This window comes from Primulina eburnea, chromosome 10, assembly GCF_022965805.1.
Source record: "Primulina eburnea isolate SZY01 chromosome 10, ASM2296580v1, whole genome shotgun sequence".
NCBI lineage: Eukaryota > Viridiplantae > Streptophyta > Magnoliopsida > Lamiales > Gesneriaceae > Primulina > Primulina eburnea.
The window spans coordinates 18,619,076-18,691,164 of NC_133110.1; the positions used below are offsets into that span (position 1 = coordinate 18,619,076).

The 72,089-nt window shown below is 40.9% G+C and overlaps 3 protein-coding genes and 1 long non-coding RNA gene across 10 annotated transcripts; 1 reads left to right on the forward strand and 3 right to left on the reverse strand.

Annotated features, from left to right (window-relative positions):
• The first annotated feature begins 30,598 nt into the window (after positions 1-30,598).
• LOC140803179 (peroxisomal nicotinamide adenine dinucleotide carrier-like) lies at positions 30,599-48,586 on the forward strand. Of its 7 annotated transcripts, none has more exons than XM_073158897.1 (12): positions 30,601-30,816; positions 30,904-30,990; positions 31,066-31,140; positions 31,361-31,491; positions 31,612-31,666; positions 31,983-32,135; positions 43,847-43,915; positions 43,995-44,102; positions 44,679-44,747; positions 46,939-47,008; positions 47,880-48,114; positions 48,216-48,586. In XM_073158897.1, exons 1-11 carry the CDS (start codon positions 30,736-30,738, stop codon positions 48,068-48,070), a joined length of 1,089 nt encoding a protein of 362 aa, XP_073014998.1. In that variant the 5' UTR covers positions 30,601-30,735; the 3' UTR covers positions 48,071-48,114; positions 48,216-48,586. The 7 variants fall into 7 exon arrangements, with proteins under 7 accessions (XP_073014996.1, XP_073014995.1, XP_073014998.1 ...); XM_073158898.1 differs by having other exon boundaries at positions 30,602-30,816; positions 46,954-47,008; XM_073158895.1 differs by having other exon boundaries at positions 30,599-30,816; positions 30,904-31,140; positions 48,200-48,586.
• Positions 32,221-42,521, reverse strand: LOC140803181 (uncharacterized). The gene is made up of 2 exons (XM_073158902.1): positions 40,340-42,521; positions 32,221-35,860 (listed from the first exon to the last, which is right to left on the reverse strand). The coding sequence occupies exons 1-2, from the start codon at positions 41,013-41,015 to the stop codon at positions 35,820-35,822; spliced, it is 717 nt and encodes a 238-aa protein (XP_073015003.1). The 5' UTR covers positions 41,016-42,521; the 3' UTR covers positions 32,221-35,819.
• LOC140803182 (uncharacterized) lies at positions 32,221-43,837 on the reverse strand. Its single transcript, XR_012111791.1, has 2 exons — positions 43,298-43,837; positions 32,221-32,949 (listed from the first exon to the last, which is right to left on the reverse strand). It is a non-coding gene; the product is annotated as an uncharacterized lncRNA (long non-coding RNA).
• A 14,830-nt stretch (positions 48,587-63,416) lies between the features above and the next one.
• On the reverse strand, positions 63,417-65,141 carry LOC140842962 (uncharacterized). The gene is made up of 2 exons (XM_073211174.1): positions 64,626-65,141; positions 63,417-64,514 (listed from the first exon to the last, which is right to left on the reverse strand). The coding sequence occupies exons 1-2, from the start codon at positions 65,139-65,141 to the stop codon at positions 63,417-63,419; spliced, it is 1,614 nt and encodes a 537-aa protein (XP_073067275.1).
• Between the last annotated feature and the right edge of the window lie 6,948 nt (positions 65,142-72,089).

Genomic DNA, 72,089 nt, shown 5'->3' on the forward strand with positions numbered 1-72,089 from the left:
AGCGGGACATCGAGAGAGACCGCCAGGGCAAGCGCCCAGTCCACGCACCACACTGCCCTCCTCCTCATCAGCATCAGCAGCAGCATAAGAGGCCATTCCATGGGCCGCCTAGAAACAGAGGTCACCACCTGCATCAGCAGCAACAGCAGCGGGGACGCCCAGCCCCGAGGACTTTCGAGCACCCAGTCTGTCCCAGGTGCTCACGTCGCCATCCTGGAGCATGTTTGGCTGGCTCAGGAAAGTGTTTTAAGTGTGGCAATCCAGACCACATGTTGCCACATTGCCCTCAGAGGAATCTGCCTACTCATGGCCGAGTTTTCGCTCTCCATGCCGCGGAAACCAACCCTGAGACCATGTTATTGACAGGTACCTTTAAGCTTTAAGTTATTATTGAATCTCAGTATTTAGGGAATCGCGATTTAGAGTTTGAACTTAGAATTTCAATAGGGTTGCATGCTCTACTTAGTATTATTTTTCGGGACTTAGTTAGAAAAACTTTGACCTTTGCATGTCTATAAGCTTAGCTCTCGTGATCTTTGGGTTCTGCTTAGTGTTCCGAACTTTCAGGGAGAATTTTCATAGCCGACAAAGCTACCAAGGCCTTGATAGATTCAGGGGCCACTCACTCGTTTATATCGGAGGTCTTTGCAAACTTTCTGAAGATAAAGACCATTGGGCTAGACATAGCCTTTTTTGTAGTGTTGCCGTCAGGCGAGGAGATGGCAGCTACCAATGTCATCAGAGATATAGACCTGGAGCTGCATGGTAAGCTTGTTTATGCGGATCTGATTGTGCTACCGATGCCGGAATTCGACATCATCATAGGAATGGATTGGCTACTGAGGAACAGAGTGTTGATAGACTTCCAGCGGAGATCTGTTCTTGTCCGACCGCCTGGAATGGAGCAGTTCTTATTTGAGCCTGACAGGTACTTTTCGTTACCACGCATTATTCCATATGTTCAGGCTAGGAAACTCATGCATAGAGGGTGTCGAGCATTTCTAGCGACCTTTTTAGCTGTCCCCGAGGAACCCAGCCAGTCAGCCTCAGATGTTCCGATCGTCAGAGATTTCTTAGACGTTTTTCCCGAGGACGTCTCTGGTATGCCACCTGAGAGAGAGGTGGAGTTTTCCATTGAGCTTATGCCAGGTACGGCTCCGATATCCAAAGCGTCGTACCGATTAGCGCCGATAGAGATGGCAGAGCTTAAGAAGCAGATTCAGGAACTTCTGGACAAGGAGTTCATTCGCCCGAGCTTTTCTCCATGGGGCGCGCCAGTCTTGTTTGTTAAGAAGAAGGATGGCTCGATGAGGCTTTGCATTGACTATCGGGAGTTGAACAGGGTTACAGTTAAGAATAAATACCCACTGCCGAGGATTGAGGATCTGTTTGACCAGTTGCAGGGAGCTTCGATTTTCTCCAAGATTGATCTGCGTTCTGGTTATCATCAGTTGAGAGTGAGAGATGCAGATGTTTCCAAGACTGCTTTCAGGACTCGTTATGGTCACTACGAGTTCCTTGTTATGCCGTTCGGTCTGACGAATGCGCCAGCGATCTTCATGGATCAATGAATCGCGTATTTCAGCCGTACCTCGACCAGTTTGTGATAGTGTTCATAGATGACATACTCGTCTACTCCAAGAGTCGGGAGGAGCACAGCAGGCATCTGACCACAGTGTTGCAAACATTGCAGAAGCACAAACTATTCGCAAAGTTCAGTAAGTGCGAATTCTGGTTAGAAAAGGTGGCGTTCTTAGGCCACATCGTCTCAAGCATTGGTATTGAGGTAGACCCTGCAAAAGTTGCAGCAGTCAGAGATTGGGTTGTGCCTCAGAATGCATCCGAGATCCGCAGTTTTCTTGGGCTGGCAGGATATTACAGGAAGTTCATTCAGGGATTCTCCTCCATTGCCGTTCCACTCACAGCACTGACCAAGAAGAATGTGAAATTTGTGTGGAGCGAGGAGTGTCAGAAGAGCTTCGATACTTTGAAGCAAGCTCTTATTTCAGCACCCGTTTTGGCCGTACCGTCAGGATCTGGTGTGTTTGTCCTTTATACCGATGCTTCGAAGCTTGGTTTAGGTGCAGTTCTGATGCAGCATGGGAGAGTGATAGCGTATGCTTCTCGACAACTAAAGATCCATGAGAAGAACTACCCTACCCATGATCTGGAGTTAGCAGCAGTAGTTTTTGCTTTGAAGATTTGGAGGCATTATCTGTATGGAGAGAAGTGCCAGATCTTTACCGACCATAAGAGCCTCAAGTATTTCTTTACACAGAAGGAGCTGAACATGCGTCAGAGGCGTTGGTTGGAGCTTGTGAAAGACTACGATTGTGACATTAGCTACCACCCGGGTAAAGCTAATGTAGTTGCGGATGCTTTGAACAGAAAAGTCGCAGTGATGGCTCATTTGACGATGCAGAAACCTCTTCAGATTGAGATGCAGAGGTTTGATCTTGAGACTTATCCTCGAGGTAGAGTTCCTCGTCTATCTACCATGACCATTCAGTCTTCCCTTTTGGACCTTATTCGTAGTGGGCAGGTCGCCGATGAGCAGTTGGTACAGTGGAAGAAGAGGGATGAAGCCAAGGACAGTGTCTTGTATTCAGTCAGCGACGGTATTGTGAGATACCGAGATAGGATATGGGTTCCTAACAGTGATTCTATCCGAGCAGACATCTTATCAGAGGCCCATATGTCCCCGTACTCCATTCACCCTGGGAGTACGAAGATGTACAAAGATCTGCAGTTATTGTATTGGTGGCCGGGTATGAAGAAGGACATCAGACGATTTGTGTCCGAGTGTCTGACCTGTCAGTTAGTGAAGGCCGAGCATCAGAAACCAGCAGGTTTGCTCAAGCCTCTTCCTATTCCTGAGTGGAAGTGGGAGAACGTCACCATGGATTTTGTGACCGGTTTGCCAAGATCAGCCAGAGGATCGAATGCCATTTGGGTGATTGTAGATCGTCTTACCAAATCAGCGCACTTCTTGCCTATTAAGACGACATTCACCATGATTCAGTATGCAGAGCTGTATATCCGGGAGATAGTCCGACTCCATGGCATTCCAGTTTCTATCGTATCCGACAGAGATCCTAGATTCACTTCCTCATTTTGGAAGAGTTTGCATTCGACTTTGGGTACGAAGTTGCTGTTTAGCACAGCCTTTCATCCGCAGACAGATGGGCAATCGGAGCGAGTTATTCAGATTTTGGAGGATCTTCTCCGCGCTTGCGTCATTGATTTCTCAGGGAGTTGGGAGTCTAACCTGCCACTGGTTGAGTTCACCTACAACAACAGCTTCCAGTCTTCTATTGGTATGGCTCCGTATGAAGCACTGTATGGCCGCAAGTGTAGATCTCCTGTTCATTGGGATGAAGTAGGAGAGAGAGCAGAGTTGGGTCCAGAGATTGTTCAGCAGGCAGCAGATGTAGTAGTCAAGATCCGGGATAGGATGAGGACTGCTCAGAGCCGACAGAAGAGTTATGCCGATCAGCGGAGGAGAGATTTAGAGTTTGCAGTGGGCGATCATGTCTTCGTGAAAGTGGCACCTATGAAGGGTGTCATGAGATTTGGCAAGAAAGGGAAGCTCAGTCCGAGATTCATTGGACCGTTTGAGATCCTCGACAGAGTAGGGACGCTTGCTTATCGTGCGGCTCTTCCGCCGAATCTGGCCGGAGTACACAATGTCTTTCACGTCTCCATGCTGAGAAAGTACATGGCGAACCCTTCGCATGTGCTGAATTTTGAGCCGTTGCAGCTTACTCCGAACCTATCTTATGAGGAGAGACCAGTGCAGATCCTAGACAGACAGGAGAAGCAGCTTCGGAACAAGCTGGTTAAGCGAGTCAAAGTCAAATGGCTCAACCATTCTGAGGAGGAAGCTACGTGGGAGTCTGAGCCGGAGATGAGAGATCGATACCCTGAGTTATTCGGTGAGTTCTAATTTCGAGGACGAAATTTCTTTTAAGGGGGGAAGGATTGTAGAACCCGTAAATCAGTAGACGTATAAGCCATGCATAATTCTAGATTTTTAAATTTAATTCACTTCATTGCATGATTATTTTTTTATGCATTTATTTGAAGTAAATTATTTATTTATTAAGTTCAGTAGTTGATTTTCAGCATTTCAGTTATTTCAGTGAGGCCGGACCGGAGTTGGAGTTTTGAGATAGAATTTAAGATTCGAGAAATATTTCCAGGACTTACTTTAGCTAGCAAGTAATTTAATTTAAGTTAAAAAGAAAGTTTGAGGATCTATTTTAATAACTTGAGGTGAGTAGGAAATTAATTCAATTAAGCTCCATTTATTAAGGGTTTTACTTACTAAATTATTTAAGTGATTAGTAAGGCTTTTAAGGGTTATTAATTATCAACTAGATAACAATATTTCCCCTTTTATTTTATTGCATTTTCGGCCACCATAGTTGATAGGCAATCCATGTCCTTGCCAACTCACCTTTGACCTCTTCTTGATGCTTAATTAGTAGGATAATTCTAGGATTTCTTTTAGTCCACCTTAATTAATTAATGGTTGAGCTTATCCTAGTCTACCTTATCAAGCTAATAATCGGCCCTCACAATTCTAGAAGCACCCAACAATTAGTTGATACCAACAACAATTCAAATTTGAAAAGAAAGGAGACTTGGTCTTGATTTTGTCCCATATATTTTTGCACCCTCTCCCTCACTCCCCTAACCATTTCCCCCTCTCCCTTAGTCTCGAAATCAGTAGCCTTACAGAGAGAAAAATCGTGAGAAGCATAGCAAGAAATAGGAAAGGAAATCGAGTGCAAGAAAGGTAGAGAAGAAGCGTTCCACTCCTCCGCGCCGCATCGTTCTTCTTTTCGTTTTCTTTCAAACGAAAAATCCAAGGCATGTCTAGATCTCTTTCAAACCTCAATCAAGCCATAGTAGTAAAGTTTTTTTTTCATCAAACTCAAGAATTGACAGCAGGAAAACCGAAACTTTGACAGCTATATTACAGAAAAATTCTGCACAGATTTTATTCCTTGTGCTCTTCACGGTTTTGCTTGTTTTTGTGCATTCAGGTGGTTGGCTCGACTCCAGGCTCACCAGGCTACATCTAGACACATACTAGGGTGTGTCAAGACCGTGATGGTCCATTAAAACCAGCCCCATGCATGTCAGAAATCGTAATTGACAGCAGCTCTTCCTTTCTTGCCAAATGAGTTTCGAAAATTTCAGTATGCTGTCATGTAGGAATTGAATCTGATCTTGGCTGCCCTAAGGGCCGATAGCCATGGTTAGATCACTCCCCTATCATGTCTAAGACGTGACTAAGTTGCCCTTTTGGTGGCTTGGTCCATGGCTCCTCGGTTTTTAAGCAAAACAACACAACAGCCCCCTCCCCTCTTGGCCATCGGTTTTTGACAGCAAGTTTGTTTCGAGTTTGGTGGCTTGGTGTGGATCTTGGTTGGCCTATGGCCCTTAGCCACGGTCCATACCATACCCGTAGATGTCTAGGTCGTGCCATGGTCAATAAAATGGCCACTGGAACGACGAGAGACAGCAATCAAAGCAGCACACTTCCCACGCGCAGAATTGTGCTCGGCTGGGACGATCGGTTTGTTTCATGGTTGGTTCGAATTGTGGCTGGTCTTGTGCCCTTAGCCATGGTTCAAATCCTTTCTTGGGATGTTGGTAAGGGTCTCTGGTCGGTGGTGTAAGCCCCAATGGCCGATAGACTCGAAACCAACACAAGACGAACAAGTGCGCAGCTGCTGGATTTTTGACAGCAAGTATGCTGCTGTTCAGAGGCGTCGTTTGAGTTCTCGGTTGGCTTTTAGCCCATGGCCTTGGACTGGACAGTGCCTCATTGAGTTAGGAAGGTCATGTTTTTGACCGTTCGTCATTCGGATCATTTTTGAGGTCGTACGAGAATTTACGGTGCGACGTGCCAAATTGACTCTCGAAAGAGCGTTTCACGTTTTGGCCTCCGTTTCACATGAATTCGACCCTCATCACTTTAAGAGCATAATTTCAGTATGTTTAGCGTATTTTAATCATGACGTGATGACAGTTCAGTGTTGGTTCGGGTTGGTTCGGAGTCATGATTAAAATACGGAGTCGTTAAGCATAATTGTCAAAATTTTCAAATTTTATTGCATCATTCATCCAAGAAAATCTATTGCATATTGTTGTGGCTTAGTTAGGTCGCAGCGAGCCTGGGGACGATCCAATCCAATACAGTTGGTAATATTACAGGATTTTCATTATGCCAGTTAAATTATTTTACGTGCATGAAAACAGAAAATGATTATTTTTGAGATTTATGCGATATGGCTTGTGGTTCATTCACTATGTGGGAGCATTATTTATACGGTCGCCAGTGACCGCTCAGTTCAGGTTGGTACCACCCGGTCGCCAGTGACCGATCAGTTCAGGATGGTACCATCGGGTCTTCAGTGACCGCCAGCTCAGTTCCAGGCTCCCCGGTAGTCAGTTACCGATCTGTTCAGCTTAGTGCAGTGGCCACAGGCGTAAAACATAATCTCAACAGAAAATTTTACCAGTTATTTCAGTACAGGCTCCAAGGAGCAAATATTTTTACTGTGATTATCAGTTCAGTTATGCACGTATTATAATTGCTCAGATCAGTTTATTTTCAGCATGCCTCATGACATGAAATTTTATCCCATGCATATTTTAATTCAGATTTTACTCGTTACTTGCGATATATGCATGCTGAGTCTTTAGGCTCACTAGACTTGATTGTTGTAGGTACTGATGAGGTCAGGGCCGAGGGCGGGGACCAGTGAGCCAGCTTGCGTTGGCAGTAGTGGCACCCGAGGACCTCAGTGCAGCAGTGTTTATTTTATTCCGCAAACATTTTATCAGTCATTGAATATTTTAAATTGTTATTGTTGGCAAACAATTATTTCCTTCCGCTGTTTTATTTTTTAAACATTGAACTTGATTCATGAGTTGATTTTATGAGAAAGGCCAATTAAGTTCTTTTGAAAAGAAAATTTTTAATTTTTCCGCAAGAAGTTTTAGAGGGCCTTTACACAAAAAGAATTGAATATGAGGCAGCGAAGATGGCTAGAGTTAGTGAAGGACTATGATTGTGACATTAGCTACCATCTGGGAAAAGCTAATGTTGTGGCAGACGCATTGAGTCGCATAACAGCAGTTACTACTCATTTATCCCTTCAAAGACCGTTGCAGTCCAGATACAGCGGTTTGAGCTTACAGTTTATGCTAGAGGCGAGGCCCCTGATCTTGACACCTTATCAGTACAGTCCACTTTGAGAGATAGAATTTGTGAGGGACAGTCCACATATGAGCAATTGCAAAAGTGAAGAGCAAGAGATGAAGCCAAGGGCCGGAAGTTATATTATGAGGTCTAGTGACGATTCTTTGAGAGATCTCATTATGAAGGAAGCTCATGACACGCCGTATTCTTTTCATCCGGGAAGCACGAAGATGTACAAGGATTTACAGTTATTATATCGGTGGCCGGGTATGAAGAGAGATATTCTATGTTTTGCGACCGAGTGTTTGACTTGTCAGCAAGTTAAAAGAGAGCATTAGAGACCAGCTGGAAAACTTAAGCAACTTCATATTCGCGAGTGGAAATGAAAAAATATTACTATGGACTTTGTTGTGGGATTACCAAGAGCTGTCAAAGGATTTAATGCCATATGGGTGATAGTGGATTGTCTTATGAAATCAGCGTATTTTCTACCTATTAAGACGACCTTCACCATGATTCAATATGCGGAGTTATATATTCGAGAGATAGTTTGTCTGGATGGGATTCCTGTATCTATTGTTTCTGACAGAGATCCAATGATTACATCATAATTCTGGAAGAGTCTACATGCAGCGATGGGGACCAAGTTATTATTCAGTACAGCATTCCATCCTCAAACCGATGGTCAGTCAGAGAGAGTTATAAAAATTTTAGAGGATCTACTGTGAGCTTGTGTTATTGATTTTCAAGGAAGTTGGGAACCGAAATTACCTCTAGTGGAGTTCACCTACAATAATAGTTATCAATCATCAATTGGGATGGCTCCTTTTGAGGCACTTTATGGAAGTAAATGTTGATCTCCTATTCATTGGGACGAGGTTGGAGAAAGAAGAGAGATTGTTCCGGATGTGATTGAAGAGATTGCCGAGCTTGTAGTCAAAATTCATGAGGGGATGAAGACTGCACAAATTCGACAAAAGAGTTATGCCGATAAAATATGAAGAGACTTAGAGTTGCAGTGGGAGAACATGTATTTTTGAAAATAGCACCTATGAAAGGTGTTATGTGTTTTGGCAAGAAAGGCAAGCTTTGCCCAAGATTTATTGGTCCGTTTGAAATTTTGGAGAGGATTGGGATTCTAGCTTATGGTGTGGCACTGCCACCGAGGCTTTCTGGAGTTCACAATGTGTTTCATATTTCGATGCTGCGAAAGTACATGTCGAATCCATCACATGTGCTAAATCATGAACCTCTACAATTGACTCTAAATATGACATATGAGGAAAGACCTGTCCAAATCTTGGCGAGACAAGAAAGAAGACTCCGAAACAAAGTCATTCCAATGGTCAATGTCAAGTGGCTAAATCACTCAGAAGAAGAAGCTACTTCGGAAACAGAGAGGGACTTGATGAGTCGTTACCTAGAGCTATTCGGTAAGTTCTAATTTAGAGGAAGGAGTTTTATTTAAGGGGGGAGGAATTGTAAGGTCCAAAATTAAGACAACATAAACCAACTGCATGTAAATCTAGGGAATATGAAAAATGGTTAATTAATTGATTTTAATGGCTAAATTGATTATGTGACATGCTTATATGATGTTTTAGTAGTTTTTCTACTTACATGCGATAAAATGTATTTTTAAGGGTTTCGAGTTGCGATCGAGGAATAGAGACCGAATGGTGAAAAATTGAAAATGTTTTTCTAATTGTTTTTAATTATTTAAAATATAATTGATGCTTTTTCATATTTTTGAAAATAAGAGGTTTCAAGGTGATTTTATACGTCGGGACGTAAATTTTATCGGTATTGATTCTTCAACAAAAAAGCGAACGTTTTGGCAACCTGGCTAATAATTTCACAAACTTTATTAAAAAAAATAATTTTGATATTTTAATTAAACACTAATGGGCCTAATTAACTCCACTAATGGGCCTAAGCTTGGTTAGTAATTAATTAACTATATAAGATACTAAAACCTACCCTAAACCCCATATCATCCCACGCCCCACACACCTTGAACGTACAAACTCTCCCCCACCATCATATAGACGGTACACACGAGGAGATTTGAAGGGAAAAGCATCAAGTTCTTCTTAGTTCTTCAAGCCAAGGTCCTCCTCGTAGTCGTTCTTCAATCGTCAATGTTTATTCGTGTGTAAATTACGCAAAGGCATGCCATATTCTCCTTTCCACTCATCATTCACACCATAGTAATTATTTAAAATCGGTTTGCATTGAAAAACAAGACATGAAATATTTTCGGTTTTATGTCATATGTCAATTGTTAAGGCTTGAATTCGATGAAAAATCATGTTTGTTATGTTGCTAAAGGGGCTACCATGATTAGGAAATGTTTAAGGGTGTTTCCACATGTTTTAAAGAGTCCTAAATCACACAAAACCTGTTGCACACGTAAAACAGAAAAGCTGGAAACCGAATTTGGTTTTTGATGATCATAGGGGCTCGGTTGGGGGACTTGTTGCTTGGCTTGGGTCTCAGTTGGACTAGGGCTGTTCTAGAGTCACGTGAGGGTTAGGGAAGGAGTGCTAGCCATGCTAAGGCTCGAGTCGAGGGCTGGGAGGAGTCCTACCACCCAAGAGCAGCAATTGCTGCGCGCATGGGTTCAGCCGTGCAGGGGAAGAAGCGTTCGGCCAAAGAGCTTTTGGCTGGGCTAGGTTAGGTCTTTAGGGTCCTAGGTGGGTGCAAAAGAGGTTGTTTCAGGGGCTGGGTTGGTTGGCTAGGTCCTAGGCGTGCATGAAGAGTCCTTGGCAGATAGGGGTCCTCGGGCGAGAGCTTTTCAGGTTGCATGGCTTCGGTTTCGAGCTAGGGGTCAAGTCTGTTGGTTCTAGGGTTCCATTAGGGTCTAGGGAAGGGTTGTCTTGGTGTTGGCTCGGGTCGGCTCGAGCTTGGCATGATGAAATAACAAGATGGCTTGAAGGGGCTTAGTTGAAGGCTTAGGGTTTTCTCTTTTAAAATAAATCAAAACATGGCTCAAGGGGGTCGAGTCATGGTTCAAAGGGCTAAAATAATATAAAAAGTCTAAGCTTTGAATTATGAATTTTATATTAAATTTTTAAATTATTCGGGATTAAAACGCCTCAAAAACGGATAGTTAAGTATTAATTAAAAAGTCTGGTATTTAAGCTAAATAAAATTATGGGAATTTTAATTTAAGCTTAAATAATTATTTGGGACATGTTAGAGTCGATGAAATTAAGAAAAAGTCAAATTCGAGGATTTTTACGTCTATGGGTAAAACGGCCATTTTACACCTAGAAAATAGTAAACGTCATGGCATTGCTTTGAATGATGTTTTATGTGTCAAAATGATTATTTTAAATTTTTTGGATTTTTATGATTTAATATGAAAAATTAGAAGATATGTTGCATGCTTAGTTTCAAAAGAAAAAATGATATTTTATGCATGATTTTTGTAAAGTTATTATAATATGAAAATTGGAGGATGTGAAGTAATTTTGACTATTATGATGATATGATTGGGGATATAGTGAGGGAAAAGCTCCAGAGGGAGCCCATTTACGGGAAGAGGCCCAAGAGAGAGCCCATTTATGGAAGAATGCCCCAGAGGGAGCCCGTCTATGGGAGAAGGCCCTAGAGGGAGCTCGACAATCGTATTTCCATATGATGATGATAGGCCAAGGCTCAGTTGACAGGTAAGAGTTTCGCTAATGTCCCCGCCGCCCAGTACTGTGGTTACATGATAGATAGATCAATCGACTTTATGATAAATACGAAAGTCACAATTAACGATCCAAATTCAATAAAAGGAAAACGCATATGCTTATGATGAAAAAAAATAAATGGTTATGATAAAATGATGAAAAATATGGATTGATGAAAAGGAAAAATGTTTATGTTTAAGTTTATGCATCAACATGAAAATGTTTATGTTTAAAGTTTATGCATCTTCACGAAAAGGATATTTTAAGTAAAAGTATTTTCAGTGTTGTGTGTGATTTTTATATGTATTATTTGTTATCAAGAATATGTTGTGTTGAGTCTTTAGACTCACTAGGTATGATCGATGCAGGTGATAATGATATTAATGTTAGTGGAGGGCTTGACGGTTGACCTGACTTGACTGAAGGTGCACATAACCTGATGACTAGCACTTCTATTTTCCGCACTTATGATTTTAAGTTTATGATTTACGTTAAAGATTTTACGACTTTTATTTATGCTTTGAGTGGTTTTTGAGAGGTTTTAGTATGGACAATACTTTTCAAATTATTGATTTTTAGGTTTGGTAAAACGTTTGACGATTTTATGTTTTGACTATTTCCTTTAATTTTCAAATACTATCTGGTTGTTTTATTTTAAAAATGGTGCAAAAATACTTTACTTATTTTGTACATGTTCGGCCGAATTTATAAGAGGTTTAAAAAAGATCTAGTACTTTTTAAGCAAAACGCGTAGTGGACGTCTAATCTGGTCCATGGCTCGGTTCAGCCCTTGCACCGGTGGTCCTTGCCACTCCATCGATCTACTCACCTACGAGCCAAAACTTCAAGAAACTCATCTGACCCTTTCTCAACTCAACAAGGCCTCATTTCCAGCTTACAAACCCTTTTTTTCTCGGTGATAACAGACCCTCAACACACCATACAGTAGCCCCCTTGCAACAATCAGAAGAAAACCGTGAGTGGAATAAAAAGAAATGCATAAACTTGAAGCAAAACAAACAACCTCCATGTATAATGCTGGATTGAAAGTTTCGCATACAATCAAACACACAACAGCATGTATACGGCGTATATGATGCAAAAATAAAAGTACGGGGCGTTTCTTGATGATATATACGCAAGAAGATCGAAGAACGAGTGCCGTGGAAGCGCCGGAGGAAATTTTCTTGCAAGAAAATGGATATGGCCGAAACCTTCTCTTAGGGAGGTGCTGAAAACCGAGAGAAAGCTGATAGGGGAAGGGGAATGTCGGCTATTACATTTAGGTTTAGGTTTAGGGGAGTTTAGGGGAATAATAAAATCGCATAATAAACTCTAACGGGCCATTAGTTATCATTTAAAAATTTTGAAAAGAGTTTTGAGCCCACTAAGCTCAAAAATAGGCCCATCAAGCCCAAAAACACTCTCGAAAAATATTACGTTTTGGTAAGTTTTTGAAAATATTACCCGAACCCTCAAAAAGTCCCCCGTTTCGTTAAAATTTGCATACCGAATGAAAATATGCTCTGGTCGGTAAAATTACTCAACAAAGCCCATTTCTTTAAAAATACTTTTAAAACATCTTATAGTAATTAATAAAAATTAATCAAGTAATAAAAAAAAATTCTGATAATTCTCCGGTCTCCGTTCCTTGTTCGAGCGCAAAATGCAACTTAAAAATCATAGTGCATGGACTTTTAAAATTTCATGAAATAAATCCTATCATGCAATAATTATGCATAAAATACATAAAAATAACTAAACACATAATTAAATAAAACCCTAGATTGCATGCAGTCAGGTTACGTGAATTAAATTCCTGGACCTTACAACTCTCTCCCCTTAAATAAAATTTCATCCTCGAAATTTAGGCTTACCCAATAACTTCGGGTAGCGACTCCTCATCTCGGTCTCGGTTTCGGTCTCGATCTCCCAAGTAGCATCTTCCTCGGAATGATTCACCCACTTGACCTTGACCATCTGAATCACCTTGTTCCGGAGCCTCTCCTCCTGCCTGTCCAGTATTTGGGTGGGTTTCTCCTCGAATGACAGGGCGGTGTCAGCTGAAGTGGCTCATAGTTCAGCACATGTGATGGATTTGACATGTACTTCCGCAGAATGGAGACCTGGAACACGTTATGTACTTCAACCAGATTCAGCGGTAATGCAATTCTGTAAGCAAGTGTCCCCACTTTCTCTAGGATCTCAAAAGGGCCGATGAATCTAGGGCTAAGCTTGCCCTTCTTCCCAAACCACATCACTCCCTTCATCTATGCGACTTTCACAAAAACATGATCCCCTACATTGAACTCAATATCTAGCCCCATCTGATCTGCATAGCTCTTCTGACGGCTCTGAGCGGTCCTTATCCTGTCTTGAATCCTGCCCACTAATTCTGCTGTCTGCCTGAAGATGTCCAGACCCAACCTTGCTTGCTCTCCTACCTCATCCCAATAAACTGGCGACCTACACTTCCTCCCGTAAAGTGCCTCATATTGAGCCATATCGATCAATTCATGATAACTGTTGTTGTATGTGAACTTCACAAGAGGTAACTTTGGCTCCCAGATGTCCTGGAAGACGATCATGCAAGTTCAGATTAGGTCCTCCAGGATCTGAATCACCCTCTCTGATTGTCCTTGTCTGAGGATCAAAAGCAGTACTAAACAGTAGCTTCATACCCAACGCCTTATGGAGACTCTTCCAAAATGCATACGTGAATCTCGGATCACTATCTGATACGATGGACACTCGAATTCCGTTCAGTCTGACTATCTCTCTGATGTACAGCTCTGCGTACTGAGTTATGGTGAATTTCTTCCTGATCGGTAAGAAATGAGCTGATTTAGTGAGCCTATCAACAATCACCCAGATGGCATTAAATCCTCCAGTATTCCTCGGAATCCTTGTCACAAAATCTATGGTGATATTCTCCCTTTCCACTCGGGAATAGGGAGTGGTAGCAGCTTCTTTGTAGGTCTCTGTTGCTCTGCCTTGATCTATTGACAAGTCAAACACTCGGAGACGAATCGCAAAATATCCCTCTTCATGACCGGCCACCAATAAATAGTCGGTAGATCCTTATACATCTTTGTACTCCCTGGATGGATAGAGTACGGGGTGCTGTGGGCCTCGCTCAAGATATCTGCTTGAACGAAACACTGTCAGGAACCCATAGGCAGTCCCTATATCTGACTATGTCGTCCACAACTGTATACAGTCTCTGTCCCTTAGCCTCGTCCCTCTGTCTCCACTTCTGTAACTACTCGTCAGAAGTTTGCCCTACCCAAATTATGTCTCTCAACGTCGGCTGTACTATCAGAGTAGCAAGATTCGAGGCCTCGCCCTTGTCATAAACTGTAAGCTCAAATCTATGAATCTCAGCCTGTAGCGGTCTATGGACTGACAAATGAGCAATCAATGCATGTTACCTGCTCAAAGTATCCGCAACCACATTAGCCTTACTCGGATGCTAGCTAATGTCACAATCATAATCCTTCACCAGCTCAAGGCACCTCCTCTGTCACATATTAAGCTATTTCTGTGTGAAGAAGTACTTCAGGCTCTAAAAATCCCGCACTTCTCATCATACAGATAGTGTCTCAAGATTTTCAGGGCAAATACCACTGCTGCTAGCTCAAGGTCATGAGTCGGATAATTCTTCTCATGCAGCTTCAACTGTCTGGACGCGTAGGGTATCACTTTGTCCTTCTGCATCAGAACCGCGCCCAAACCAAGCTTCTATGAATCTGTATAAACCACAAACTCTCCCTGCCCTGATGACAAGATAGTACTGGTACAGTGGTCAACGCTAGTTTCAGTCTGTGAAAGCTCTCATGACACTCAGGTTCCCAGATAAACTTGACATTCTTCTTCGTCAAGGCAGTCATAGGAACCGCAATAAAAGAGAAGCCATGAATGAACTTCATGTAGTACCCAGCTAATCCCAAGAAACTACGGATCTCTGTCACGCTCTTGTGCACTGGCCAATCTCTTACTGCCTCTACCTTACTAGGGTCAACCTCTATGCCATCCTGAGATACAATGTGGCCTAAGAATGCCACTCTATCAAGCTAGAACTCACACTTACTGAACTTGACATACAGCCGCCTGTCCTGTAGAGCCTCCAGTACCGTCCTCAGGTGATGACTGTGCTCCTCCCTGCTCTTCGAATAGATCAGGATATCGTCAATGAAAACTATGACGAACTGATCCAAGTATGGCTGAAACACGCGATTCATGAGATCCATGAAGGTCGCTGACACATTCGTCAGGCCGAAGCTCAACACCAAAAACTTATAGTGTCTGTATCGCATCCGGAAGGCTATCTTATGCACATCAGCCTCTCTCACTTTCAGCTGGTGGTATCCGGATCGAATGTCTATCTGTGAGAAAACAAATGCTCCCTGAGGCAGATCAAACAAGTCATCGATCCTCGGCAGCAGATACTTATTCTTGATTGTGACTTTGTTCAACTCTTGGTAGTCGATGCACAGTCGCATGCTGCCATCCTTCTTTTTGAAAAACAGAATTGGTGTGCCCCAAGGAGAAAAACTAGGGCGAATGAAACCCTTATCTAGCAAATCATGTATCTGATCTTTCAATTCTTTCATCTCGGCCGGTTTTAGAAGGTAGGGTGCCTTAGATATCGGCACTATCCCTGGCATGAGCTCAATAGATAATTCAACCTCTCTGTCTGGTGAAACACCTGAAACATCTTTATGGAAAACACTAGAGAACTCACTTACTAATCCACATCCTCCAGCTTCTGACTGACTAGCTCTGTCGCTAAAACAATGCAGGCTAAGAACTCCTGGCAGCCTCTCTTGATAAGTTTCCTCGCACACATGCAGGAAATGACGTGCAGCAACTTCTGGTGTCTAGCTGTGTCAAAAACAAAAGGCCTACCATTGGGCAGTCGGACGGAAATTGACCTCTGTCGAAAGTCTATGACTGCTCCGTTCAACGAAAGCCAGTCCATACCCAGAATGATGTTAGACTACGGCAATGGTAGCACTATCAAATCTGCATGCACCGTATACTTCTATAATTGAAGCTCCAATCTCTTCACTGTCTGGGATGTGAACATCTGGTCACCGGATGAGATCGATACTCTGACCCCTGAATCCATCGCTACTAGTATGATTCATATTCGCTTGACGATAGATTCAGATATAAACGAATGTGTATCCCCTGAATCTAGCAATGCATGCGCGGCTACACCTGCAATATATATCCTCCCTGCGACAAAACATACCATCAAATCTAATAGTGTTGAACTTAAGAAATATCTTACCGGCAATTAGCCGAAAATTCTCAAAAATCGTTGAATTAACCCAAACATCATTCCCAAAAATTCGAAATTAATCTTCAAAAAAATCAAAAATTGCAAATTAGCCCCTTAAAGTTTCAAAAATTGCACTATGAACCTTTTTAATTTTCAATTCAAATCCCAAAACTCTCGATTTTAGCAACTAGGTCCTCCAATTATCGGTTATTACAATTGGGTCCCTAAAATTTCTCAAATCAAACAATTACATTCTTAATCTCAACTAGGTAGAACATGCATCCTAATTCCTTTTATGTTATCAATCCTAAAATTTAATCATCGTGCAAGCATAAAATCCATGCAATTATGCGATAAAGTGAAATCTTAAACAAAAGGGTTACCAATAATAAGTCTCGAGCCTGGGGCCTCCTCGGCATGCATCACAGAAGCTCGGCCAGTAGTGGGGCCCTTGCTTATAGGGCAATCCGCTGCTTTATGGAACTCATGTCCACAAACGAAGCATTTAAATGTACCCAACTTGCAATCGCCGAAATGGAACATGTTGCACTGATTGTAAGACTGGCCGGCCCCTGGCTGAGGCGCCCTTGGCGCCTGAGGAGGTCTCTGCTGTTGGGGCCTCCTAAACTGTCCCCGGGGCTTCTGCTACCTTGGTGGCCCATTAAACTGCTTTTTCTGAGGCTGGGAGCTAGACTGAGTCTGATGCTGCTTCCTCTGCATCTCATAGTTTATGTCCCGTAGAGCCTGCTCCGCCTGAAAAGCACAGGCGGTGGCCTCATCGTAACCTGTCGGCCTCATCAGCATAGCGTCCCGACAAAGGGTGGGTCTTAGTCTATCTAAGAAATGCCTCAACTTCTGGGCGGCATCTCTCGCTATCATGGGCACAAAATGGCAGCCCCTGTCAAACTTGCGTATAAACTCTGCCACAGTTAAGTTCCCCTGTCGGAGACTCATGAATCCCTTGTCATACAGCCCCTGACGTTAGCTAGGAAATACTTCTCGAAGAACATCTCCTTAAATCTGGCCCAAGTGAGAGTAGCCACATCAACTGCATGTGCAGCTCCCTCGCACCAAATGGACGCATCATCCCTCAGCATATAAATGGCACACCTGGCCCGGTCGCCATCCCTCATCTGCAGGTACTCAAAATGCAACTTCAGAGACTGAATCTATACTTCTACCATGAATGGATCGGTGTTACCCCCGAACTCCTTCGAGTTAAGCCGACGAACTGTTCATATGCTGACGGGTATTTGCTGGCCTAGCTGGGCCCGCTCCATAAGCCTCGCTATCCCCTCAAGTACTCTGGTAGCTGGGCCTCCTAGCGGTGGTGGTGGAGGTTCTCTGCCACCTCCAGGAATCTCATCCTGCCTATCTGTACTGGGAGCACGTCTGGGAGGAATATCTGAATAAACCATCATGAAATTAATCTAGCTTTTTTTTAAATAATAAATCTTTAAATCATAAAAGCAGTTAAGCATGTACCGTAAATAATCGTAGAGCATAAATCATGTTAACATGTAGGTGATAACATCAAATCATTTAAAACATAAAAGCTTACAGACTTGAGGCTTGAAGACTGAGCGGCAGAAGCTGGCGGTGGCACAACCCTATGCAGGACCCTTGCTCTGATACCAACTGTAACGTCTACTGATTTAAAAGTTTGGAAATATTTTTTTACAAAAAATCTCGCAATTTCGAAATAACATTTAAATGTTTTGCATGAATTTGATCTAGAGAAAAAATATAATATTACAAATAATCTTAAATATTTGACAGTAAAAATATTGCAGTTTAAAATAACCAATCTTATCAAAAATCATACGTAAACAAAAACAAAATAAAATCTTAAAATCATCAACGCATGTCCATATATTCTCAAATCTCATGAATCATAATGCGGAACACATGCGGTCCTCAGGTCTTGTCACCCCACCAGGTCTGCCTATTCAGAGTTCAGCACCTCCTGATGCGATCATAGAAGGTCAAGCTCTGAGGAAATCATGGGATCCATTAGAGTTTCCGGAGGGACCAATCACGAGGGGACGACTAAAGAAATTCAAGGAGGCACTACAGGGAGTAATGAGCAATCAAGAAGGGTTTATGAGCAAGGTGCAAAGTGCCGAAGGGTTCGTGATGCATGAGAGTAAGTTTGGGAGTCATAGGAACATTATTCAAGCAATAAATGATGAGGGATCTCGAAGCATCGGCACCCGAGCGGCCACAATTTACTGCCTGAGCGCTACAATTATGGTCCAAGAGAAAAATTCCCAAGCACCTCTCGCCCGGGAGGACAAAACTTACCGCCCGAGCGAGTGCTAGCAGCCGCGAGAAATAAAAATCCCGAGCACCTCGCGACCGGGCAGACATAACTTACCGCCTGAGCGAGAGCCAATTGCGAGAAAATCTTTAATTTCTTAGTTTAGAGTTTTAATTAGGTTAGTAACTAGATTTGATATCTTTTTTTTATGTGTAAACATATTATGAACGAAATTTTAACAACAATGGAGAATTATTGAGTTTATACAAAACTTTTGAGTTTTCTCTCAAAAATTTTTCAAGGCTTTTGCTTTGTATTCATCAAAATCAAACTTATCAAGGATTCGTTCTTGTGGCATTAGTCAATTAATATCATACGGATTGTCAAGGACAAATTCTTTGAAGGTTTGTCTGATTCTTCAATTGTTTCAGTCGTGATTATTTGTTGCTAAGTTTTATAGCTTAGAGGTGAATATCACAAATTTATACTTGTTTCAAAAGATCGGGACAACATCGATCCTTGTTCGTTATTGAATCGAGGGCACGATTCCAATTAATCGTGTTTGCTTTTTGTTTGTACGAGGATTCATATCATTTGGTATCAGAGCTTTGGCTCTTTGAATTCAAGTAAGTTTAAATTGTTCTTCAATTTTCAAATATGTGTTATTTCTTAGTTCGTTTCCAGATCTGTTTTTTTTTTGTTCTATCGTTCTTCGACTTTCGTGAAACTGTGTTTCTCGAAATTTTGATATTTTTCGTGTGCACAAATCATCCTTGTGCAAGAGAAAAAAAAAGTACAAAAATTCCGAAAATTTCCTATAAATTTTTGTTGGTATTTTATGATATTTTCTTTGGTGAGTCATATTCAGTAGTCTCTCACCGTCAAAAAAAATTCAAATTGCTTGTCTACGCGGTCCAAGTGAGTTGATCACATTTGTTCACAAGTTGAACTTGTTTGTTTGATATATACAAACACAAAGCTTGATCTCACTTTCGAGAGAACTACCAAATTCGAGTGAAACACTTGTGTACGAGCGTTATTTCTTTGTAGTGACCAGCGAGTATTTGTAGTGAGAAAAAAATAGAGAGGAGAGACGAGCTCATTTTCTTTGGAGTGACAGTGAGATTTGGGTAAGGAATACCTTTTATTTCTAAAAACGTTTTCTTGCAGGTGCAAAATCTGAAAGTAAAATGGAGAAGGTAGTATGAGTTAGTTCGCACCAAAATTTATCTAAGGCTCGAATGGAGGCGTTGTTTGGACATTTCACTAGGATGATGAGGGTTGAGTTGAAGCCGTTACATGAGAGGATGAGTAGGCTTGAAGTTAGTACTAGTGGAGATAAATCTAAGCCTAAAGATTTGGGTGGAGGAGAGGAAGAAAAGGAGAATGATTTGGGAGGAGATGAGGAGAGCCAAAATGAAAATTGGGGTAGGAACAGACTACGCTCCGATCCTAATAATTGAAAAACTACTTTGTAGAGGATTTGGTATAGGAATAAGAGGAGCCGTATGGGGTAGATACGATAATAGGGAAGATGGTAACATGGGTAGTATTAAGATGAGGATTCCATCGTTCCATGGGAAATCTGACCCGGAGGCATATTTAGAGTGGGAAAAGTGGGTAGAGTTTGTGTTTGAATGTCACAACTACTCCGAACAAAATAAGGTTAGGTTGGCCGTGATTGAATTTCTAGACTAAGATCTCATTTAGTGGGATCAACTAGTGACCACTAGGAGGAGATATAATAAGAGTCCTATTGAAACTTGGGATGAGATGAAGAGGGTCATGAGGAAAAGGTTTGTGCCCGATCACTATTATAGGGAGATGTTTAAGATGCTACAAAATTTGAGTCAAGGAGTAAAGAGTGTCGAGAACTACTATAAAGAGATGGAAGTAGTCATGATTAGGACAAATATAGAGGAGGGTAGTGAGGCGACGATGTCACGTTTTCTTTATGGTTTGAACAGGGAGATTCAAGAACAAGTGGAGCTTAGGCACTGCTTGGATCTAGACGAGATGGTGCAAATGGCCATAAAAGTGGAGCAACAACTCAAGAGGCGGGGAGTTGGCCGCACCAATGAAACTGGGAGTTCTTCATCTTCTTGGCGATTAAATGTGGCGAAATGTGACGAAAGTAAGGTGGTGACCAAGCCCAAGATTGAAAATAAGCAAGAGACGCCTAAACAAGGAGTGCAAGGTAAATCTAAAACTCCTTATAATCTTTCTTGGGATATTAAATGTTTTAGGTGTCAAGGAGTGGGTCATATTGCTAGCCAATGTCCTAATAAGAGGGTGATGATTTTGAATGGCTATGGTGAGTATGAGTCTCAAAGTGAAGGTGACGACGAGGGTGATGATGATGAGATGCCTGTGTTAGAGGATCCTGATGAGGATATGAGGCGGTTGTAGGTGAAACACTAGTGAATATACGTATTATGAGTGCCCAAGTCAAGGAGGAGGAGACTAACCAAAGAGAGAACTTATTCCATACTAGGTTTTTTTGTGAATCAAAAGGTTTGCAATCTTATAATAGATGAAGGAAGCTGTACTAGTGTGGCTAGTGTTGAGATGGTGGAGAAGTTGGGTTTACCTACATTGAAGCATCCTCAACCATATAGGCTTCAATGGTTGAATGATTGTGCGGAAGTGAAGGTGTACAAACAAGTTTTGGTGTCTTTTTCTATTGGAAATTATGTTGATGAGGTGTTGTGTGATGTGGTGCCAATGCATGCTTGTCATATTTTTTTAGGGAGACCATGGCAATATGATAGGAGGGTGACGCATGATGGGTTTAGGAATATATATTCTTTTGTCCTCGACAAGGAACCCATTGTTTTACTTCCTTTGTCTCCAAAGCAAGTGTTAGAGGATCAATTGAAGAAAAAAAAAAGAGAGAAGAGGTCGAAAAAAAAGAGCGAACTTAAAAGTGAGATGGCCTTTGAAAACAAAAATGAGATGGCTGAAAAAAAGAGTGAAAAGAAAGTGAGATAGCCATACAAAAGAGAAAAAAAAAAGATAAAAGAAAATGAGAGGAAAGAGGCCAAGAAAAAAACATATATGGCCCAAAAGAGTGAGTTGAAGCAATTGTTACACACACATGATTCATTTGTGTTGATTCTTTACAAGGAGACTCTCCTTAACACAAGTGATATAGTCGGGTCCCTTCCGAGCATTGTTGTTTTACTTTTGCAGGAATTTGAAGATGTATTTCCGGGGGAGCTACCTCAAGGCTTACCACCATTGAGGGGAATTGAGCACCAAATCGATTTCGTGCCTGGGAGTGCATTGCCGAATCGTCCAGCCTATAGGAGCAATCCGCATGAGACTAAGGAGCTTCAACAGCAGGTAAGTGTGTTGTTAGATAGGGGTTTTGTGCGTGAGTCCATGTCTCCTTATGTTGTACCTATTTTACTAGTTCCTAAGAAAGATGGCTCATGGCATATGTGTGTGGATTGTAGAGCAATCAATAGAATAACCATTAATTATAGGCGTCCCATACCTAGACTAGATAACATGTTAGATGAATTGCATGGTGCATGTATCTTTAGTAAGATTGACTTGAAGAGTGGCTATCACCAGATTAGAATGAGGGAAGGTGATGAGTGGAAAACGGCATTTAAAACTAAATATGGGTTATATGAGTGGATGGTCATGCCTTTTGGCATAAATAACGCTCCTAATACCTTTATGAGGTTGATGAATCATGTATTGCGTGCTTACATAGGGAAATTTGTTGTGGTTTATTTTGATGACATCCTTGTGTATAGCAAAAATATAGAAGAGCATGTTGATCACTTGAGAATTGTGCTAATCACACTAAGTGATGAAATTTATATGCTAACTTAAATAAATGTGATTTTTGTACAAGCAAACTTGTTTTTCTTGGTTTTATGGTAAGCTCACAGGTGATACAAGTGGATGAAGACAAGGTAAGTGCTATTCGAGATTGGCCAGCGCCTACTACTGTTAGTCAAGTCTGAAGTTTTCATGGTCTTTCAAGCTTCTATAGGAGGTTTGTAAGGATTTTAGCACACTGGCGGCACCGATGACAGCAGTGATAAAGAAGAAGATCCCATTTCATTGGGGCGAGGAGCAAGAGAAGTCTTTTAATATTATTAAGCAAAAATTAATTAATGTTCCTTTACTTGTTTTACCTGACTTTGCTAATACTTTTGAAATTGAGTGTGATGCTTCAGGTGTAGGTATTGGTGGAGTTTTGATGCAAGGAGGATGGTCGGTGGCGTACTTTAGTGAGAAGGTTAAGGGAGTCGCGCTGAACTATCCAACATATGACAAGGAGCTCTATCCGATTGTGAGGACTCTTGAAACGTGGTAGCACTACTTGACGCCTAGGGAGTTTGTGATTCATACGGATCATGAATCCTTAAAGTATCTTAAGGTGCAGCAGAAGTTGAATAAGAGACATGCCAAGTGGGTGGTATTTGTGGAAACATTCCCCTACATGATCAAATATAAGCAAGGTAAGGAAAACATAGTGGCCGACACGCTATCACGAAGGTAAATACTATTTTCTAGCTTGGAATCTAAAATTTTTGGGTTTGGGCATGTGAAAGAGTTATATGCGCTAGATGAGGACTTTAAGGGTGTATTTGAAACATGTTTGCATGGTCCACATGACAAATTTTATTTGCATCATGGTTTCTTACTTAGAGAAGATAGGTTGTGCATTCTTAAATCTTCAATACGTGAATTACTTGTTAGGGAGGCACATGGGGGTGATTTGATGGGACACTTTGGTGTGGCAAAAACTTTGAATGCTTTACACGAACATTTCTATTGGCTACATATGAAGCGTGACGTTGAACGAGTGTGTGATAAGTACATAACTTGTAGGAAAGCTAAGTCTAGAACACAACCACATGGATTGTATACACTAGTTCCCGTCCCTAGTGAACCTTGGGTTGATATTTCTATGAACTTTGTTTTGGGGTTGCCTAGGACAAAGAAGGGGAGGGATTCTATATTTGTTGTTGTTGATAGATTTTCAAAAATGGCGCAATTTATTGCTTGTCACAAAACTGATGATGCTTCAAACATTGCGGATTTGTTTGTTATTGAATCGAGGGATGATGCGATCATAGAAGGTCTAGCTCCGAGGAAAGCATGGGTGTGACACCTCTGACCGGTTTTAATAAAATAACAGCGGAATTTAAAATTTTCTTTAAAATGGAAGAATGATTCAAAATACATTTCATAAATAATCAAAAGTATACACATGATCAATAAAATGATACAACAAAAAGCAAAATATCATTCTTGTGATCATGTCCAAAATGCTTGCAAAAATAATCTTCTTCCTTCCATCTTAGTATGCATATGACTCCGGCCCACAATCAACGTCCCGGCCCATCGCTCTTATCTGCATCACATGAAATTAACTGAAATGAGTATAAAACTCAGCAAGTGGAACTCTTACATAGCAATGTACATATCATACTCTGAAAACATAGCTTTGAAATCAATAAATACCATCAACTCTTGGAACATGAATAACATAGCAATATAACAATAAGATGGTATTTCTCTTTTCTCTGTTGAATTGATATCTATATAGTATCTCTGTCTCTGTACCTATATCACATCGATATAAATCGATAACTCTGAGGGATATAAGCCTATGGTCGTTGATCAACTAATTGCATGCAATCTCTGACTATGTATCTATCAATCCATAAATCATTTGAACTCTCTCTTTGGCATTTTATCAAACACTTTGAAGACTTTAATCTCTTGTATTCCCTTTTCACAATTGAGACATAAAATGCCTCCAATAATATACCACAAATGTATCAATACATAATCATGAATCAAATGAAGGGAATAACACATTAAAACCATTGAAATACCATACATATATTATCATGTGAGCACAAAGAATGAAATTCCACTTACAACCACTTGGAACACTTGTATCTAATCTCTTGATAGCAATCCTTAGCTTCTAGAACCAACAAGAACCTTGATCTCACAATAAAAATCCACCAAGATGCAAGAATCAAAGGAAGGGAATGAAAGATATGAGAACCATAGGTCTCTCTTTGCTGAAGAAAACGAGAAGAATGGAAGAAATGGGGAAAAAGTGAACCAACTCATGCATTTAAACACTTAAATCGCGAAAACACGCTTCTAATGTTCATGCACCGCGGGTGCGCTCCAACATGCACCGGGGGTGCGGTGTGCCCTCGGCAACACGACCAAAAATCTGAAAATGTCGACCGCGGGTGCGGTACAAAACTTACCGCGGGTGCGGTAACAATCACACCGCGGGTGCGGTGTCTGTTCGGCAATCCACCTAAAAATGCTGCAATAAAGACCGCGGGGGCACTGCTCAAATTACCGCGGGTGCGGTCTGGTCTCGGCCAAAACAAACTCTTATGCAACTAAAATCGAATCATAACGCTCATACAATACAACTACCATCAACTAATATCAACAATGCCACAAAACAATAACAACCAACAATACTATGATCCATAATCACAACTCTTAACATCTAAACCAAATAATCCATAAACATACGAAAACTTAAACCGTACCGTTCACCAGGCTTGGCTATTACAATGGGATCCATTAGAGTTGCCGGAGGGACCAATCACGAGGGGACGACTAAAAAAATTCAAGGAAGCACTACAGGGAGTCATGAGCAATCAAGAAGGGCTTATGAGCAAGGTGCAAAGTGCCGAAGGGTTCGTGATGCATGTGAGTAAGTTTGGGAGTCATAGAAACATTATTCAAGCAATAAATGATGAGGGATCGCGAAGATTCGGCGCCCGAGCGGCCACAATTTACCGCCCGAGCGCTACAAATATGGTCCAAGAGAAAAATTCCCGAGCACCTCTCGCCTCGGCGGACAAAACTTACCGCCCGAGCGAGAGCCAGCAGCTGCGAGAAATAAAAATCCCGAGCACCTCGCGCCCAGGCGGACATAACTTACCGCCCGAGCAAGAGCCAGTTGCGAGAAAATCTTGTATTTCCTAGTTTAGAGTTTTAATTAGTTAGGTAACTAGATTTGATATCTTTTTTGATATGTAAACATATTATGAACGAAATTTTAACAACAATGGAGAATTATGGAGTTTATACAAAACTTTTGAGTTTTCTCTCCAAAACATTTCAAGGCTTTTGCTTTGTATTCATCAAAATCAAACTTATCAAGGATTCGTTCTTGTGGCGTTTGTTGATTGATATCATACAGATTATCAAGGACAAGTTCTTTGAAGGTTCGTCTGATTCTTCAATTTTTTCAGTCGTGATTATTTTTTGCTAAGTTTTATAGCTTATAGGTGAATATCACAAATTTATACTTATTTCAAAAGATCGAGACAACATCGATCCTTGTTCGTTATTGAATCAAGGGCGCGATTCCAATTAATCGTGTTTGCTTTTCGTTCGCACAAGGATTCATATCACCTCCAGTCCCCTCATCATCAAGTTCACCTACATCACACATACCTAGTGAGTCTAAAGACTCAACACACCTGTACCAGGAATAACAAGCACATATACATAGCACACAACAGTGAAAAGTACCATAATCAACATATATTTCGTGAACTTAAAAGCATGAACATAAACATGTCGTATAAGCTCCAAGTGTCAAAAAATAACTCATCATGTCATCATATACGTATACATTTTATTTTTAATTGAATTCAGTTCATTATTTGTGACTTTCGTATCAGCTCTATCGTATCAGCTCTATTCGATGGATCCATCTGCGTATAACTACGGTACCAGGCAGCGGGGACATCAATGACACATTACCCGTCCACTGAGCCTTGACCTCAGCTCATCATATCTCATGTCATCGTATACATATACATCGTCAGTCACAACCAATTCTCATCCTTCAAAAATATCATCATATTCACTATACGGGGCGTGCCTTGATGATATGTATTCAAGAAGATCGAAGAACGAGTGTCGTGGAAGCGCCGAGAAAATTTTCTTGCAAGAAAATGGATACTGCCGAAGCCTTCTGCTGAGGGAGGTGCTGCAAAACTGAGAGAAAGCTGATAGGGGAAGGGGAGTGTCGGCTATTACATGTAGGTTTAGGTTTAGGGGAGTTTAGGGGAATAATAAAAAGGTATAATAAACTCTAACGAGCCATTAGTTATCATTTAAAAAGTTTGAAAAGAGTTTTGAGCCTACTAAGCTTAAAATAGTCCGGTCAAGCCAAAAAACACTTTCGAAAATTATTTTGTTTTGGTAAGTTTTTGAAAATATAACCCGAACCCTCAAAAAGTCCCTTATTTCATCAAAATTTGCGTACCGAATAAAATTATGCTCTGACGGGTAAAAATACCCAACAAAGCTCATTTATTTAAAAATACCTTTAAAACATATTAAATTAATTAATAAAAATTAATTTGTAATAAAAAAAATAATTTTTCCTGATAATTCTCCGATCTTCGTTCTTCGTTCGAGCGCGAAATACAACTAAAAAATCACAGTGCATGAACTTCTAAAATTTCATAAAATAAATCATATCATGCAATAATTATGCATAAAATACATAGAAACAACTAAACACATAATTAAATAAAATCTTAGATTACATGCAGTCAGGTTACGTGAATTAAATTCTTGGACCTTACACCTTTAATTGAACTTTGGTTATGCCAGCTTTTACTTTCATCTCCTATACTTCGAGTTGTTTTTGTTTCATTTCAACTTCAGCTTTTTTCATGCTTGTATATTCAGTAAACTTTGCAAACATATTGTCCAAGTTTGCTGTCATACACACCATGTATGATTTCATTTTGTCTTTTCACTTTCTTTTTGCTGCCTTCTGACCCATTGGACGAGTTTTATATTCGTTTAGGTCTACATGTAGACTCGCATCTTGGTTGGATGTGGTGTTGCTTGCTCACGACTCCGAGGTCCTTGCCTTCTTCGTGCCAACAAGATGATCGACGGACTGTGGAGTAAACATTGGACGGTCTTTTATAATTCTCTACACATGCTCGAGATTAAATGCAATACTGTTAATTTCCTCGCGATATTTTCATACGCAATCCGTAGTATATCCTCATCACTGTGGCCGCTATGATATGCACTATAAATGCTATTGTAATTTGCATTGAAGCGATACATTTTTTTTTGATGGTATTATGCCAGTGTGATCGTATGACACTTGCACTTCTGTTTGGTGTACCTGCAGGACAATTGTCATTGTAGTAGCTTGGAACACGTGCCCATAAAGATTCCTCCTTTTGATCATTGTCGATGATTGGGTCATTTGCTGATAGTGACAAAAGATCTCGCTAAAACTTCTTCTTCAACTTTTCTCCAGGTTGACAGTTTTTCTACCCTCAACGCCAGAACCCACCTTATCCGAATTTGCAAGTTCGATTGGAGATTCACGTTCGGACAGTTGAGCCTTTGGGACGAAAGTTGGAGTGGTCGGTTCAATTTCCATCGGAGATGTAAAAGGCATACCGGTTGCATTTGGATTATATGGATAATTTGGTATATATGGATTATATGGATAATTTGGTAGATATGAATTATGTGGATAATTTTGTGGGTATGGAAAATATCGATAATTTGGTGGAATTTAAGAATTTTGGGGAAAAATATTTTCTTCCGGCATTTTTGAATAACTCGCGAAATTTTTTAAAATATCTCAGTAATTTTTATCCAGTTCGGAACAAAGTACGATTTAAGAATAAATTTTTAAAATAATTGAGATGATGAAAATATAAAAAGAGAAGTTTTTGGAGTGATTTATGATATAGAATAATCCGTTTTGATATTTGAAATTAATGTGTGAATATTTATTGATGAATATTTATTGATGAATATTTAATTTTTTTTATTAAAGTGGCCATTAAAACAATTTTTAAATTTTTTAACAAAAACAACCGTTATTTTATATTTTAATAATTAATTACTCATTAGTTGAATTATTTAAAAATATAAATTTAAACTAATATATATATATATATATATATATATATATATATATAGGTATATTAATATTAGTACAAATTTGAAATAATGTAATATAAAATTGAGAAAAAGAATCTCATTTAAAAACAATTAAATTTATCTTAAAATCTATAATTTTTTTTAAAAAATGATAATTTTAAATTAAAAAATATATAAAAGAAAGAGACCTCTCAAGCATGTTCTTGCACACTCATGAAATAATATATCTGAAGCGTGCAAACATGTGCTGGAATTAGGTTATGAATGGTTTTTGGTTTCAGGAATGGAACTCGTTCATTTAAATGAAGAAAAATTGGGTAAATTGTGGGGACTCGGACATTAATCATGTTCTTAATCATCATTGGGATAATTTAATCAATTATAATAAACAGGGTCTAATTTTTTTTCTAAATACAGAATTAATTGCGGAACGTAATGGAATATATTCGATTATATACATCGAAACCAAAGTACAAATCCCGTACCATATACAATCTTTTAAAACTAAGGTTTAAAAACTATAATTCAAGTGTTCAAACCCTATCTAGTTCCAAGTCCGTAGTCTCCAATCTAATCACGATCTCTCTTCATTTCCTTGACCCTGAACATGTCCCACCTGTTGTCATGCACACATATAAACACGACAACAACCGGATAACTCCGGTGAGAAATAAATCTCAGTATAAATCAACGAAACATGCAGTTATATAAATAATGTAAAAGCATGTAAAACATGTAACAGATATCAGTAACAAGTAACAAAATCAGAAACATAATCAATATAAAATCGCCAATCAGACTCGTGACTCCACGTCTCAGACTAGACTCAATCCTAGTCTAGGGATCCCGGTTTCCATACGTTGGTATTCATATATCGAACATCAGTAATATAAGAAAATCCAATTCTATTCACTTCGATATAACCAAACATCCGGTGTCTTGACCTATCCGTCACAGACTATGGCACTATCGCCAATTCAACTATCTTGTGACAACGTGCAATGTGCCAGTGACGATTCCATCACTATCGGCACTGATGTCACAAGATCACTCGACTAATACCTGCTTTCTATACATTCATAGAACAAGCATATCTAATCAAATCAATGAACATAATAATAATAAGTATGTGATTTAGGGAAACTCAAGTATATGCTACTCGAGTCGATCTCCCAATACCACATTGATTTATACCTTTATCTTCTCGGTCTGAAGAAGTCGAAGTCTCGAAGTCAAATCTGTCCATATCAAATCTGAAATGATAATATCGAATAGACTGTGTCAATATACAACTCCATTCAAGACTTGTTCTGATCAATACTCAAATCAAGACATAATCTGATCAATGTCAACGATACAACGATACAATCTCAATTAATACTGAATCTGATCAATACCAATATACTGATGTTTAAACGGCATAACAATATAATCTCAATAACCCCGTCAATCTCAACATCATAGATATAATATCACAACTCATAATCGATATTACTACAAATCATAATCTTCAATAATAACAGATTGTAATATCAAATCTGCGCAATCTCGCAATACCGGTAATACAATATCAGTATAAACATATCAGATTACGATAATCAAATTCTCGGGCATTACATAAATGCTGACGTTTGAGTGTTTGAATAAAGCATCTATATTAGTTTAAACCTCACTTGAATATTTATACATCCTATTTTGAACATGAATGTAGATGCTCTAATAATATATAACAATAATCACATATTTATTATAAATGATAACTATTCGGAAAATCGAATGAGGGTTGTTCCGTGATTCATGATATGATCGCTCATCTCTATGTTTTTTATATATCCATGTTCCTACGAATAAAACATGTTATAATATATCACTGATGCTAGTCTCAACCTTGAGAGATCTTTATCATTATTTTAAACTATCGAATTGTCTAGAAAACATTTAAATATATAATAATTTATAAATGAATTTCATGATCAGCGTATGCGTAAGACCTTGCAGAACTATAATATATTCAAAAAATTTGTATGTACAGTTTGTATAAGTTTTCAAATAAAATAAAGATTATAATTAGATAAAAATAAATATTATTTTTTTGAAAAATTTGTATGTACAGTTTGTATAAGTTTTCAAATAAAATAAAGATTATAATTAGATAAAAATAAATATTATTTTTTTGTAGTTAACCGCACTGTCGATTATGCACGCTGAGATAAACCATGAAAGCCAAAGAAACGAAGACACGTTTTACTCAAAATATCAGGATCGAGCGAAGAATGCGGGGATAAGATTCTGTTGACATGTGGATTGCCTGAACAGTGAATTCAGTGTACGTATGTCGAATGCCGTGGTCAATGGGATGGCGGGAGCCGGCGGGGGGATTATTGCCCAAATCATCACTTACCCTCTTCAGACGGTACCTTCCCCTCTTTAATTTGCACCTTCAGCAGTGCTCCTATGGCGTTTTGATTGTTCTCCAGGTGAATAATTCATGCACTTCCAGGTAAATACTCGTCAACAAACAGAAAGAGTGGCTAAGAAGGATTCGCCTCAAGCTGCTGCTGGGAGCACGCTGGCTCAAATTGTTAGGGTAACGCGGCTCCTACTGTTACGATATCCAAATTTTATCTATGGTCGCTTCTTTCTGCTGATTAGGGGTTGGCAGGTTATTAAAAGTGAAGGTTTGGGAGGACTATACAGCGGCCTCAAGCCATCTCTGCTTGGGACTGCTGCTTCTCAGGTGTTATTAGCAGCTGACACCGTTTCATTCGTTGTTCTGCTTTACTCTACGCGATTTAGCCAGTTCTTGTGTGTTTCTTCTTATTGTTCATTCTGGGATGACAGACCACTACGTGGCGATCAAAATATCTGTGGGATTCTATTTACACCTTCTTACATTTGAAAATTAATTCCATATTTCCTGTATTTTTAACTAATGATCTCCTTTGTGAAGCTGCCAGGGTGTTTATTATTCTTTTTACCAGTATTTCAAAAATAAGGCCGAGGCTATAGCGGCTGAAAATAAAAGAAAAGGACGCGGGGACGGCTCTCCAGGAATGCTTTCGTGGCTTATTGTCGCGGCCCTTGCGGGGTACTAGTCTTGTTTTTTATAAATTATTTGGTTTCTTTGTCTGTATTCACGTCCTGCATAATCTCATTTAGGATGACTATATTCTTTTTCACCTAACATGATTGCAATTTTATACCACAGGTCACTAAACGTGTTGCTTACGAACCCAATATGGGTTCTTGTGACTCGTATGCAGGTAGCAATTTACTTTTTATGCAGGCAGTCCTATTCCTTCTGAGAATAATACTGCGAACCGGTTTCAATTTTCTGTTCCTAAACTGAAATAGTTAGTGTAACTAAGTATATGAAGTGCATTGTATAGTATTACTTAATTGGTGCAAATATATGGAAACCATCTATTTTGTGATGCATATAATAGCTCCTTGTCCTGTCATTCTATAAAATCAATTTCAAAGTTTTTACACTCTAATTTTCTTGTTATAGTTTGAGCGTTTTACTGTGCTCTTGCTATTGAATTTCTCAAATATCAACATTTCATTTTTTACTTTCAGACTCACACTCAGGCGGAAAAGAAAATAACGGAGGCAAAAAGGGAAGCTTTATTAAAGGAAGTGTCCGAGAATATTCTGATACGTTCTTCTTTGCCTGACCAATTGGATGCTCTTGATTCAATAAAACCTCGTCCTTATGGAACATTTCAGGCGGTGAATAGTACTATCTTCATCTTCATCCATACATAATTCTTTTTGTGTTTCTTCAGCTTTATGAAATAAAATCATTTGTATGTGCTTTCATATTGCATCATGCTTTCATTGAGTTTCTCAGTTCTATTATTTTGTGTACAATTTCTGGAGTAGATGCATTCAAATGAGTTTTAGTCAAGGGTGCTAAAGAAATTGCTTTCGCTGATATTAATGGCTTACATTTTGTTAAAAATGATCAGAATTATCTGGTTTTTGCTTAAAATTTAACTTCGTTGTTGTTTTAGCACGCTATTAGTCTGATTAAAGGTTATAACAAGTTATTTAATAACAATTATCGTAGTTCAGTTTCTTAATTTATTATGTTCAACCATGATAAATGAGTTTTCATTATTATTCATTTAGGTGGTTTAGTGACTAATCAATCAAACTGTCTTAACTAGTTAGTGGAATAATTACAAGGATATCAACATCATTACCATCTAATATAAGAAGAAAATCCACGAGAGAGGATAACTAACTCCCTAATGGTCCACACGTGAGTGAATTCTACTGAGAAAAGCCGTTGGCAAATTGTGAAGATCATTTAAATATTTGGTTGCTTACTAGCTAGGAATTACTATGTGAGACAACTGTCGGAAACAAAGAAAACAAAAATTGTTTTGATGGCGTGGTTTCTCAATATGTTGAACCATAAATGCTACAGCAATACCAACTTTACCGAATAAATGTCTCTGTTCTAACTAAGCTGTATGTGATAGTTGAAGTTGATTTCGTAGGACAGACAAATATTGAATTAACGGAGAAGTTGTTGGATCTCGGTTTTCTCGTGTCCAAATGCAGCGGAAATTTTAAAAATTTTTAGATCTTGACATTCAAGATGTATATGGACACTCGTATGGTTTTAAAATTAAATATTCATAGGGAGTTTAAAGATTCACACGGCTCTAACTATTCTGGGGTTAGCGGAGATAGCTCTTGATAAATTCCCTACGAACTTTCTTCAAATCTCCTTTCTTTAATCCTCCTATCAAGTCCCCAACTAGATCGATTGTTTCCTCTTCTAAATTGCACTAGAAAGTTCGAAGATGTTTTTCGTTGGAGATTAAAATTAAAGGCGGCACAAAACCCCTAAAATTCTAGGAGTGGTGGCCGAAATTTGAGAGGAAATGGGAAGATGGATTTTCGAAAATATGGTGGTGGTGGCTAGGGTTAAGGCTCTCTTCCATCTTTTATAATCAAGTAATGACCTAATTTCCATAATTAACGTTAATGAGCTTGATTAATTAATTGGACTAGTCCAACTTGTTTAATTAATATATCAAATTCAATTAAGAACTTTAATTATTTAGTATGTTGGACTTGTACTCCTACAAGCCCATTAAACATACTTCCCACCATATTTAATTAATATTTAATAAACTCAACTTTTGAGTTTAATAAATTAAATTCTCAAATCTTATAAATTCAACTCCTTGAATTTATTCTCTCCAAATTTTATAAATTCATAAATTCAGCTTTTGAATTTACTATCTCATAAATTCAACTCCTTGAATTTAATTTTCTCAACTTTTAATTATCATAAATTCAACTCCTTGAATTTACTATATCATAATTTTGTATAAATTCAACTGCTTCAATTTATTCTCCCAACATGAACAAAAATGATCCAGTACTTGTGTGACCCTCAATGGTTCAGGGATACAGCTGGCCGTGGGTTCACAACTCTTTGTGATTCAAAAGATAATCTTTTATTCGGGCTTACCCTAATTTGCCCCATTCTATGTATCAACAATTGATCATGAGAATATCAGAAATCATATTTCTGATTAAACCCATCGAATCATGGTAAGAGCGTCTAGTAGCATCGCCCCACGATTCCCTAGTTATCACTGATAGTTCCTGCAAGAACCAGTCGGTTATGATTAACGTACAATACGGTCCCTTCATCTCATATATCCCGATCGAATCTGCAACCATTGTTTAATCGAGGGTTGCATAATAATTCGATAACAAAAAACCCTAGAGAGAGAATTTTTTAAAAAATGCTCTCTCCCATTTCGTTTCTCAGTTACGGTTCGGATCAGCCCTCCCTTTCCACATCCCTTTGAGCTTTCATTTCCGTCGTTCTTCACTTGTTTTCCGGCCGGTTTAGTTGGTCGCATCGCGATGCAAGCCAGGTTCAGTGGGTTTCCGTCTAATGCGTTAAAGCCCACGTTTAGAGAGGATGGGGTTAAGATCGAGTTCAAGTTGTTCTCGGTTAAGTTGGTAAACAGAGGCGGCACGTTTCGATGGACTGAAAGAACTAGGAATGCGACATACTTCCTGGACTTGGATCGAAGCGAGCCTCGTTGGTTCAGCTTCAAAATCAAAAACTTCATTCTTAACCCTCATTCATGCTCGGATTTCTACCGGTTCAGGGGCTGCAATGCAACGATCGTAGCACTTAGATTTGTTAACAGAAGAGGATGGTTCCTAGAGGTTTCCAGATTTAGCGATAACGGGAAGAAACAGAACATAATCATACCTAGTGGGTTAAAGCAACTAGGATGGATTAGGATTTCAGATATTCTCGCTAACTGGAGACCGTTGTTGTCGGGCCACAAGTATGTTCAGCAAGGTACTGATCATATCTCAATTACTCGGAATCAGCAGATAGCAAAGGTTGAACAACGGGTCCTTCATCAAGATTTGTTGAAGGGCAAGGATGCCAGATGCTGTAATTCATCAGAGACGAATTGGAATGAAGCCATAATCATCACTAGAGGCAGGGTGAATGTGTCTTGGGACCAGGTTGCTAGGATTATAGGTCAAAATGTTAAGAGGAGGATCGAAATTCATCCTTTCCAAGCTAACAAAGCGGTTTGGTGGCCTGCGCATCAGAAGGAATGGGAGTACTTTACTCAACTAAACAGAGGTTTCTTCGATGGTGGTGTGGCATTAGATTTTGAGAAGTGGAGACCAGATATCAATTCATTGGACTCGGTTCTCAGTTGTTGCAACAGCTGGATCAAGATTGCAGGGCTACCTTGGCACTTATGGACATTATAAATCTTCAAGGTAATTGGGGAGCAATGTGGGGGCCTAGTGGAGGTCAGTAAAGACACTAGACTCCTTCGTGATCTAGGGGCTGCGAAGATTAAGGTCACATATAAATAGTGGCATCGCATGTACTATTGCAGAAACTCCTTCTCTAACGTACATCTCATGCTCTGGCCAGAGATTCCATGCACTATTATTTCATCAGATCACATAGGATATCCACACCCGTAGGTGAGCGGTGAATTCTCGAGTACAATACACTGGTTCCTACATGTGTCGCAACTGTACCCAATCTCGCCACCTAATGACTCTCCTGGAGCCGGTAAACGAGTCAAAGCACATCTCTAGCATATAGAGCCTCAGTGTTGTCCCGGGTCGTAAGGACTAATGGTATACAATCATAACCACTGTAGCGCCCTTACCTGAGCCACTACTAAACAGACTAATAAACATGCAACATTAAACTCAATAACAACAATTAAACAGCGGAAACCAAATACTTAATCATCTTACAACCCAAATGAAAACAAAACAATAACAACAGTCTTAAACATTAATACAACCATAACAAATACATGATTCTGAACGAGAAAACGATAAACCACAGAAAACCTCCACTGGATCACCACCGAAAACCCAACTGCTCTAGCCACTGCCCTGGTCGTCCGAACCGTCCAACCTAAGACCTGCCCCGTGGAATGGGGTGCCCAAGATGAAAACAAGGACGTGACCGATAATCGCCCAATACGAGAATGTACGAGTATACAAACTAATATGATGCATGTGAAATGCAATATGCTCGGATATCAAGGATCAAGTCAAGAATCTCATGCTCAGTCTAGAGGCGCCTGAGTGTGTAGTCTCTGATCTGCCCTAGGAAAGTTTTGGCTCCCACACTCATCATCAAGACGTAGACCTGCAATGTCCAGGTCATCAGAGCCCGCGGGTCCCGTCGGACACTGTAGCTCTCGATGCCCCATCGTCCACAATACAGAATAGGGCTGAGAGGCCCCAACAAACGATGTATATCTCAAAAGATATCAGGCTCAACATGATATGTCATGCATAATATGCCAAAGTAGTAAAACATGTATCATTCAACAGATAAATATGCAGCATATAAGTGTGTATACTACGCTTGGATATCTCAGTCAGTACATCACGTACCTCACTAAAACAATCTGACAGAAAGCTCTGAACCTAGACAATACCAACATAATGAAATCACTAACAAACCAGATCAAACATGCTACAAAGATCTCCCTAATAATCCTTAAATCACTATCTAAGGATTTAGGATTATACCTGCGTCCGTCGTCAGCCCGCTGATGATGTCTCGATCTCAGTTCACCGACCCTCCTCGAGTCGACACTAGCTCCGAAACTTCCCGACACCAAAGTGCCCTAGAAACTGGCTAGAAAACCTAAGGTACAATTAGAACTCTCTCTGAAGAATGCGGTGAAGGAAACAAAAGAATCGGCTTCCATTTATAGGCTGCATCCACGCTATTTCAGAAAATCCGAACCAATCTTATCTGCCACGGGTCAGAATCTCATTTGTCTAGTTGGATTTCTCGAGATAATGTAATCCGAAATAGATCGGTTTATCTCTTTTTAAATTCGGTGGATACCGACAACTTGATCCCGATTTATCAATTCCTTAAAACTTAATTAACAACTCATTAATTATCTCTTAATTAATACTTCATTCAAAACAAGGATTCGGGTCATTACATCCTCCCCTCCTTACAAAGATTTCGTCCTCGAAATCAAAACTGAAGTACAATACAACTGAATAAAATACAACTCAAAACAAATGTGGATATTCTGAGCGCGTACGACTCTCTAACTCCCAAGTCGCTTCTGTTGTACCTCGGCGTTGCCATTGCACTAGAACGAGTTGAATGGTCTTGTTTCTGAGCTTTTTCTCTTTCCTACCCAGGATTAAAAGCGGCTGCTCGACATAAGTCAAGTCTTCTTCAAGTTGAACATCTGTCGGACTAAGAACGTGCGACTCATCTTCTACATACCGTCGTAGCAACGATACATGAAAGACATTATGAATGCTGGACAGATATGGCGGTAAAGTCAATCGATACGCCAAATTTCCAACACATTCCAAGATCTCAAAAGGTCCGATGAATCTTGGGGCTAATTTTCCCTTGAGTCCAAATCTCATCACCCTGCGGAACGGTGAAACTTTAAGGAAAACTTTTCCCCCTGATTGAAACTGTAGAGGTCTACGCTTGGTATTCGCGTAACTCGATTGACGATCTTGTGCAGTTTTAATTCTCTTCTTAATCAATTCCACTATGTTAATCGCTTGTTGCACTAATTCAGGTCCTTGCACTTGTCGTTCTCCTACTTCGTCCTAAAACAAAGGAGTACGACAACGTCTACCATACAATGCTTTGAACGGAGCCATACCAATGCTACTGTGGTAGCTATTGTTATATGCAAACTCTACAAGCGGCAGATGATCATGCCATGCTGGTCCAAAATCCAAAGCACAAGCACGCAACATGTCCTCGAGTGTCTGAATAGTCCTCTCAGACTGACCATCGGTCTCTGGATGATAGGCAGTACTCAGACTCAATGTCGTTCCCAACGCTTTTTGAAAACTTCCCCAGAACCTTGAGGTAAAGCGTTGATCTCTATCACTGACTATACTTGTTGGCACACCATGATATTTAAGAATCTCTTGGATGTATAGTCTTGCCATGCGATCGAAACTATATTCCCGACTATACGGAATGAAATGTGCTGACTTAGTCAGTCGGTCCACAACAACCCAAATTGCATCACAATTCTTAGAAGACAGCGGCAAGTGGGTGACAAAATCCATCGTTACATGCTCCCACTTCCACTCAGGGATAGGAAGATTCTGAAGAAATCCTCCTGGCCGTCGATGTTCAGCTTTCACTTGCTGACAAACCAAACACTTGGCTACAAACTGGTAAACACTTCTCTTCATACCTTTCCACCAAAACCTGGTCTTCAAATCCTTATACATTTTCATGCTTCCAGGGTGGATACTCAACTTACTCCTATGAGCTTGAGATAAAATCCCGTCTCTCAATTTAGAATCTTCTGGAACTACGATTCTTCCTGACAGACACAAGGTTCCATCTGTTTGGAACGCAAAGCTAGACGTGTTGTCTCCGTTAGCTAACCTTGTTAACTTTTCCACTTTCGGATCAGAAAACTGAGCTTCTCTGATTTTGGCATACAACATCGGTTCAGATAAAATGCTCGTTACTCGAATGTGTTCCATTCCCTTCTTATGACGGAAGTGAAATCCCAGAGAACAACAATCTTGGATTACACTTGATATGAAACTTGTCTGAAGTGCAGATAATCTCACCTTGCGACTAAGAGCATCGGCTGTAAGATTCGCTGATCCTGGATGATACTTGATTTCGCAATCATAATCCTTTAACAAATCCATCCATCTTCTTTGGCGCATATTCAACTCTGTTTGAGTGAAGATATACTTCAAACTCTTGTGATCTGTAAAGATCTCAAATCTCTCTCCATAGAAATAATGTCGCCAGATTTTCAAAGCAAACACAATCGTTGCCAATTCCAGATCATGAACGGGATAATTCTCTTCATGCTTCTTCAACTGTCTGGATGCATATGCAATCACATGACCATTCTGGGTTAAAACGCACCCAAGTCCTTGAAGTGATGCATCAGTGTACACAATGTACCCTCTTGATCCAGATGGCAGAGCTAAAACTGGTGCAGTTGTCAAACGTTGACCCAGTTCATTGAAACTATTTTCACAATCACGAGTCCATTCGAACTGCACATTCTTACAGGTCAGTTGAGTCAATGGTTTGGCAATCTGAGAAAATCTTGAGATGAATCTCCGGTAATAACCTGCCAAACCTAGAAAACTTCTTATCTCTTGAGCTGATTCCGGTCGTGCCCAACTCATCACTGCTTCGATCTTGCTAGGATCCACTGATATCCCATCTTTGGATATAACATGTCCCAAGAAGACAACTCTGTCGAGCCAAAACTCGTACTTGTTCAACTTAGCATACAGTTGGTGATTCCTTAAAGTTAGCAACACAATCCTTAAATGTTGTGCATGCTCTTCAAGACTACGAGAGTATACTAGTATGTCATCAATAAAGACAATGACAAACTTGTCAAGATATTCCTGGAATACTCGGTTATCAAATCCATAAATACTGCTGGAGCATTCGTCAAACCAAACGGCATCACTAGAAACTCGTAATGCCCATACCTTGTTCGAAATGCAGTCTTAGGGATATCACGTTGATTAACTCGAAGTTGATGATATCCAGACCATAAATCGATCTTTGAGTATACTGAAGTCTCTTGCAGTGGATCAAACAAATCATCAATCCGTGGTAACGGATATTTATTCTTGACTGTTACTCGGTTCAACTGCCGATAATCTATGCAAAGTCGCATAGACCCATCATTCTTTTTAACGAACAACACTGGTGCTCCCCAAAGAGACACACTGGGTCTAATGTACCCTTTGTCAAGAAGATCTTGTAACTGTTGTTTCAATCTTTCATCTCTGTTGGTGCCAATCTATAAGGCGCTCTGGAGATAGGTGCGGTTCTTGGTACCAACTCTATCTCCGCTTCCATTTCCCTCTCTGGAGGAAATCCAGGAATTTCATCGGGGAAAACATCAGGAAATTCATCGACAACTGGAATGTTCTTCACGTCGATTACATCCTTTGATACGTCAACAGCATAAATGAGGTATCCTTCTCCTCCTTTTGCTAAAGCCCGTTGTGCCTTTACAGCAGACACTACTGGCATTGGAGGTCGAGCTCCCTCACAAAAGAAGAACCAATTCTCGTCTCCTTCTGGAAGAAACTGAACTAGACGTTGATAACAATCTACCGTCGCTCTATACTTAGTCAATAGGTCGATTCCCATAATACAATCGAAATCTTCAATAGCCAATATCATCTCCCCTCAAACTCTAGCAAACAGTCTACTACAAGTCGCTTAGCTAAAACCTCTTGTCCCATCGGTGTAGATACCGACAACAGAACATCTAATGACACGAAGGGTAGTTTATGCTTCTTAACAAACGTTGATGCTATGAATGAATGCGATGCCCTAGTGTCAATCAATACATATGCAGGAATACCACATAAAAGAAAATTACCTGCAATGACTCTCTCGTTATGCTCCTCAGCTGGTTCTTTGTTTAGGGCAAACACTTGCCCCTGAATTCGTGGGCGTTGCTGAGATCCTTGCGATATTCCTCCACGACGAGAACCTTGAGCAGGAAAACCTTTCTGTTGCACAGTGGCCTCAGACTGTTTTCCACTATAAGACCCTGTCATAGAACCTCCGCCTCCACTCTGATTCTCCAAATTAGGGCAATCTCTCTTCATGTGACCAAAACCACCACAATTGAAACATGCACCTGTTGCTCTTCGACAATTCTCCGTCGGATGATTGCCTCCGCAGTGGCCACATTGCATCTTTTTACTGCCAAAGCTATGCACCCCTCCAGAACCGGAAGAAGAAAAAGATACAGACTTCTTGAAAGACTGACCCCTTGGTCCCAACGAACTAGAACTTTTGCTTGCTTGCATAGCCTTCCTCCTAGCAATATTGATCTCGGCTTGACGACAACGATTCACTAATCCTTCGTACGAAGTAGGATCATCACAGACAGAAACCCGATCAAAAATCTCCTGGTTCAAACCATTCAAAAAGTGATATTTTGTTGCAGAATGCTCACTGATGTGAGGAGCGCACGGCAACAGATCCGTAAAACGCTTCTGATAATCCTCAATGTTTGAATCTTCTTGCTTAATGGTCAACAGTTCCATCTCCTTCGCCTGACGAAGAGCTGGCGGAAAGTGATGATTGATGAAGGCCTGACGGAAATGTTCCCAACGAATCCGCTCATGCTGCTAAACTAGAATGGCAGAAACAGGTTTCCACCATTTCCGAGCTTTTCCTTGGATCATGAAATCGGCTACCTTCATCTTCTCATCCTCGTCATAGTGCAGCACTCGAAAACACTGCTCCATGATATCGACCCAAGCTTCAGCAACATCAGCATTCTCATCTGCGGTCAACAGAGGAGGTCCAATCTTCACGAAATTTATAATGTTGACACGATTCCTACGTCTCCTTTCATCATGATCTCGGTGACGCCTTCCGTCACGATCTCTACGACGATGTTCTCGGCCAGCTCATCATCGCCATAACGGCCATGTCCCACACTTCCGTGACTGCTTCCATCTCCTGACATCTGAAAGCAAACCAAAATCAACCTCTAAATCCTCAAACAGAATTACTAGTGTCCCAAAAATCTTTGCATGCTCTGATACCACCAAATGTAGCGCCCTTACCTGAGCCACTACTAAACAGACTAATAAACATGCAACATTAAACTTAATAACAACAATTAAACAGCGGAAACCAAATAATTAATCATCTTACAACCCAAATGAAAACAAAACAATAACAACAATCTTAAACATTAATACAACCATAACAAATACATGATTTTGAACGAGAAAACGATAAACCATAGAAAACCTCCACTGGATCACCACCGAAAACCCAACTGCTCTAGCCATTGCCATGGTCGTCCGAACCGTCCAACCTAAGACCTGCCCCGTGGAATGGGGTGTCCAAGATGAAAACAAGGACGTGAGCGACAATCGCCCAATACGAGAATGTACGAGTATACAAACTAATATGATGCATGCGAAATGCAATATGCTCGGATATCAAGGATCAAGTCAAGAATCTCATGCTCAGTCTAGAGGCGCCTGAGTGTGTAGTCTCTGATCTGTCCTAGGAAAGTTTTGGCTCCCACACTCATCATCAAGACGTGGACCTGCAATGTCCAGGTCATCAGAGCCCGCGGGTCCCGTCGGACACCGTAGCTCTTGATGCCCCATCGTCCACAATACAGAATATGGCTGAGCGGTCCCAACAAACGAGGTATATCTCAAAAGATATCAGGCTCAACATGATATGTCATGCATAATATGCCAAAGCAGTAAAACATGTATCATGCAACAGATAAATATGCAGCATATAAGTGTGTATACTACTCTTGGATATCTCAGTCAGTACATCACGTACCTCACTAAAACAATCTGACAGAAAGCTCTGAACCTAGACAATACCAACATAATGAAATCACTAACAAACCAGATGAAACATGCTACAAAGATCTCCCTAATGATCCTTAAATCACTATCTAAGGATTTAGGATTATACATGCGTCCGTCGTCAGCTCGCTGATGATGTCTCGATCTCAGTTCACCGACCCTCCTCGAGTCGACACTAGCTCCGAAACTTCCCGACAACCAAAGTGCCCTAGAAACTGGCTAGAAAACATAAGGTACAACTAGAACTCTCTCTGAAGAATGCGGTGAAGGAAACAAAAGAATTGGCTTCCATTTATAGGCTAAATCCGCACTATTTCAGAAAATCCGAACCAATCTTATCTGCCACGTGTCAGAATCTCATTTGTATAGTTGGATTTCTCGAGATAATGTAATCTGAAGTAGATCGGTTTATCCCTTTTTAAATTTGGTGGATACCAACAACTTGATCCCGATTTATCAATTCCTTAAAACTTAATTAACAACTCATTAATTATCTCTTAATTAATACTTCATTCAAAACAAGGTTTCGGGTCATTACAACCACAGACTTATCCTCTCGATGAATGATAACCACTTGGAAAGTTCGAGGAAGGGTTGTTCGATATAATCATCATATGACTATTTATCTGCATGTTTGGACATCTCTGTGCCCTTACCAAGAAACGCGGTACACAACGTCACATATGCTAGTTTCGAGCTCAAGCGACCTTTATCCATGTTTTAGGGCTGAATCGACTTGGAACGAATTTAGATCATACAGTGTTTACAAATGAGTTTCAACATCAAATTACGATTCATTTGTATTAAAGTATATTCAAGGTTTTTATCTATGTTGTTCAAATGAGTATACAGATAAAAAAATAACAAACCATGAAATAATGAATTTATTAAAATAAAGATTGTTTATTACAACTGAGTCAATAAAATTCCTAGCCAACAGTTAGCTTACAGGGCATCTACTCTAATAGATGCAAGGTGACTGGATTGAAATATTCCCAGCCATCTGAGTTTTCAATTCCATATGTGTTGAACACGTTGCTTTGAGTTCACGGTTGTCACAAAGTACACGCTAATCGAGCAATTCTCATGGCGTAGATTCTCAATTGATTGAACCAAAGTACAAAATCAATCTGATGCCGTGGATTCTCAACCATAAATTCGACAGCAACCCAACTTTACCGAATAAATGTGGCTGTGTTCTAACTAAGCTGTATGTGAAACTTGAAGGGTTGAAACGTACCTAACCATCTGATATTTCAATTCCGTGTATGTTGAACATGTTGCTTTGAGTGCACAGTTGTCATAAAGTACATGCTAATCGAGCAATTTGTTGAGCACTATTTGCATCAATTTGCTAGTTGATCTGAGGATTTGATTATCATGGATATAGAAAAGCATGATACTTACCAGTTTCATTTTATTTTTGGAAAACATTGTCCCCTCCCATTTGATAGATCACCATTACTTTATTTTTTTTTAGAAGAAAAATTACTCTGTTAACAAAACTTATATTTGGATGTCCTTAGTAGGCATGTGAGGTTTATCACGAATCAGGAATTGCTGGGTTTTGGAAAGGCATAGTTCCAACATTGATAATGGTAAGTGTTTAAATTTTTTAAAACTATTTCATATTCTCTACAAATTCCTGTTAGACCGGTTTCGTTTCTGGCATGACAGGTGTGCAATCCATCAATTCAGTTTATGATATATGAGAGTTTGCTGAAGCATTTGAGGACTAAACGAGCTTCTAAAAAACAAGGTTTAAAGAACATAACTGCTTTGGAGGTATCATTAATTTGATGGCTTTCTGTTATGTTTTTCAATTTATTAGGATTAGTTTGGTCAGCCTCTATTCATTTTTTTAATAATATCCATGCAAAATGTTTCTAAAGGCAATTTGTTTTCCATTATCATTCTAGAATCTAGAGGTCCATAAAACTGAGGTCAAATATGGTTTGTCACTTACATTTTGTTTGTCAAAATTCTACATTTTATTTGGAAAGTGAATTTGAAATCTGAATCAAATTTAAAGAACATCGGATGGTATTTAAGAATCTTGCATACACATGATTTGATTCTTCTGTAACAAAGTTACATTGATGGTTGGATACTTCCCGTTTGAATATTGATGTCCAAAACAATTATTTTGTGAAATAGGAATCTTTCACTCAATCAGGATTCAAAATTTTGTTTACTTCAAAGGAAATTTGAAACAAATACATCCACAAGACTAACAAGTTTTGCAGTGATTAGAGTGGCTTGTACGTTTCTACACAAACAAATGTGTCACTAAAACAAATCATGCGGGTGCATGTGGGTTTACTTGAAAAATTTTAGCTTCTATCTCCTTTATGTGAACAGATTTTCTTAGTAGGGGCCTTGGCGAAACTTGGGGCAACTGTTTCGACATACCCTCTTCTGGTTGTCAAGGTAAAATCACATACTTTTCTTGGACACGATAATGATACTTTTGTTTAGTGCAACAGTTTATTGCGAAGTATGGCATATGGATGATGAAATGTATCAGTAAAAGTAGAGAAGGAATTTAACTGAAAAAAAATACACCACAATTAACCTAATATGTTACCTGAAATCATGTTGAAGCATGCCTCAGACTAGGAAAAACATACACAAATCCAAAGGATATTTTGAGTAGATGTAATCATTCTGTCAACATGGAATTATCCACTAATACTCCTACGTGGCGTTTCCTCTGCTGATTAGTGTTATCTGCTTCATTTTCTATGGGAGTCCTTGTTTTGCAATAGCTATGATATATACTGCTTGCGTTATTTGTTTGTCACTCTACAAATATGGAGTGATACTAGATGTTGTTTGTCTTGTTCCACTACCAAATGGTGCTAGATTTGACACTTCATTACCATATTCCCACAAACTCTTGACTCTGATTCCCTTGAGAAAACTCAAGGATCTGTATTGATCATATGTTCTCGATGTATTATTTTTATTGTTTGATGAAGTTATGGTGGCACAATCGAAATTTGAAACGTGCCTAAGGAAAAGGAAAGTGTACGAGGAGGATGATGAAGTAATGTTTTCTCGCACCCTTAAAGTTTTGTTTCGACGTTCAAAACGCTCATTGGGTCGTTGTATGAATTTAAATATCCATACGGTGTTTAGAATTGTTACCATTGCGTATTCAACATTGATTCCAAACTATTCCAGATTTTAAGTGGAAATAGTTCTTCTGGTATATCTTTCTTGACGGATCTCCTCCTTTGATCGTCAAAATAAGTTCATGATCGGAAACTTTGTTCCTTGTTTAGATCGCACTAGAGATCTCAAACAATTTCTGCGTTGAGACTAGGACGCCCGAATTTAAAAAAACTGGAGGCAATGCGGCGTCAATGAGGCGGTGGCTGCGGAAGCTATTGGCCGAATTTTTTTTCTTTCTTTTGCACCCATCAAATCATGGTAAGAGCGACTAGTAGCATTGTCCCATGATCTCCTAGGTATCGTTGATAGTGCTTGCAAGAATATTACTTTATGGTTAACGTATAATATGTTTCTTCCAACTCATATATACCTATCACATCAGTAACCATTGGTATATCGAGAGTTGCATATGAATTCGATAACGATGTGATGTATATTTGAATAATAATAGTTACATGGTATGATCAACTGAGGAAACACATTTCCAAAACGCTCATGTTATACTATGGCCTGAGATTTCTTGCACTATTAACTCATGAGTTCACATACGATATCTTCATCCGTATGCAAATGGTGAATCCTCGACTACAATATATTTGCTCCTGCATATTTCGAAACTACACCCAACGTTGTCATCTGATGATCCCCAATGAAGTCGGTAAACGGATCAAAGTACATGCTAGTACGTAGAGCCTCTATGTTGTCCGAGGTCAAATGACTAATGGTGCACAACCATAACCGCTGACTATTCCACTCGATAAGTGATAACCACTTGGACAGTTCGGGGAAAGATTGTTCAGTACATCATCAAATGATCACAACATCTGTATAAATGGACAGCTACAGGCCCTTACTAATGAAACATGACGTTTATATAACAGATGTTAGTCTTAAACTCAAGCGACCTTTATATTTATTTTAGGCTGCTGATTCGACTAGGAATATGTTTATAATATATGGTACACTTCCTAATGAGTTTCATCATCTTACGTTGTGAGGCAGACCTCATGGTACGTTTAATATATTTAAGGGTTTTATCTATGCAGCTTGCATAAAGTAAATGCTATAATTGGATAAAACCATAAAATATTATTAAATGATTCTGGAAGCCAATCCCAACTCCAATACCATACAGAAAAGGGAGACTTGGAGAAATGTGTGATTTATTCTTTGGGCTTTCTTGAAATTTCTTGATATGTAAATAATTGAAAAAACTATCCTTTTGTGCAGACTGCTTTACTTAAATCTAAATGAAAATAAATCAAATTGAAATCTTAACTTATAAGAGAATTCATGTCAAGGTGTTCTAGATCGGAGCAATATATTTTGCAAATTAGATGTATATTCGAAGTAGGTATTTTTTTGGTAGTTTAAGATATTGTCTCTTGCTGGCTAATTATTATTTTTTTCTCCATGAGTATTGTCTCTTTGTCAATGTATCTAGTTCACTATTTTGCAGTCAAGACTTCAAGCGAAGCAGGAAATTGGTGGCAATGTTTCATTACGATATTCAGGTTTGTATGGATTTGTTTCAAGTAATATATTTTGGTTTAGTTTACCATTTACATAACTACTGGGACCGCGATATTTATTTCAAATTTTTTTGCCTGGTGTTGTAACTAGTGAGAAATACGATCTTTTCTCTGAAAATGAGTTTGTACGTTTCTTCTAATTTTAGAGTTGGTGATGAAAACAGGCAGCATGTCCAAAAGTCCAACCATTAACCCCCTTCCTTATTCCTGGTAGAGGTTTCCCATTTAACACTAAAGACAATATTACAGATGTTCTCACCAATTTTTGTTCCCATTCCTACTGTTGCGTGATTTCAACATTGCATGGAAGAAGCATGGGCGGTGAGGCGCCGCCTGCTTCATCCAAACTATTTTCCCGCCTTTTCCCTTCTTCTTTTATTGCTCACTTGCTCTCCTTTCCATCTTTAAGTTGCTCTACACACCTTTTTTACCCCATATAAATGCTTGTTTCCTCAATTCCTGCATATGACAAAACAACTACCTAATGCATAGTTCCGCTCGAAAACTAACATAATTTAAGTCCAATACATATAAAATATAAGTTCAAAAATGGCACTATCACCTACACTTCACAAATGTATTTGCACCCTCAAGTAATGAACAAATGCGCCGTCCTGGTATCTCTGAATGATGCTGTCAAAATTATATTGTGAATACGAAAACTTGAAACTGCTTTGCATAAAAAATAAAGCATGTGATGAACGGACATAGTGTAGAATTCCGTTCTCTATGCTTTTATAACCTGGATATCTGTGCACATGTGCATATGCTGATGATTTAATATAGGTAATGCCATAAGTACCAGTTGTCACCTATGGTATCTCCGACGTTGATCAGGTTTCTGGTTGCACAGGTACATTTGATGCCATTGTTAAAATGATCCGTTATGAAGGATTACGCAGCTTTTACAAAGGGATGAGCACAAAGATAGTACAAAGTGTTTTAGCTGCGTCGCTACTTTTCATGGTGAAAGAGGAGCTCGTTAAGGCATATGCTGTTGTCTCAGATACAAGCTCGAAAATTTTATCGAATGCTGTTAAATGATACCATCACAATCTCTGAAGAATTATTGTTAGTTTAAAATAAAGGTGCTGAGCTTGTGACAAACTTTTTTCTCTCATTTTCTATTCACCCATTATTTCCACTCTTTTTGCATGTTTTGAAACTTTTCAGGTATGTTGTGTTATAGCTGGATCTCATGGAAAGACCGCACCAGATACTGGAGGGTAGCTCTCCGTTCAAACCTTGGACGGCCTTCTTGTCATTGGATTTATGAAAAACATCAGTTACCAAATGGATCAAAACATAGACACTGAATTCAATATGCTCAAGGGATTAATTGAAATTGCAATATGAAATTAACGATGTTTCAAGTACTCAAGTATCGAGATTCGACGAATCCGTCGATTACTTGATATTATAAGGGAATGCTTGCACGAGTTTCTACTGTTGATTCTTTGAGACATTATAAAGAAGGGAGTGAAAAGCAAATGTATGTGGTGTTTGAAAATAAAATTTCAAAACTAGTACAAGCTAAAGTTCTAGCATTTTGGACAAAAATTGTTTTCAACCTTAATATTTAGCAAAATTGCAAAATGTTTTCAACTTAAATAACATTTATCTCTTTCGATCTAAATTTGGGTAGGACACTGTCAAAATGTATTTATACAATTATTAATATAATTATTAATTTGGAGGCTTGCTTTTAAATTCGCAATATGATTAAATGTGTGTTCAGTTTTTGCCAGATCGAAACTTTGTTTACGGTCTTTGATTCACATGAAAAATGTTTTTGCACTCTTTGAGCACACAACTAATTTTTCAAATGAAATTCAGTCCAAAAAATTGAAATATTGGAACATATATGCGATATTACAAAATAAATTGTTTTAGATCTATGCAAATAAAAAAAAATATAAGAGTATGATTATAAAATTGAAACAACTATATTTATTTCAATACTTTTTATACTCGTTTGTGTGTTCAAATATCATTTATTAATATTTGATCTGAAAAGTTTATATTGAAATATCATATATTGATAATACATTTCTAACATTTTATACCAATTTTCATATGAAAAAAGTGTCATTGATACTAAGTGTAAAGGCTCGTATTTCGTATTCATAATTTTGCGGAATAATTAAAATTTTTCTAAATAAATAATTATCTTGTCTCATTTAATTAAAATAAACATGTAAATAATCTTTTTAACTTTAAATTAACAACGGAAGCGAATAATGTTCTCAACCAACAATATAAAAATAATCCAACGTAAACAACAATTTAAAATAATCCAACATATTAAAACTGAGTTTGCATAATAAAAGGTGCATAAATTAAATCATGAGGTCCTCGGGTTTACTACTGCTGTCTCAAGATCGCTCACTGGTCCACGCCCTCCGTCTCGGCCTCAACAATACCTACAACAATCAAGTCTAGTGAGTCTAAAGACTCAACATGTATATATCGTGAATAACAAATAAATATATTATAAAATCGCATGCAACTTAAAAATAAAGTATCGTAAGGCGTACGGTGAAAATCGTATCATGAATAATTATAACTACGTGCATATCTGAAAACCATACGTAAAAGCTTTGCTCAACAGAGCTCTGTCATAACATATCATAATTTTCTGGTAGAGATAATGTTTCTAAGCAAGTGGCCCATAACATAGCGTAAGCGCCTGATCAGACTAAACCACAGTATACTGGGCGGTAGAGATCAATCACAGCCCTTGGACTGGATTTGCGTACCCATACATAATCATAACCGGTCGTAAGTCACCGGGCGGAGAGGTCCTCGGTTGCGCCTACCAACTTCCAAACCCATAAGCATAAGGTGGCCACAAGACATATAGCATATATCTCAAAAATAAACATTTTATATTTTTATGCACGTAATATAATTATAACTTATTTTTACCGAATGAGTTGGATCGTTCCCAGGCTTGCTGCGACTTAATTCTAATATGTGACACATGCAATAAATCTTAACTTGACAAAAACTTAACAATAGAACCAAAAACGAGACGATTTGGACCAACAACTTGATTTTTGACCATGGCTTCGTACCAACCAGAACCTACATTAAACCGACGTTTAACCATGATTAAAATACCCCAAACATACTGAAAAATATGCATAATAACTGTAACATACGAAAATAGGTGAAAGGAATCCAAACACATAAAACACTCTTTCGAGAGTCATTTTGGCACCTTTCACCGTAAATTCTCGTACGACCTCTAAACTCGACCGAATCATGAACGGCCAAAAACATGACTTTCCTAACTCATTGAGGTACTGTCCAGTCCAAGGCCATGGGCTAAAAGCCAGCCAAGAACTCAAACCAACCTCATAAACCAAACTGAAGTCTGCTGTCAAAAATTTAAAATACAGCAGTGGCTATAGCGTGTGTGAAGGGAAAAATCCGAAATTTCATGGCCATTGGCTGGAACCACCAACCAGAGACTCTTACCAACATCTAAAGGCATGGCTTGGACCATGGTTAAGGGCTAAAATCCAACCACAACCCAAGCAAACACCTAGGACAATTACAGCACCAAACTGAGAATACAACTTTCTGTGTAGTGTGATGTATTGACTTGTTTTACTGTCTTGGGTCGTTCCAATGGCCATTTGATTGACCACGGCTCGATCTAGACATGATGGAGTGTTGTGTGAACCATGGCTATGGGCTAGGAGCCAACCATCATCCATACAAACACTGAAAACCGAAGGGGTGCACTCATAGGAAGGAAAACAAACGAAATGCACTTGTGTTGCTTTTGATGGAATTCTGATGGATCTGTGAACCATTCCTTGGAAGGATGATTTGGTCACGTCATAGACACGTTAAGGTAGGGTTCTAACCATGGCTACAGCCCCTAGGACAGCCATGACTCGAACCCATCCATTAAACAACACAATGACCGAAACTTTACACAAAATCTGTCACTCCTTGAAATGTTGTTGTCATGCCTTTATTCGAGATGTTTGGACTCAAACCAATGAACCAATGACACCCTAACATACTCTAAATGATGTCTAGATGCAGCTTTGTAAGCCTGGACTCGAGCAACCCCCTGTCAACAACATAAAATACTGAAGCGTGAAGCACTCATCATAAACCGAAAAGCTGTACAGATTTTTGGAGGGTGTTGTTGTCAAAAATTCGGTTTATACAGATTTAAAATAGCTAGTATAACTTGATTGTAGAGCAAAGGAATAATATATACATGCCTGGAATTTGTTTTGAAGAAAAACAAATCAAAACGACAATACGACGCGACGGAACCGAGTTGGATATCTTCCTTTCTTTTCTACTTTTCTGCTGATATTTCCTTCGATTTCAGCTGCTGTTTTTCTGATGTTTTCGAAGCTTAAGGTTGTAGGAAGTGTAAGGTATGAAATTGAATGTTATAGGAGGTGTTAAAGGTGCTATAATATGCATTTAGTTTGAGAGTTACAAGTCAAGAATTGAATGGGTTTGAATTGTTTTTCTCACTTCCTTTGCTGTAACTTTTCTTATTATTTTATTTCCCAATTTCAGTAGTCTTTCTTCTGATATTTTCGTGAATATGGAATGAAGAAATGCTATGTAATGGAGGTGATGGTTACAAGGGTGTTAATGATACCATAATATGCATTAAGGTGGGAGGTTACAAGTGCAAGCTTTGAATATTATTTGAATGCTTTCTTCCTAGTTGCCGTTGCATGCCCATCAAATTCTTGCAACACAATCAAGCTCATTTCATAGTCTAATAGGTTGAGGGAAATTATATGAATTATAGTATTTGAATTTACCAATAACTTATTGAATTAAAGGTGAGTAATGGTATTTATTTTAAAGGCTATTGAGATGACTAGAATGAATTTACTACTCTTTTGAATTATCTTAACCAATTTTATTACTCATTTGGATAGTATATTATTATTTAAACCTTATAATTTAAATTCTTAAGATTCTAAATACTCATTATACATATTAGTGAATTAACACCTTAATCTAGATTAAACTCTTGTATGACTTTGCATGGATTCAACTTTAAGTATTTAAATACTATGTTTAATTTCTTGAATATATTATACCTAGATTAGTTCATCCTCAATTGCTTACACATTTTAATTTAAGCTTTAATTAAATATTAACCTAAAGAATTATTTACTAACTTAGCTCCACTTCATTTTATAAATCCTTAAACATCCTTGATGTCGACCGGGCAAATTGGGTAGTAGCTGTGTATGCAATCTGCCAAGTCGGGTGTTTGGATATGTGTGCGATTCGAATGCTCTATTGCGAGTTGCTGATGATCTGGGAAGGCTGAGTTCCCTGTCGCCTGAGGACTAATGCCCGGGGTAACTTGAGTAATAATCCTGAAATCACAGAACGTTAAGGGGGCGCCGAAAGTTATTCCGGCGTATCCACTCCGACGCTCAAGTCAGTGATGCAAGCAAAGGAAAACTTAGAGAGAAAATAAGAATATTTGTGAGTGCTTGTGAGTATCCAGAGAAGAGTTACCTTTGTGTAGTACCTACAGGGGGTATTTATAGATGAGGCAGGTAGATAACTTGCCCGCGAAGTTCGGATGGTGGTCCATGATTTGGGGTCATGGGCCACGTTGCAAAGTAGTGGGCCACGTACTAAGAGCTGACCTGGTCATGGAACATGGGAGAAGGGGCTCCGCGATGTCCGGAAGACGTGGTGATCAGGGAGAGAATGTGTCCCTAACTCGGGTGTTTCCCACCCGGGTGCCTCTGAGGTACTTCTCGGGCCGGGAAGTTTTTACTCCGGGTACTGGCTGATTACTCCCCGGGCGTTTTAAGACCCGGAATCCTTTTTTCACACCGTGTTGCTGAAGGTAATTGTACTTCGATATCTTTTCCCCGTTCTGATCTTGCCCGAGTTCGAGAACCTTCCGGGTCAGGGTCTATACCCGGGCCCGGGTTCCCTTGGGGGCATCACCACTCCCTCCTAAAAAAGTCGGGCTAGAGTCTATCTCGCTGTCCCGATTAGTAAAAAACATCTCTTCTGGTGATAGTTGAGTCTTCTAGAATTCTACAGATGTGGATACCATTGCTGATGCTGTCGTAAGCCCTAAAATTCAAACTTATCCGCAATGTTTCGCGTTTCGAGGGCTGTTACGATATCTCGATATTTACGCCTGTCTTTTCGCCTGCTCGGTGCAACTTCCAATATTCACCTCAACCGTTGATATATTCGAGAGTCAACGATCGCGATACATTCATCTTTCCTATATATATCTGGTATCCTCCAACCCTTCCCCTATCCCTTGCTGATTACTTCAATAGATATGGCCGATGCAAGCAGCTCGAGAACTCCAGGGATGACCGAAGCCCTTAGGGAGCCCAACCTGGAAGTTCAAAAATCCATCATAGAAGACGAAGTGCTGAACGAAGTTCTTGGCTATTGGGAAGAGCTTCAAGAACTGAAACTTCTCTATGATTCTGGGGAAGCGACCACTCCTGCCCTGGTATCCAAACTAAGGAAAGTGCGCAAACAACTACACTTAGCTGAGTGGGTGGACATCTTCACGGATGGCCATGTATATCAGCTGATGCTTCGGAAGGAATTGAAGCTCCTGAAGAACATTCTCGGTTCTTCCAGCTTCATGCAAGGCTCCACTCCCCCGCTGTCGGCTTGGTTGAAGATACGAATAATTGTAATAGAAGAGAAATATGACGATGTAGTACGTGCCAATGTATATGGTTAAATAAAAATTTATCTCAGTTTCCTTCTCTGTCACTGCTCGGATATGACCATTTTAAATCCATTAATTGACATGTATATCACAGATTGTATACAATTATCTGATGAAATGACTCACTAGAACTCCCACACTTAATACCTCTCGAGACATTAACACAAACGCCGGGGCCTCGTGTTTTCCGGGCCGTGAATGACACGCCTGGGCCTCGTGTCTCCCGGGCTTCACAAAATGCCGGTAACCTAAGACTTCCCGACCCCTGGTATGGTGTCACAACCACACCATTCTGATTCTTAACCTTAAAATCCTATCGAGGGACGTTTCATTTCCCGAGGCAATGATGACACTGCGACATTGCTATTTGTTCACATCCCTTCGACTGATCGGAACAACTTACGAGGCGTTTCCTGACCATACCTGTGTGCTTAGGTCACTGGTTACGCTTAACCTCTCTCCTGCGTAAACGCGCAGTCGCTTCGCATGGTCAGAGGCTCTTCGGCTTTCTCCGCCTTAAATACTACATGCCTATAAATAGATGAAGGTGAAGTGATGGCGATCATTCCATCATGTCGAGTTCAAGAGAATCCACTGTCTATAACAGCCCGTATGGCCACCTGTCCCCCTCAACGCGTGCTCATCTAGAGTCACTGTAGAGGACTATCGAGGAGCTTATTCTGGTGAAGGTCATGTCCACCTGTTATAAGATCCATGATCTTGTGCGCTCATACCAGGATGGCTTGGCTTTTACCAGGCCACAGAGAGCACTAACGAGAAAATACCGACGGGAACTTCATGTGATGCACGTGGCGGAGCTGGCCACTGATCAAGTTCTGTTGCAGGCAATGTTGCAAAAAGAGTGGAATCAACTGCACAAGCTCGCTGCTACCGAGTCCTTCGCCAATCTCCCCTTCCCTGAACTGCGTAGCTGGATGTCAGAGTAGGAAGATCATGTAGGCGATAGGCTAGCAGTTGTAATATGGCACCGATATCATTAATAATATCCTATTTTGCGCGTTGTGCTTTTGTATCTCTTCCTAGCTTTTCCCGTTTTTAAATTAAAATCCCGGGGTTTAACTCTCCTGGGCTTAAAATAACCTGCCGGGGCTTAAAACAACCTGCCGGGGCTTAAAACCTCCCGGGCTTAACATAACATGCCGGGGCCTTAAACCTCCCGGGCTTAAAATAACCTGCCGGGTCTTAAAATCTCCCGGGCTTAAAATAACCTGCCGGGGCTTAAAACAACCTGCCGGGCTTAAAACCTCGCGGGCTTAACATAACATGCCGGTGCCTTAAACCTCCCGGGCTCAAAATAACCTGACGGGTCTTAAAATCTCCCGGGCTTAAAATAATATGCCGGGGCTTAAAACCTCCCGGGCTTAACATAGCATGCCGGGGCCTTAAACCTCCCGGGTTTAAAATCTCCTGGGCTTCGCAAAATGCCGTTTTCCCGACCTATGGTATAGTATCGCAACCACACACAACCTTGATTTTCGACACGAAAATCCTGCCGGGGGCCGTTTCATTCCACGAGGCTATGATGACACTGTGGCATTGATGTTTGTTCATGTCCCTTTGATTACTCGGACCAATTTACGAGGCGGTTCCTGATCATACACGTATTCTTAAACCAACGGCGGCGCTTAACTTTTTCGCTGCATAAATGCGCAGTCGTTTGGTATGGTCGGGAACTCTTCGGCTTCCCCCGTATTCAGTACCATTTGCCTATAAATAAGCAGATGCAGGTGAGGTGAAAACAACATTTAAATATGCCGAGTTCAAGCGAATCCACTGTCTGCAGCAGCCCCTATGGCCCTTTGCCCCCCTCAACGCGTGCTCGTCTAGAATCGCTGAAGAGGACCATCGAGGAGTTTATTCATTTGAAAGTCATGTCCACTCGGCGTAAGATTCATGATCTTGTGCGCTCCCACCAGGAGGGCCTGGCCTTCACCAGGCCGCAGAGAGCATTGGCGAGGAGATACAAGCGGGAATTTCACGTGGCGCGTGTGGCAGAGCTGGCCACTGATCAGGTTCTGCTGCAGGCAATGCTGCGGAAGGAAAGGAATCAGCTGAACAAGCTCGCTGCCACCGGGTCCCTTGCCAATCTCCCACTCCCTGAATTGCATAACTGGATGTCCGCGTGGCAAGCTCGTGTAGACTCTAGGATGGCAGCTGTAATACGGCGCCGATTCCATTAATAATACTTCATTTCGCGTATTTTGCTTTTTACTTTTCTTGAGTTTATTGGCTTAGGATAAAAGACCGGGGTCTAAAACCTCCCAAAAATTAAGATAACACGCCCGGGCCCCAAACATCCCGGGCTTAACATAATACGCCGGGGCCTCAAATCTCCCGGGCTTTAAATAGCATGCCGGGGCCTTAAACATCCCGGGCTTAAAATAACATGCCGGAGCCTTAAACCTCCCGGGCTTAAAATAGCATGCCGGGGCCTTAAACCTCCCGGGCTTAAAATAACGTGCCGGGGCCTTAAACCTCCCGGGCTTAAAATAACGTGCCGGGGCCTTAAACCTCCCGGGCTTAAAATAAAATGCCGGGGCCTTAAACCTCCCGGGCTTAAAATAGCATGCCGGGGCCTTAAACCTCCCGGGCTTAAAATAACGTACCGGGGCCTTAAACCTCCCGGGCTTAGAATAATATGTCGGCTATCTTTTTTGAATAATGCGCACGCCGCCATGATGACACGTGCCCCCTTATTTTCTTTCCAACGGTCGGCAGCGTTCCGCCTTCCGAGGATCCGATAAGTCTGACACCTTCATGATTACACGTCCTTTCACATGCCTGGTACGACTTACGAGGCGAATCTGATCGTTCATATCCATCCAGATCAACGGCGGAGATCCGTGATCCGGGTATATTTTTCTGAATCAATGTGGACCTTTGGATAACGGCTAGATCTACGGTCCAGATCGTTTCCCTACTCCTATATATATCTCCTTCTCCAACCCTTCATAACTTTCGCCGATTTTCACTAAGCCTCCGCGTCTGCAAACTCTGCCATACTTCCGATCAGTCCCCGGCGTTCACACCACCACTTCTCTTCCAAACTCGCGTAAGTTCCCCTTTTTTCCTTTATGTCTTCCTCCCGTACTTCTTCTACTTCGGGTAATATCTACCAGGGCTCCTCGGAATTCGAGTCAGAGGCCCTACGCGGTGGATTTCTGCCTCCCCTGTTTCCACTTATCGTCCTCAGAATCCAACTCCTCCTCCTCCTCCCCTCAAAAAATTCAAAACTTCTCACGGGGCTGGGCCTTCCCGCCCCCAGAAGAAAAAGAAGAAGGCAACTTCTTCGAAACCTTCAGCCCTGGCTGTTCCTTCTCCCGCCCGGGCTGCTGATTCTGGCCCCTTGCCATGGTTTTCTACCATGGTGAGCTCCCTCCGAGCCAAATCTGCCGAGGAGATCCGCCTCCTTGGCTCCATCCCTGCTGACCATGCTATTGTCATCCCGGGCCCTAGTGACCGGGCTGACAAGCCACCAGAAGGGTATCTTACTTTCTTCCGAGACCAGGTTACCAATGGCCTCAGGTTTCCCCTTCACCCTTTTTTCATTGGGATCTCTTCCCTTCTTGGCATTCCTCTCAACCAGTTTCATCCTAATGCTATTAGGATGATGACTTGTTTTTTCACTCTCATCTCCATGCATCCCGATATCCCCCTCGAGCCCTCCCTTTTTAATTTTTTCTTTATCTGGTACATTGGCGATTACGCCTTTTCTTTCAAGACCCGGTCTCACCATAAACTTTTCGGAGATATTCCTTCTTCCGTCAAAGACTGGAAACGCCGGTTCTTTTACATTCGTCCTGCTAACCTCCCGGAATGCCCGGTTGGGTTTATTTCTATCCTTCCTACTCAGCCGGGTCTTCCTGAAAACTACCGCACACTTGACTCTTACACCCAGTGTGAGGAGGTGGTAGGCGGTAAGGTGTATAGCTCCTCTGCCCTCCTCGGTGAAAATTTACTGGTGACTTACGGGCTGAGCCCCGGGGTGGAGGAATCTACCGATCGCATCATCGAAGAGTTCGATGCCTCTCGCACCGGTAGGTTTCTTCTGCTAGCCCCTATTGTATTTCCTTTCCGCTTTATCTGTTTCTAATGGGCTGTTTTATTTTCTGCAGACGCCGAGATGAAAGAAGCCTTTGCCCAAAAGTTGGCCGAGGAAAAAGCGGCTAAAAAGGCTGCCCGGAAGGCCGCTGCTGCTGAAAGGAAGGCACGGGAGCAACGGGGGTCTTCATCCCGGGTGGCTACTGAAGATCGGGTTGAGGAGGAGCCGGCATCCCAGGTGCCTGTCGGAAAAGAGACCCCGGCTACTGTTGAGGCCGGGCAAGCTCGTACCCCTCCGAGCGTTCAGACTGCCAAGGCCACCGAGCCCAAGGAGCGAGGGGTTATTCTGATCGAAGGGGAGGACGAGTCCCCGGACCAACCCTTCCAGACCCCCAAGAAAAGGAAAGCTTCAAAAGAGCTTGTCCGTGTTGAGCCCCGGGTGGTGACCCGAGTGGCTCAGGAGTCCGGGCTTGTCCCGCCAATGTCTACTGATGGCACTACTTCCCCCTCCCCTGCATTGCCCGAGACCATATTCTCAGCTGGAAGTTCAACGATGGGCTTTCACACGCTGAAGCGGGTGGCCACTCCTGCCGAGGAGACCATCCTTCAGGCTTCGAAAGCAGGGGATCTCATGTTGGAGAGCTTCAATCTCCTTCTGGCTGTAAGTATTTTTCTTCCTCTCCCTCTGTTTCTTCGTTCCATCATTGTCCTCTCTTCCTTACGTATTTTATGGCTATTTGCAGGGCGGGCAGATGGCTAGAGCTGCCTTCGAGAAACTAGGCGCCTTGCAAAAGAGCACAGAGGCCCGGGCTGCCTCCGCCCAAGCTCTCCATGATGATGCCTTGGCTCATCTGGCTCATCTTAAAGACCTCCATGCGGAGGCTATCCTTGGTCAGGGCACCACAATAAATTGCTTGTAAGCCCAGCTTGAGGAGGCCCGGGCAGAGATCATTTCTCTAAGGGCTCAGCTGGAGAAGACAGAGACCCGGGCCGATAAGCTAGATTTGGAAGCCCGGGCTGCCCTGGATGATTTTCGGCTGGCCACTGAGAGAGCAGGTGAGCTGGAGGCTACTCTCGCGGCCCGGGAGGCGGCTCTTGCAGCTCAAGCCACCTAGGAGGAGGGGTGGCGGGCTTCTTTCCTTGCTACTGCGGAATTCCAGCAGATAGTGATAAACAAAGCCTTCTCTTATTTCAAGGTGGGCTTTAACAAATTCAAGGGACAGGTGAAAGAAGCCGACCTTCTTCCTCCGGAAAAGAAAAGCCTGCTGAACTTGGCCCGGGCCATCAACTCCTTGCCGGCTGATGGTGCTGAGATCCCAGATGAGGAAGAGTCCGAGGTAGACGCGGACTCAGAGCCGGAGCCTGCCGCCTAGATCTTTTGCATTCCCCCATTCCCCTTTTCTTTTTGTATTTGTAATAATTTCTCTTGATGTAAAGAAACTTTTTCTGTCCATTTCTGTGCCTTCGTATTAACTCGTGAATGAGGAAAATTGACTAAGTGTTGGAAGATAATCGGGCTTTAATAACCCCACACAATATCACTTAAGAATGTTAAATACCGAGGATCAATCAACCCGGGTTTATAGGCAACCGAGACTTCGGACCCCTTAACTTGATAATAAATGGAGGGGAGATCGGGGCATGGTACCACCCGGTTCCTACCAACAATTTGAAGGGAAGCCGGGGCATGATACCACTCGGGCCCTTAATAATAACTTGAAGGGAAGCCGGGGCAGATACCACCCGGGCCCTTTATAATAAATGGAAGGGAAGCCGGGGCACGATACCACCCGGGCCCTTAATAATAATTGGAAGGGAAGACAGGGCACGATACCACCCGGGCCCTTAATAATAAATGGAAGGGAAGCCGGGGCACGATACCACCCGGGCCCTTAATAATAAATGGAAGAGAAGCCGGGGCACGATACCACCCGGGCCCTTAATAATAAATGGAAGAGAAGCCGGGGCACGATACCACCCGGGCCCTTAATAATAAATGGAAGGGAAGCCGGGGCATGATACCACCCGGGCCCTTATGCCGGGGTTCCTGATCTACCGGGCTTTAAGAATAATCTTCCCAGGAACTTGATCTTTATTGCCAAATAATAATGAAAAGATTTACAAGAGCTTCTAAGGAAAATATTTCTTGAGGTGAAAAGTGTTCCAGGGTCTTTTGAGAGGACGGCCTTGCCCATCTTCAAGATAATAGGTGCCCGAGCTGACTCTGCGCACCACTTTGTAAGGTCCTTCCCATCGGGCATCAAGCTTGCCGATATCTCCGGCTGGGTTTACTTTCTTGAGGACCATATCTCCAATCTGGAACTCTCGGTGTTGAACCCTCCGGTTATAAGCTTTCATCACCCGGCGTCGATAAGCCTCCATTCTGATGGCCGCTCTCTCTCTCCTTTCTTCGATGAGATCCAGCTCATTGGCACGAGATTTATCATTGTCTTTTGGATAGGTGCTCACTCGGGCTGAAGTTTGCCTGATTTCGGCGGGGAGCACTGCTTCCGAGCCATAGACCAGGCTGAATGGTGTTTCCCCGGTAGCTGTTCGAGGTGTAGTCCGATATGCCCAAAGAACACTAGGCAGCTCCTCTACCCAATCCTTTCCCACTCCATACAGCCGAGCTCTGAGAGCCTGGACAATAGTGCGGTTAGTCACCTCGGTCTGCACATTAGCTTGTGGGTAGGCAACCGAGGTAAAAGCCTGAGTAATCTTCATCTCTTGACACCAAGTTCTGACTTTACTCCCCTGGAATTGCCTGCCATTGTCAGATATAAGCTTCCGGGGTATCCCGAAGCGGCAGACGATATTTTTCCACAGGAATTTAAGAACTTCTTCTTCGGTGATTTTAGCCAGGGGCTCTGCCTCTACCCACTTAGAGAAATAATCAATCCCTACTAATAGGAATTTTTTCTGAGCCCGGGCAACAGGAAAAGATCCCACAATATCCAGGCCCCACTGGTCGAAAGGGCAAGATGCCCAGATGGGCTTCATCAGGGCAGTTGGGTGGTGGTTAATGTTGCTATGCCTTTGGCATCCCTCACAGGAGCGGACCACCCGGGCGGCATCTTGATGCATAGTAGGCCACCGGAATCCAGCAAGCAAAGCCTTCCTAGCCAGGGAGGTTGCTCCAATATGATCTCCGCAGCAACCCTCATGGATCTCCCTTAGAACATAAATGGATTCATCCCCGGAGATGCACTTGAGAAGGGGACCCTGGAAAGACCGCCGGTATAGGGTGTCATTGATCACAACAAACCGAGCTGCTCTCTTTTTAATTTGACTGGCCTCCTTGACATCCTCGGGTAGATAGGATCGAGAGATGTAGTCAAGGATGGGGGTGGACCAATTATCTTCCCGGGCTTGAGGAGGTCCGGTATCCACTGAGGATATCAGGCTAGTGTGGTAAGATATACCCGGCTCCCGATAGTCAGAAAGTGAAGCTGCCATTTTAGCCAGGGCGTCGGCTTCAGTATGTTTCTCTCGGGGAATTTGCTCTATACTCCAATCCGTGAAATGAATTGATAATTCCTTGATGATGGCTAGGTATTTCACAAACTTCTCCTCCCGGGCCTCGTACCCTCCTTTTACCTGTTGGGCCACCAACTGCGAATCTGTATAAACAAGGATCCGGGTAGCTCCCACATTCCGGGTTGCTTTTATCCCAATTATAACAGCCTCATACTCTGCTTCATTATTAGAAGCCCGGAAGTCCAACCTTACTGCCAACTGTATCTTCTCCTCTGTGGGTGATATCAGCAGAATTCCCACCCCACTGCCCTCTTTGCAAGAAGCCCCATCTGCAAATACCCTCCAAATTCCACCGGCCTCGGGGACAATTGCCTCCGTGATAAAATCCGACAAGGCCTGGGCCTTAATCGCTTTCCTGGGCTGGTACTCAATGTCATATTCTCCCAATTCTACAGTCCACTTTACAAGCCTTCCCGAGACCTCGGGTTGAGTCATTATTATCCCGAGGGGTGTGTTAGTCAACATGGTGATGGGATGGGACAAGAAGTACGGGCGAAGTCTTCGTGCTGTGATCACCAAGGCAAGGGCCACCTTCTCTACCTCTGTGTACCTGATCTCGGGCCCTTTGAGCGCATGACTCACATAATAGACCGGATTTTGGTCGGTGCCTTCTTCTCGGACCAGCACAGAGCTGACAGCATATTCGGTGGCAGAAAGGTATACCCAAAGCTTCTCCCCAGGCCCGGGCTTCTCAAGGACAGGGAGCCCGGCTAGATGATTCTTCAATTCGCCGAAAGATTTTTCACATTTCTCATCCCATCCAAATTCTTTGGCCCTCCTCAGTGCTTGAAAGAAAGGGTAGCTCTGGTGGGCCGATCGGGAGATGAACCGGGACAGGGCGGCGATTCTCCCCGTAAGTCTTTGCACATCCCTGACTGATTTTGGGGATGCCATTTCTGTGATAGACTTGACTTTCTCCGGATTGACTTCAATTCCTCTCTCGGTGACCATGAACCCGAGGAACTTGCCACTCTTGACTCCAAATGTGCATTTGGCGGGGTTCAGCTTCACCCCAAACTCCCGAAGAGTAGCGAAGGTCTCCTCGAGGTCTAGGATGAACTCGGTGTGTGCCCGGGATTTTATCAAGATATCATCCACGTAAACTTCGATATTCCGCCCGGCCTGCTTGGCGAATATCATGTCCATCAATCTCTGGTATGTGGCCCCGGCATTCTTTAAACCGAAGGGCATGACCACATAACAAAAAGTCCCCCCTGAGGTAATGAAGCTGACCTTCTCTTGGTCTTCCCGGGCCAGGGGAATTTGATGGTATCCCTGGTACGCATCCATGAAACATATTAGCTCATACCCTGATGTCGAGTCCACCAGTTGATCAATCCGGGGCAAGGGGTAGCAATCTTTTGGGCACGCTTTATTTAGATCCCTGAAGTCCACACACATTCGCCACTTGCCTGCTGATTTGGGAACCAAGACTACGTTGGAGAGCCAGGTTGGAAACTGAACTTCTCGGATCTGCCCAGCTTTCAATAATTCTCCCACGTGGTCGGCAATCACTTTATCCTTTTCAGGACCAAAGTGTCTTTTTCTCTGCTTTACTGCCCGGGAGCCAGGGATGACGTTTAAGCGGTGTTCCGCCACGTGGGGGGAGATCCCCATCAAATCTGATGACGACCATGCGAAGATGTCCGCATTCTTCTCCAGGCACTGTAGCAATTGAACCCGGGTAACTGGCTCAAGATCCCGGGCTATCTTGGTTGTCTTCATGGGTTGCCCGGGCCAAATGTTTACTTCTTCCTGCTCCTCTCCCTCCACCATGTGCACTAGTTGAATAGAATGCACCTCCTCCTTCCCGGGCCTCCTGTCTTCACCACTCCTTCGGGCTCTTTTATTTTCCACCTTGACAGTTTCCGCATAGCATTTGCGTGAGGATGGCTGGTCCCCCCTTACCTCTCCAATTTTGTTTCCCACCAGGAATTTTAATTTCTGGTGGTAAGCCGAGGCCACGGCCCGAAGGGCGTTCATAGCCGGCCTGCCCAAGATGATATTATAAGAGGTAGGGGCATTCACCACTGTGAAAACTGTCATCACCGTCTTTCTGAGCTCCTAGGCTCCTATTGTGAGGGGCAGGGTGATTTCCCCCCGGGGATAGACAGTATGGCCAGCGAATCCGAACAACGCCGTTTCTACTGGCTGCAACCGGTAATCTTCCAAGTTCATCTGATCCAAGGCCTCCTGGATAATAACGTTCACCGAGCTCCCAGAATCAACGAAGACCCGGCGAATGTCATAATTTGCCACCTTTGCTTGGATGACTAAGGCATCGTTGTATGGGAGACTGATTCCTTGAAGATCCCGAGGGCCAAAACTTATAACCGGCCCTTCACCCTTTACTGCATCATCTACTCCGAAACTCTCATGCCGAGAGTGTGCTTTCCTGGCCCGGTTGGAATCTCCATCCGTCGATCCTCTCGAGATCATTTTAATCACCCCGAGTGTCGGTGACCTTCCTCTGTCTTTATTTTCCCGACTTTCAGGTGTTTGACCGGCGTTATCTTTCCTCTCTTGTCTGACCGGGCCTTTGTCCCCCGGCCTGTACCCTGCATCTTTATTTACCCACGGGGGTCCCCGGGGCTTCTTTGTTAACTGTGCCTGCTCACCGGGGCCCGACTGGGAAGGGGTCCGTTTCAGTCTTCGGCACTCACTTGTGCTATGAGCACATTCTCCATGATAGGAGCACATCTTGGGAGTGTGTGGCAGGCTTGGAGGTGACCGATATAATTTGGGTCCCTGATCACCGTTGCAAAGATGGACTCCTTCACCCCGGTGCGGCTTCATGGGGGCATATCTAGAGAAACGCCCGAGATTATTTCCCCGGGCGTTCTCCTCAACTTTCCCGACTCGGTCATTTCTTTCTCTGCGGGTGGACTCCTTCTTCTGCCGCTGTGCTTCCTCCATGTTTATGTACTTTTCTGCTCGGGACAGCAGATCCTCAAAATTCCCGGGCTGCTTCTTCACCAAGGACCTGAAAAAATCCCCTTCCTTGAGTCCCTGCGTGAACGCTGTAGTTTTGGTTTCAGGAGCACAAGCCGGCACCTCCAGGGATGCTTTATTAAACCGGCGAATGTACGCCCGAAGAGACTCATCACCTGACTGCTTTACCTCGAACAGGCTAAAACAGTCTTCTTGTATCTCTTGCTGCTGCTAAAGTGGTGCAAGAAAGTGTCTCTGAAACCTGCAAAAAGATTGTATGCTCCGGGGTTTCAACTTCTCGAACCACCTCTGGGCAGAGTCCACTAGGGTGGTGAGGAACACCTTGCACTTGATTTTGTCAGAATAGCAATGTAACATGGCCATATTCTCAAACCGGGTGAGATGCTCATCAGGGTCTGAGTTTCCATCATACTCCCGTATTTTGGTAGCTTTGAAATGAGCAGGGAGGGGCTCACTTACAATCTCCAGGGAGAAAGGGCATCTGTGGGAAGCAGCCGGGGTTGAAACCTGAGATGACCCGGCTTTAGCTTCCAACTCTTTCACTTTCTTCTTCAAATCTTCTAGCTCCTGGGCCATAGCAAGGGTAGGAGCTTTGGAAAACGCCTGGAAATTCTCTTCTCTGTCTCTCTCTTTCTCGGGAGAAGATTCTCCCATTGCCTCATTTTCCTTTGACTGGCTGGGTTCAGGTAGGCCCCTTTCTGCGAGGGCTTTTTGGACCGCAGCAGCTATCAACTGAGCCAACTCCTCTGGGAGGTGACTGGGCGATGGATTTTCTTGACCTCCTTCTGGATTTTGAGGACCAGAGTGGTTCCCCGTAGTTTTACGAGTGGTAACCATATCTACGTCTTTAGCTAAAGTTCCCACAGACGGCGCCAATGATGTCGACCGGGCAAATTGGGTAGTAGCTGTGTGTGCAATCTGCCAAGTCGGGTGTTTGGATATGTGTGCGATTCGAATGCTCTATTGCGAGTTGCTGATGATCTGGGAAGGCTGAGTTCCCTGTCGCCTGAGGACTAATGCCCAGGGTAACCTGAGTATTAATCCTGAAATTACAGAACGTTAAGGGGGCGCCGGAAGTTATTCCGGCGTATCCACTCCGACGCTCAAGTCAGTGATACACGCAAAGGAAAACTTAGAGAGAAAATAAGAATATTTGTGAGTGCTTGTGAGTATCCAGAGAAGAGTTACCTTTGTGTAGTACCTACAGGGGGTATTTATAGATGAGGCAGGTAGATAACTTGCCCGCGAAGTTCGGATGGTGGTCCATGATTTGGGGTCATGGGCCACGTTGCAAAGTAGTGGGCCACGTACTAAGAGCTGACCTGGTCATGGAACATGGGATAAGGGGCTCCGCGATGTCCGGAAGACGTGGTGATCAGGGAGAGAATGTGTCCCTATCTCGGGTGTTTCCCACCCGGGTGTCTCTGAGGTACTTCTCGGGCCGGGAAGTTTTTACTCCGGGTGCTGGCTGATTACTCCCCGGGCGTTTTAAGATCCGGAATCCTTTTTTCACACCGGGTCGCTGAAGGTAATTGTACTTCGATATCTTTTCCCCGTTCTGATCTTGCCCGAGTTCGAGAACCTTCCGGGTCAGGGTCTATACCCGGGCCCGGGTTCCCTTGGGGGCATCAATCCTATTTCTTTAAATTAACTTATACCTTGACTTAAATTAAATTTAGGAATATTTTACTTATTATTAATCTTATTTCTAATTTCCAAACTCCGGTCCGTCCTCGCGTATTTAACTGAAAAGATAAAACTAAACTTTTGCATTTAAAATAAATAGTTATGACTTGTCAAATATCAAAATGAATTAGACCCTTCATATATATATATATATATAAATATATAAATCATTTTTAAATTTAAATACTAATAATTATGCATGGCTTATACGTAGTCTGATTTTCGGGTCGTTACACTATGTTTGTTGTACATGTTTGGGTACTCAAAAATCAATATTAATGTAAGATCTGAAACATTTAACACTCAAGTATCATATATCGATATCATATTTTCAATATATTGTTCCGAATTTTCATTTGGAAAAAAGTATGTCATTAATGCCAAAATTTGTTATAGATGTTTGCATACTCAGAAAGCATATATTAGTATCAGATCTGAAACATTGAGTACTTAAATATTATATATTAATAGTATTTTTCAAGGTTTTTTGTCGAATTTTTATCCGAAAAACATGTTATTAATATCAAAATTTGTTGTACATGTTTGAATATTCAAAAATCATGTATTATAGAAGTTTTTCAAGGGTCTAAACACACATTTAATTATTGGGTGGAAGTTTATTAAAATATTTTATATTAAAATTAATTTATCTCGTTATAATGAGAAGTTTTAAAATTTATATAAAATTAATAATAATAAAAAAGAAAATTTTTGTACAAAATGCACAAAATCCGAAAAAAATAGTGGAATAAAAATTATGAAGAAATGCAAAATATTTTTTAAAAATAAATATTTGTCATAAAATATGTTCGTAATTTTATGAAAGTAATTCAAAAATATTAAAATTTATATATAAATGCAATTCAATATTTAAAACAAAATTCCAAATATTTATAAAAAATTGATGGTAATTGTGGAATATCACAGGTTTTTAGAGGATAAAATTTCAGATCATATTTTTAAATCATTAACAAAAAATCGAAGGAAAAAACAACTCAATCTAACTTTTAACCTCCTCTTAGAAAGTACAAAAGTTGAAGTTCAAGCAGAAGCAAATGCTAACCTCCTATATGTGCAAGAGTGAGCTATTGCCCGGAAAACTTTGCCAAAATAGTGATTATATATATATATATATATATATATATATATATATATATATATATATATATATATATATATATAATCACTATTTTGGCAAAGTTTTCCGGGCAATAGCTCACTCTTGCACTATATATATATATATATATATATATATATATATATATATATATATATTTTTAGTGAATAATTCACTTGGCTACAACTATTCTAGTATTAGCCGATATAGCTCTTGTTGTATTTCCTTACGAACATTATTCAAAATCTCCTTTTTTTCAATCCTCCTATCAAGTCCACAACTAAATCATTTGTTCCTCTTCTAAATTGCACTAGAAATTTAAAAGTGTTTTTCGTTGGAGATCAAAATTCGAAAGGATTTTTGGTGCAATTTTCGAAAATTTCAAAAGAATAATAGAGGTGTAAGGCCCGAGAATTTGATTACCATAATCTGGAATTAATCTGAAATGAATTATGGGTTTAATTGTTATGATTATAGATGACAAAGATTAGACCGGAAAAGATGAGAAAAGACGCGAAACACATGTGCGAGGGTGTGCATTCGCACACATGCGCGAAGTAGGCAGAATCTTTCGCGCACGTACGCGGCGTGTAAGCGCGCACATGCGCGGAATGTCCAGAACCTTGGGCGCACATGCGCAAAGTAAGCAGAATCTTTCGCGCACATGCGCGGCGTGTAAGCGCGCACATGCGCGGAATGTCCAGAACCTTGGGCGCATATGCGCCGAGATGGTGCGCGCATGTGCGCGAGTGGGTGTGTGCACGAGACAGTAAGTCTCGCGCATATGCACGACGATGGGGCGCGCATATGCGCGAGCACTACAGTAGCAATTTCCGGATAAAGCTTCCGGCGTATATACGCGGGGCTTGGGCGCGCATATGCGCGCGGCATGCAGAAGGAAAATGGGCCACGTTTATGACATGCACGAGTTATATGTATATATATATATATATATATACATTACAAACGTTAATCTTCAGAAAACAAAAGGAAAAATCGAGGCTTCAGAGAATTTTAGGGTCGTGATATTAGATTTTGATTTGTGAGAAATCCGTTCGTCTGTTTTCAAATCCGAGTACAGTACCAAGTTCCTAACGACGACAGCTACAACAGGACGTAAGTTTCATTGAATTCTGATATAGTTTGAAATTACGATATTGGGGGAATTATGATTTGACTGGTATTATGTGTTATAGATATACTGTTCAGTACATAATTGAAGTCAGAATGAAGAACAAATTGTTTATGTAATTGTTATGATTTTCGGAGTCGATTTGATTGAGAATCGTTATCAGATTTGTATTATCGTTGAGATTATGATTCGTACCGATATTGATTATGAGTTCTAGTACTATATCTGTGATGTTGGGACTGACGGGGTTATCGAGATTGTATTATTATGTCGTCGAAACATCCATAAATTGATATTGATCAGATTCGGTATTGGTTGAGATTGTATTGTGGTACCATATGTCGATTTGCAGTGATCAGATTATGTTTTGATTTGAGTATTGATCAGAACAGGTTTTGAACTGAGTTATATACTGATATTGTATCTATTCGATTGTTATTATCAGATTGGGTATGGACAGAGTTGAATGCGGGACTTCGTCTTCGTCAGACCGAGAAGATAAAGGTATAAGTCAATGTGGTATTGGGAGATCGATTTGAGTCGGTTAGACTTGAGTTTCCCTAAATCACATACTTTACTTTATTGCATTGATATTTGCATTGATTTGATTGATATACTTGTTCTCTTGATTTATAGATAGCAGGTATTAGACGAGTAATCTTGTGACAGAAGTGCCTGATAGTGGCGGGATCGCCACGGGCACATTGCACGATGTCACAAGATAGTGTATTGGCGATAATGCCAAAGTCTGTCACCGGATGATTGGCTATCAATGTGGATATAATTGTAGCTTCTTCTATTACTGGTGATCAAAACGGTATCGATGTGGATAGAATCGTAACTCCTTCTATTACTGATGATCGATGTCATATCGATGTGGATAGAATCGGAGTTTCTTTTATTACTGGTGATCGATACTATATCGATGTGGATATAATCAGAGCTTCTTCTATTACTGGTGATCGATACCATATCGATGTGGATAGAATCGGAATTTCTTCTATTACTGGTGATCGATATGCAATGCCAACTTCTGAGAACCGGGATCCCTAGACTAGGATTGAGTCTAGTCTGAATTGTAAAGTTACGAATATTGTTGACAATCTGATATTGATTATGTTTCAGATTTTGATACATATTGCTGTTATCTGTTACATGCTTTATATTCGTTTATATGATTGCATGTTTCGTTGATTTATACTGGATTATATTCTCACCAGAGTTATCCGGGTGTTGTCGTGTTTGTATGTGTGAATGACAACAGGTGGGACAGGTTCAGGGTTGAGAAGATGAAGAGAGATCGTGATTAGAGTGGAGGCTCCGGACTTGGATTAGAGATAGGGTTGGACACTTGATATTAGCTGTTAAACCTTAGTTGAATAAATGTATGTGGTACAGGACTTGTACTTTTATACTGAGATGTATATACGTTTTATTTCACTATGTTCCGCATTAAAAAAAATTTTTTTTAGACCCTGTTTAATAAAATTGATTAATTAGTCCCAATGTTGATTATGAAGTTGATTAGTGTCCGGGTCCCCACAAGAGGCTTTTAGAGTCTAGGGTTTGTGGCACCTTTCCTTAATTATGAATAATTAACCTAATTTCCATAATTATACATTTAGGTTCTTTAATTAACTTTAATGAGCTTAATAGATTAATTATATTAGTTTAACTATTTTAATTAATTAATGTCCATTAAAACATTAATTATTTAGCATGTTAGACTTTTACTCCTTCAAGCCCATTATACATATATTATTTTCGTTAATCTTTTATAAGCTCAATCTTTGAGTTTATAATTTAAATTCTCAAATTTTATAAATTCAACTCATTGAATTTATTATCTCCAAAATTTAATTATCATAAATTGAACTCCTTGAACTTACTATCTCATAAATTTATATAAATTCAACTCCTTGAATTTATTCTCTCCAAGATTTAATTATCATAAATTCAATTCTTTGAATTTACTATCTCATATTTTATATAAATTCAATTCCTTGAATTTATTTTTTCCTCAAAATTTAATTATCATAAATTCAACTCCTTGAATTTACTATCTCACAATTTTGTATAAATTCAACTCCTTGAATTTATTCCTTTAACATGAACAAATAATTCTGTGCTTGTGTGACCTTCAATAGTTCAGGGATACAGCTAGTCGTGAATTCACATCACTTTGTGATTCAGGACAATTTCCTTTATTCGGGCTTACCTTAATTTGTCTCATTCCATGTACCAACATCTAATCATGAGAATGTCAGAAATAATTTTCTGATTAAACCCATCGAATCATGGTAAGAGCGTCTAGTAGCATTGCCATGATTCCCTAGGTATCACTAATAGTACCTTCAAGAACCAATCGGTTACGATTAACATACAACACGGTCCCTTCATCTCATATATCACGATCGAATCTCCAACCATAACTATGTGATACAATCATGAAATATTTATAGTGTCATCGCATGCACAACTAGAGAACTCTTTCCCTAACGTACATCGCACACTCTAGCCAGAGATTTCATGCACTATTATTTCGCTAGATCACATATGATATCCACACCCATAGGTGAGCAGTGAATTCCTGACTACAATGCACTGACTCCTACACGCTTTAAAATTGCACCCAACCTTGCAACCTTATGACCCTCGCGGAGTCGATAAACGAGTCAAAACATAATCCTAATATATAGGGCCTCGATGTTGTCTCGGGTCACAAGGACTAATAGTTTACAATCACAACCATGAAATTTTCATCTCGATGAATGATAACAACTTGAGAAGTCCGAAGGAGGGTTGTTCGGTACAATCATCGTATGATTACCCATCTGCATGATTGGACATCTCTTTGCCCTTACCATGAAACACGGTACACAATATCACAGATGCTAGTCTCAAGCTCAAGCGGCCTTAATCCTTGTTTTTAGGCAGCTGAATCGACTATGAATAAATTAAGAATATACAGTATTTACAAATGTCTATGTCGATTTGATGGGTATACAAATAAAGTGAAATGAAACCATGAAATGTAAATTATAAATTAAAATAAAGACTATTAATTACAACAAAGTCAATAATTTCATTAGCCAACTGTTGGTTTACAGGGCATCTACTCTAAAAATCTCTCACTTGCCAGCCAACTAATCATAAACTTTAATCCCATTGTTTCGCGATGCTTTTCAAATAATGGTCATGGCAAGGGCTTTGTAAGTGGATTGACAACGTTATCTATAGAGAAACTCTCTCGACTGATATATCTCATCTTCCCACAATCTCTCGAATGATGTGGAATTTCCTCAGTATATGTTTGGATTACTGATGAGACTTTGGTTTCTTTGCTTGTGCAATAGCACTAGTGTTGTCGCAGTACACCGGGATTGGATAAACTCCATTAGGAATAATGCCCAAATCTTGGACGAAATTCCTCATCCAAACTGCCTCTTCAAATGTAGCATATATTCAGCTTCAGTGGTGGAATCCTCAACGGTGTCTTGCTTGGAACTCTTCCAAGAGACAGCCGCGCCATTGAGCATTAATACAAAACTATAGGTCGATTTCGAATCATCTATGTCACTTTGGAAGCTAGAATCAGTGTAATCTTTCAATTTTAATTCTCCACCCCCATAAACCATGAACAAGTTCTTAGTCCTCCATAGGTACTTAAGAATATCTTTCACAGCCTTCCAATGCATTGGACCAAGGTTCGCCTGATATCTGTTTATGTCGCTTAGAGCACAAGCAACATTAGGGCGCGTTGCTATCATACCATACATGATACTAACAATGATTAACGCATATGGAATACGTGTCATCATCTCTATCTCTTCATCAGTTTTGAAGCCCA

Bases quoted from the DNA above. Each gene is read 5' to 3' on its own strand.
- LOC140803181 (XM_073158902.1), bottom strand. From the start codon at position 41,015: ATGGAACTGTTGACCATTAAGCAAGAAGATTCAAACATTGAGGATTAT. The intron at 35,861-40,339 runs GTAATTTTCTTT...TCCACGGGGCAG, and splicing joins TAACGAGAGAGTCATTGCAG to GTCTTAGGTTGGACGGTTCG.
- LOC140842962 (XM_073211174.1), bottom strand. From the start codon at position 65,141: ATGGTTACCACTCGTAAAACTACGGGGAACCACTCTGGTCCTCAAAAT. The intron at 64,515-64,625 runs GTGTTCCTCACC...GCACCACTTTAG, and splicing joins CTGACAAAATCAAGTGCAAG to CAGCAGCAAGAGATACAAGA.
- LOC140803179 (XM_073158895.1), top strand. From the start codon at position 30,736: ATGTCGAATGCCGTGGTCAATGGGATGGCGGGAGCCGGCGGGGGGATT. The intron at 31,492-31,611 runs GTACTAGTCTTG...TTTATACCACAG, and splicing joins ATTGTCGCGGCCCTTGCGGG to GTCACTAAACGTGTTGCTTA. The intron at 32,136-43,846 runs GTGAATAGTACT...TGTCCTTAGTAG, and splicing joins CTTATGGAACATTTCAGGCG to GCATGTGAGGTTTATCACGA.